This window comes from Notechis scutatus, chromosome 1 (assembly GCF_049901735.1).
Source record: "Notechis scutatus isolate UNSWTSFEM ecotype Mainland chromosome 1, rNotScu1.2, whole genome shotgun sequence".
NCBI lineage: Eukaryota > Metazoa > Chordata > Lepidosauria > Squamata > Elapidae > Notechis > Notechis scutatus.
The window spans coordinates 189,995,148-190,053,847 of record NC_142009.1 but is presented as its reverse complement, the minus strand read 5'-3'; the positions used below and the strand labels follow the sequence as shown (position 1 = coordinate 190,053,847).

The 58,700-nt window shown below is 39.7% G+C and overlaps 1 protein-coding gene across 2 annotated transcripts; it reads right to left on the bottom strand.

Moving 5' to 3' along the window:
* Nucleotides 1-1,429: 1,429 nt before the first annotated feature.
* Nucleotides 1,430-52,472, bottom strand: SLC25A12 (solute carrier family 25 member 12). 2 transcript variants are annotated; one of them, XM_026677713.2, is made up of 18 exons: nt 52,086-52,472; nt 49,544-49,597; nt 42,162-42,304; nt 39,256-39,371; nt 34,723-34,862; nt 34,215-34,361; nt 31,720-31,858; nt 29,658-29,751; nt 28,029-28,113; nt 23,102-23,186; nt 20,106-20,264; nt 18,689-18,741; nt 18,343-18,423; nt 11,046-11,186; nt 8,684-8,822; nt 7,090-7,248; nt 4,598-4,688; nt 1,430-2,043 (listed from the first exon to the last, which is right to left on the bottom strand). In XM_026677713.2, exons 1-18 carry the CDS (start codon nt 52,095-52,097, stop codon nt 1,854-1,856), a joined length of 2,028 nt encoding a protein of 675 aa, XP_026533498.1. In that variant the 5' UTR covers nt 52,098-52,472; the 3' UTR covers nt 1,430-1,853. The 2 variants fall into 2 exon arrangements, with proteins under 2 accessions (XP_026533498.1, XP_087805844.1); XM_087949718.1 differs by having other exon boundaries at nt 51,823-52,116.
* Nucleotides 52,473-58,700: the final 6,228 nt, after the last annotated feature.

Sequence of the window (58,700 nt, the reverse complement as noted above, 5' to 3'; positions counted from 1 at the left end):
CATGAAAAAGTGTGTCTCTTATGGATAATCTTACCCTCAAATTTTTTGTATGATTTAATTTCCACAATTGACTTATCAGCAATTAGTGCATTTTTCATGGTTTTTGGGTTAAACATTAGAGGATCTGCTCATCCACACTGGAGTATCTGCAAGTATATAAGAGATATATAGTATTTTAAAGGGAACAACCACAGGTACATACTCGCAGATAAGCCCATCTGCAGATAAGCCCAAACAAATTTTGGGGTGGATTTTGGCCCCTAAAAGTCTTGCCTTATCTGCCACTATATGCAGAAGGCTGAATATTTCAATCCTGTTTTCTCCCATCATGGTATCATGAGGCGCTCTGCAGCCATCAGTGTTATTTTAAAAAGAGTAGCCAATAGAGGAATAAAAAAGTTGCTTACTTCAGGGTAGGACCACAATATGGTCTTGTTCACCTGGAGCCTTTAAAAAGATCCTCATTCAGTAGATACAAAATATTGTCTATAACAGACGGATATTTTTAAAACAAGATTTTGTAAAAAGTCTTCCATTCGTATGGATTTCTTGGAATAGCGATAGATCCAGCTTCATTGCACGTATTAATAACCAGATTTTCCAGTCTTTGGGAAGGGTTTTTTTGTTTTTTTATGCAGGCTTTTTGCCCCCATTCCTCAATGAGGCTTCCCAAGTGTAACAATTCAGAAGTGATGGGAGGGAGTTGCCTTAACAGTTTTTGTAAGATCTAGACTTGAGGATAGTTGGTGGTGATTGGAAGTTTCCTTGGAGTGTCTATTAATTGGTTGCTCGGAATGGTGTTGCCTCTATTTTGATGGGTTTACCGCATCTGCCTGAGGTCTGGATCAGGCATCTGAGCAGTAGATTTTAACCAGCTCTATTGAATTGTCGATGGTTTATTACCTCAGTATTGATCTCCCAAATACAGAGAACCTGATTCTAAATAAGTCTTGCATTTTGTTATCTCGCACTTTTGTATTGTAATTTTTGAAAGCTGTATCTGCATACAGGAGCTTATGGGTGTACAGCAGAGTTCCTTTTGTAAAGAAGCCCCCAGTTAAGGAGGAAATAGTCACAAGGGTACATTGCCTGAAATTCGGTTGCCCTTGCATATTCCCATGGCTTCATCTTTAAGTACCTCTCCTTGCATTCACCTAATTACTGGCAAAACAATTAGACCCCATTTCCAGGTCTTAAAAACATGCTGCATTCCCCCCTCCCCCAATCTATAATGGGGAGATGAGAGAGATTACTAATTCTTCAGCTTTTTTGGGCTTTTTAAAAATTATACACATACTCCTAAAAACAACAACTAAACATCAGAGTATTAGATTATTATTGAGGAGCAACATTGCTAGGTTAATTTTACCTTCTTTAAAACTTAAGTCTCTTTAAGATTTGGTGTCAAAGAAAAGACCCTATAGGACCCTGGTTTTAAATACATTTTATTGTCACATGATTCTTAGTAAAACACTTTCAAAACAGTCTGTACATTTCAAACTATTTAGAACTGCAATATCTGTTTCTAGAAATGCAACTGCAATTTCAATGCCATAATGATGTCTCTGTACAAAGATGTACAATATGTACAGTAACATGGAGTGCAAGCTGTGCAAAGCCAAGCCCTGGGTACTAACTCAAGCCATCAAAAGAGGAGAAGCGATCAATGGCTTGATCGTAAAGCCCGAATCAATCTCCTGTGTGCGAACGACAATTGTATCTTTGTATAGAAAGAAGCCAGTGATTCAGTCTCCGTTCAGTAAAGCGTCCTACAGCTGGCTGGAGAGCCAAGGACTGTTCTCGGATCTGTCCTTTGCGGCCGCTTTTGCCTGCTGGAAAAGTCAGCTCAGGATTCAAGCTGCTGCTTTGGTTTTCACAGGAGTGGCACTCGCTGCTTGAAATTTTGGAAGAGAAAGCCCAAATTTGTTTTCAATTCCAGCAAAAGTAGCTGTGGCAAGCCGGTACCCACCAAGGTGATCAGGATTAACAGGAGGAAGGCCTGAGATTCGAGACTTGGGATGAGGTTCTGAGCCGGAGGGCTTGCTAGTAAGAGACAAGCAAACATTGGCCACATTGAGATGCTGTTAGCATAACTGTATTACAGCATGTTCTGTTTTAATCCTGGTTCACTGACTACAACAGGGGCTTGGCTCACAAATATATAACTAAAGAACTATGACTTACAGCACCAAAGCCAATAATTGGAATTCATTTTTTGTCACTGCTAAGTTTTATGCTTATGGCTTGTTCACAAAGTGTATATTTATCTGATCACATGCTTATCACCATCCTCTTACATAGCTACTATCGGGGCTTAGGTGTAAGTAAATCCAGGCCAGGTGATTCTTCCCTTAGGAAATTCATAACCATGCTAATCTATGTAAGATCAGGCCAAATGTTAAAAATACGTGTCCCTTCTTTCCAAGAAGCCCTGTTTTGAACAGATGGTTTACATTAAAGCTGCAGAGGCTGTCTGAAAGAATTTTGGCATACATAAATCTAGATTATAAAGCAAATACTTTGGTTTCTATCTAACGTATTTCTGATCACTATTTTCTGGGTTTAATCCTGTTTCTCCTTCATTCTGGCCTGTAGTTTTAGCTTGTCTCTCTGTGTGGATGTGTACATCCATGTACATGCCAACTAGGACTGTGCAGTGACTGCAGTGTTTGATTAATATCCAATTTGGTAATTGGGAAAAAAAAATCATCCACCCTGGGACACTTCCACGCAAGATGCTTTCATTTCTCCCAGATCAGTTCTACTCACTTGTTATCCCAGACAGTCATCTCTTCTAAACCAAGCCCAAACTGCCTGAAATTTGAAGAAGAGCTCTTTCTTGAGTGGGAGGAACCTTAACCCTCCTAACTTACAACACTTTAGTGCAGGAGTGTCAAACTCAATTTCATTGAGGGCTGCATGAGGGTTGTGTTTGACCTGGGGGGGGGAGCATGGCCAGCTCGATGTCATTCGTGTCGGAGGCATCTGTGGCAGCCAGAGCGCTCTGCCTGCAGAAACAGGCTCCCAAGCTCTGTTTTCAGCTACAATGGCCTGCAACCATCTGCCACCACAGGCCGGTCCTTCACTGTTTCCAGGGCAACCCAATGGGCCTGATCTAAGCACAGAACAGTTGTAAGCACCCCGCAGGCTGGATCTGGACCGTGGGCCTTGAGTTTGACATTTCTGCCTTAGTGGATCCCATAGGGAATGCTGATCTCCCTTTTAGTGACCCAGGCAAGACAGCAGGAATAAAATAAGCAAGCTCCAATCAATTTCATTTTCTTTTTTGCAAGGGAAAACCTGCATACCAAATATCAGGCTGCCTGAAATTTTTATTTTATGTCCTTTTTCCATGAAATAGGAATGCAAATATTTTTATTTTATGGAGTCCTTGGTGCTCTCTGAGCTTGGTTGTTTGCTTGCAGGTGTTTCATTACCCAATTGGGTAACATCATCAGTGCTAATCACAAACAACCAATAGGCAATTAGGCAACATCAGTGTGAGCAGGGGTGGGATTCTACAGGTTCGCACCTATTCACTAGAACTGGATGTTAACATTCTAAGCAGTTCTGAGAACTGCTTGTTAGAATAAATTACTGGCCTAATCCTGTAAGGAAGGCAGGAAGGAAATATTCTGATGTTGCTTACAGAAACTGCCTCTCCGTTAACCCTTATTACATTCCTGGCAGGGCTAGACTTCCTGTCTCAGGAACGTCTCTGGAGTTTTTTTGCTGGTACTTTGCTGGTACTTTGCTTGTGTGGAGTGACCATTCAAAGTTACAATGGCACTGAAAAAAGTGACCAATGACCATTTTTCACACTTACGACTGTTGCAGCATCCCCACAGTCATGAGAGGCCAGGCGAGGAGATGTGTGCCTCGATGTGAGTGATATTGAGTTGGCCACACCCAGCCAATAACATGACCATCAAGCCATGTCCACCCAGTCACATGACCAAGCCACGCCCACCACCTAAGCCACGCCCACAGAACTGGTTGTTAAAATTTTTGAATCTCACCCGAGTGCAAGTATGGGGTTTGCTCCCTGTTTATATACAGTAGTCTATCCTGCCCATTTTGGGGTGTTTAGTGTAAATAGCCTTAACCATGTGATGAGAAAGTACACGGGGTTGTAGTTACTCTGTTCTTCATTTATTACTCCACTATTTATCCATATTTGTAAAAATTCTACTTAACTTCCAATAGCACTATGACAATTATCTAATATGGGGATGGAAGTTCTTCAACTTTTTGTCATTTTATAGTTGTAGTTCATTCTGTGGCACTAAAGAACCAGACATTGAGGACAAAATTTGACTTGGAATTCTATCCAATCCAGTCCCGTTTGAACTAGCTGGTCTACCGTACCATGGCACCATTCTCATAAAAGTATTTTATGAAACTTTAATTGTATACTATTTGATACAGGCACTGCTTTCTCTGAATAGGAAAGCTCCTTGTGATACATATTGCTTTTACCTGATATTTTCTGTACTTATAAAAACAAAGACAATTTACTGAGCTACATCAGTAAAGAATTGTAACAGGCTGATGCATGTCAACATTCTTTAAAATTTTGAGGATCACTTATACTTACATGCCTCCAAAATCCACATAGAGCCAGCGCTGCAGAAGTTCGTAAGTCAGTAAAGTAACACCAAATTGGGGTGAGGATCTGAACACTCGGGCTGTTGAAAAAGAAGAGTTCAACGTAACACAGATATACTGAAAACATTATTCCCCTCTTTCATAACCACTGTTATGGAAAGCATAGAAAGAATAAGAAATAACAAGCAAAATAAGGATAACAGATGAGAGGAGCGGAAAGCTAAATTTAGTTTACATGACCGCCATTCACAAATACCACTCTATAATTTTCAGTACTTGAAACCACAGTTGCTTTCACCATGTCCATAAACCACTTCATGCACTGTTTTTTTTTTTTGTCCTTTACATTTTTACTTCTGTCCCAACTCTCTTTTTCTAAGAATTACAACTCCATCCAACTATGATTTCCCTCTTCTGAAGACATTCACTCTTCCTTCTCATATTTGCTTGACACTCAACTCTTGTTTATTTTCTCTATATAAGCAAGTCACCTCAACATACTTTTCTGTAAATTGGTCATTCACTTTTTTTACTTAATCCACATTCATCAAGCATTCATTTTACCACTTTTTGTTTTACCTATACCAACTGCACTCAATTTGCTTTACATTCTCCTATCTCTCTGATCCTCCCTTCTATGTAACAAAATGGGCAGGTGTTCATAAAAAAAACCCAATCATTTCACTTCTTGCAAAACACATTATTTGCAACAAACATCATACATTAGCCACTATTTTTATGTGCATCTCTACATCTTAAACATCCTCCATCCCATTTTTTTATGAAAAAAAATCTACAAAAATAAATTCTTCTACTTGCTCTAGTTCTTTTTTTGGGGGAGAGGGGTTGCCACTTATATATGTTTTGCATGTCAGAATTCCACCAATTTCTCTAATTAAATCATGATTCTCGAGCCAAACTTCAAAAAACTTCAAAGGATTCATTAGAGGAGACATACTGGCACTGCCCTGCATGAAGCCAATATGTAATTTACAGTCATCTGTGACCCTGTTTCCCCCCTCCCCCAGGGTGTCTCATAAACCAGATTCTCCAATTGAGCACATTCACGGGCTGGGTGTCATAATTCACGGTCTCCAATTAAATATATTCACGGGCAAAATCTCTGGTATTTTAGTTATAATCTTTTAAAGATAAGAGCTGGAATGTACTTTTGCTTCCCCCTCCTTTTTATGGCAACTACTAAAACATTGCAATTGTTCAGATCATTTCCCATGTCAAATACAACTACTTTGGTTTTTGATACATTAATTAATTAATTAATCCATATTCTGCCTTGCTTCTATCTCACATACACTGCAAATCATTTGGGTTCCCGGCCAACAACACAATATAACCGGTTACAAAAATACAAGCATATTCCTGTTCTGAACCTCCTGTGTCCCTGTAAACATTTGTCTATATTATAAACAAGCAATGGGGTATGACATATATTTGACTTACTTCTCTTCTATTAGAGTCAAGTTTCCATGGCCTACTGTTAAGGCCAGTAGAGTTGGGGTTGCCTGTATCTCCAGAGAGAGGCTAATACATTGGGCAGGCACTATTCTCAGGAACTACTCTTTTCCTATTTTATTCCTATAAAGCCCCAGAGGGAAGTGATCCATTGAAACAGAGCAAAAAGTCATCGATATGCTCACTCCTATCCTAGCCAAGGAAGTTACAGCATGGAAAGATTATATGATTTTGCAGCCCTGTGTTTGGATACATGTTTCTGTTTCAGGGTGGGTTTGTTATATTTGTTTTGTTTTTATTTATTATTATTGTGAGATGACTAGTATTGTCTTGTATAAGTTAACTGAACAATTATTTTTCTAAATAAATGAATAAAATGTTAATGATGCCCAATTTATGCATCTCTGCCCCAGGCAAATTAACTGATGCTATTCCAGTATCTGTTCCAGCATCTGGAGACTGCAGAGGTCAGGATGGAGGAGAAAGGTTTCAGCTTAACCTTTGTAATATGGAATTGCTATGGGTTTTAAGGCTTCCAAATCCTGTGAGGTTCCATTTTTATTTCTGATGGGGATCTCATTCTTGCAGACAAGGTTTCTATTTTTTATGGGTTTTAATCCTCTGCTGAGATAGGCAGATGTATTAAGTCCTTAATTAATATAACATCCAACTTTCTCTCTTAATAATAAAAACAGTAGTAATCAATCAGCTCGTATGCATATTTGCCAGCATTCAAACACAATTAAAGCTAAATCTTACCCCCAACCTGTTTATGGTGTTCTGTGAAAACTAGAATTTCTAATCTATCCTGTAAACCATCACCTTGTTGTCCTCATTCCCACCGATGAAGCTGTACATTCAATGTACTGACAGAAACATGAAGATGGATCTGAAGTTGCCAGAGGTGGAAACAGCTGCAAGGCTGGATCCCTCACTCTCACAATTTTAATACCATTCATTAATATGACCAAGTTCTCTACTGATCAAGATGTGAAATCCTTTTCTTGCCTGCAGCTCCCTTCCAAAAGGCAGAAGGTCCTTCTTCCCGAAGTATCTTCACAAAGCAATCAATAACTCCATTGTATGTTGTCTGACCAGCCCGAGCAGCCACTTGCAGTCTCGTCTTGATGACATCAGCAGGAGTCACCAAAGAAGCCGCAGGTACACCTTTGGGAGAAATGGACTTCAGCTGAGTCTAAGCACTACCAAAAGCAAGAAATAGTATGTAGAAATACCTCCAGGAGAAGTATTGAGTAGTTAGAACAGCTTCAGGTTTCATTCAGAGCTGTGACAAAGGAGGAGCTCCCCATAACTTTGAATAACACTGATAGGTTTTAAATAGCACTGTACAGGTAATCCTTGAGTTACAAGTTTACTTAGTGACCATTCAAACTTACAACGTCATTGAAAAACAGTGACATGACCATTTTTCACATTTACAACTGTGGCAGCATTCCCATGGTCATTTGATTTAGATGCTTGACAGCTGACTCATTCTTATGACGGTTGCAGTGTCCCAGAGTGATTGTGACCTTCTGACGAAGGAAAATCAATATGGAATCAACATTCACTTCACAAACATGTTACTAACTTAACAACTGCACTGATTCACTTAACAATTGTGCCCCCCCCCCCAAAAAAAAAGTAAAATGGGGCAAAACTCACTTAACAAATATTTCACTCTGCCACAGAAAATTTGGGCTCAATTGAGATCGTAAGTCGAGGACTAACTGTATTGGACAAGGAGGAGCCAAAAATGTTTGGGCCACATTTCTTCTGCCCTACCCCCCACTCTGAATATTTTTTCACTGCAAATCTAGCAACACAGTAGATTGCACGAATTCTAAAGAGCAATTCCTACAAGCAAATGTCAGTCCTTTACTTGCTCTCAATCAGTTTGAGTGCTGTATCCACACAGGCTTAGATAGGAGGAGGTTGCTAGGTAACCATATATGAAACTTAGGGGACCTCACATGATCAACAAGAACTGGCTTAATATATTGTTCCTAACCGAGTGGCAATGCGCCTAAATGAGAACCGCCAGTGGAATGGAGAGGAGAAACTTCAAATAGACAAATAACTGTCTTTTTTTTTTTCCACACCAGGAACAAGGACGAATTTGCTTTCTTCTTTTACAGAAATATTTTAAAAGTTTCTCCTTCCAACTAATACGAGTACAGCTTCCCAAAACTGAATTGAAAACTGCCTAAATTGGGGTTTTCACTTTGTATTACCCTGCCAAAATTAAGAATTGTATATCAAATGTAGGAAAAGGGCATAAATTATTCTTACTGCCTTCAAAAAGCGGTCACCCAAGCTGAGAGCTTTGAACAAGGGCAAGCCCCAGCCAACCCACCAACCCAATTTGACTACATGTTGCTGAGCTGCATTAAGCTGTTTATCCACATTATGCAAATGTAATTAGCCATCATCAAAATTGGGCTACCTCCCACCAAGGATAAAAGTGATCAAATTTGGATTAAGTTAAACACAATAGTATATTAGCTTCCTCTACGTGGTCTAATGAATATTAAATGTTGCCAAGAATTTTAATGTGGGGGGTGGGGGGTGGACTTATTTGCCAATTACTCAACAAAGTTACCTGCAATAGCACCAGCTGTAAGAAGATTAAGCCCTCCCACATGACCATTTTCATCTGCAAGCATCAGTTTACAATGAGCGTACACAGGAAAATAGATAGCAGAAAAGGGAATGTCTCGGAGAAAACAGGCCTTGGCTCCCTGTCACGTGGAAAAGAGAAACAAAGAATGAGTCAGTCACGCATATAGGAGGAATTCTTACCGCCTCTGATCACGAGGGGACAGGGCACGCATCTTCTATGTAGATGTAGGAAGTGCAATTCATTACAGTGCCTGGAATGCGTTGGACAAAATGCTTTTGTGATCTGGCAAACCAACTCGATGATCTGCAGTCCCGTGGAACTAAGAAAGGTCCAAACAACTAAGGTACAAAGATGGTACCAAAGAAAAGGCTTTGTGCTTAGATTGTGTTGAAACAACAAGGCAAGGAACAGGAATACTTCTCGGCTAAAAGAGCTTTTAAGGGTATTCTAAGATGGCAGATCTCTTCGGTCATTTGTTGGATGGAAATAGAACACGAGAGAAGAACAATTCCATTCTAAGACCAGAATGATTTTTTGGAGGACAATATGGGCCAGATGGAGGTTACACCTTTTGCCACATTCATTCATCCCAAACGTGGCCTCTGTTTGACACACGAACATTTGGGATGAAAACTCTGCTTCAGATCTTCCAATTACCTTCCCACCCATCCACCCCAAAAAATCCCATTCATGTACACTGATTCTGTATCATTCTTCTAATGCACTAGAGTCAAATCCAAAACTCAACTGATGGAGGAAGATCTGCAAAGCAGAACTATGGATGGCTTGGGCCAATACCCATTGGAATTTTTTTTTTTTAAATCTATGGCCATTTCTGTCCTTTTCAAAACCCATTATTTCAATTAAGAAAGGGCTAGGCTGAGGGGTCCTTGGTGCTCTCTGAGCTGGGTTGTTTTCGTGCAGACATTTCATTACCTAAATTGGGTAACATCATCAGGGTAGTGATGATATAGCCTAGTTTGGGCAATGAAATGTCTGCAAGAAAACAAGCTCAGAGAACACCAAGGACCCCCCCCATTTCCACCCTGAGCTACAAATATTCTCCTTTGTTGAAAAGGGTTGGCTGACAATCTGTGCAACCCTCCTTTCAGGTAATCTGCAAGTAAAACAGGGAATTGTTCACATGCTTTTCCTTTTTTTTAAGAAAAAAAGCAAACCGCAGTGAAATGTTGTTTGGAATTGCCCTTAAGAAAAAAAAAAATGCCTCTGCATGAATTTTAAGTTGAAAGGGAAGTGGCTGTGCAATATTCTTGGGCTGTTGTCACAAAGCCATGAACTATCGTGGGATTTTGTTTTATATCGAACCAACGAATTCTATTTTAGAAGAGCACCAAAGCTGCTACTATCCATTGAATTTACATATTAGCCCCTTGCCCTGGTGAAGGGTAAAGGAATACCTCTCCTAGTGTAAGAAAACAAATAGCTTTTGCTCCATTACCTCTTATTTACAAGGATGGAAATAAGCGGGCCTGCAGGGAAAGAATTTTGTCTAGCATCTTTCTAAAGAGCAGGGCATCTTGAGTCTGACTTTTTTTTAAAAAAAACAAAATTCATCCTAGACAAATCCCTCTACTTAACTCCTAAAAGATTTGAATCCTGCTAAATTCTACTCCCTCTTTCCTGTTGTCATATTAAGACAAAGAGAGTAGCATGCTGTGAATGCAACAATAGAGACAGCAGAGCTACAACAGAAATGTTCAAATAATTTGGGGCTGCACAACAAATATAAAAGAAAACCAAAAAGAGTCTTTTTCTTTCTTTCCTTCCTCCTTCCCCACCCAGAAATGGAAAACAGCAGAGCAGTGCCAATATCCAGCAGGTTGGCAGTATTTTGGGAGAAAGCTTTGGGAGAAAGTACATGTGAAATAAAGGAGAGGAGACTTTCCACACAAGTTTTGGCCACCAATATAGAGGTAGCCCTCAACTTACAATCACAATTGAGCCCAGAACTATGGTCATACAGCATTGTATGTATCATTAAGCGAACTGGCCATGTAATCCCAGTTCTCCTTGTTGTGGTTGTTATTTGGAGTATATGGTGCCTCAGGGGATAGGAGAGATCCTGGGTAGCTGAAGGAACAAGTTGTAAGTTGAAGACTCCCTGTACAGGTGGATTTGTTTTCTCCCATTTTTCCCAATGGACACCCCCCCCCCCGGCCAAATGCCAAAAGATAATATTTTCAAATGTGAAAAGATTCCCCTATAGCCCATCACATAGGAAGGTTTCCTTAGGATGGGGGAGTGGAATTGTTTGTTTCTTTCAACAGCCTCCCTGCCACATGATAAGAGAGTGAAGAAGCAAAACCAATAAAGGATGTACCTTATACAGTCCAAAAAGCCCCAAGTCCTTCAGAACGGTGAGGGCGCTAACTCTGGGTCCAGTGGTGATTTCTCCTGCTACCTGCAAGCGAATCTTGACAATCTCCAGTGGGTTCGTGAAGATGACTTGTGAACCTCCTGCCTGCAAAACCACGAGAAAGGCAGCTCAGATCAGCTTCTTCCCAAGGTCAGCTACTGGCCTGAGCTTTTAAATGCAACCGACTATGTCAAATACACCATCAGGAAGTGGCTAGGAATATCATGTACCTTCTTAACTTCAACGAGAGTCCATAATTCAGGATCACGGTAATTTTGCAGGACCAAAAGGAAAGAAAAAAATCCATCTACATCTCAGATACTCGTGTTTATTTTAAACAATTGGTTCCATTGCTTACAGTAGTATTTACATGATTTAGTTATTCCAAATGATTTATCCCAAACCAATAATGTAACAAATTTGACAAAACTACAAAAGCTAAATTGATCTCTGCATTATAAATTAAATCAACAGTAACTAAAACAGTATGAATTGCATTAGTATGACTGGGGTTCTTTCAATCTGTAACAGTATTTCTCCATCTTGACAATTTTAAGACGTTTGAGCTTTAGCTCCTAAAATTCTCCAGCCAGCATGGTAAAGAATACTGAAGAAAAGCCCAAGGCAGGGAATAAGCAGCCAGGTATCGGCTGGATTACAGGCTTAATAAGGGTAGCAAGCCAAACCCAGGGCCACTGTAGAGCCTCATGCTGGCTCTACATGCAGCAGACCACGTTCAGTCCCTGGAGTGAGGAATAAGGGAAATATTACATGTGTAGCTTACCAGCTATTCCAGTGAGGAGTTTGCTAAATAACGCTACCTTCTCTTTTAATACTGGGAAACAAAGATGCAGAAGCAGTCAAAACCAGTTTTGAGCAAGCATATAACCGCTAAGTGAGATTTTGATATTCCAGTATTCCACCTCTGTGCTAAAACCACTCACCACAAGGAAGACTAGAAATAGCACTTAGACCAGAGGTTTCAAACTTGTGGCTGGCGGGCCAGATGTGTGACGTGCGGGCCCTGCCCCCACCCAGTTTAGTGAAGGGGAAAAATGGTCCCGATACATCACGTGATGCTGCTGTTACGACGCGAGTTTGACTTCCCTGACTTAGACTTATATCACTTCATAGTGTTTTACAGCCCTCTCTAAACAGTTTACAGTGTCAGTGTATTGCCCCCAACAATCTGGGTTCTGATTTTACCGACCTCGGAAGAATGGAAGGCTGAGTCAACCTTGAGCCAGTCAAGATCGAACTTCCTGGCTTTGGGCAGAGTTAGTTTGCAATAGCAATAGCATTTACCCTTATATACCACTTCACAGTGCTTTTCCAGCCCTCTCTAAGAGATTTACAGTGTCAGCCTATTGCCCCCAACAATCTGGGTCCTCATTTTACCGATCTCGGAAGGATGGAAGGCTGAGTCAACCTTGAGCAAATCAGAATCGAACCCCTAGAGTGAGCAGTGAGTTAGCCCTGCTGTATTGCATTCTAACCATTGTACCACCATTGCAGAATAGTCCAATGTCAACTTCCTTGTCCTTCCAATGTCCTGCTGGAGCTGGGCACAAAAACCATCTTCAAGACATACCAAATTTCTTGATACAGTGCTTCAAAATATTATATGGTTTTATTTATTTGTTATTTAAGACCCATCCATCTCCCTCACAGACATCATCCAAGGTTACACGAGTGGACTTCCTTTTCCAAAACTGCAGTGGAGGCTTCCTCAGGGCATGGAAAAAGGTGTCACAGCAGGCTTCCCTGAAAAACTGATCTACCAGCATTGCCTGTTCTGTAGGTGCGCAGAAACCCCTAGATAGGAAACCAGGACATGTAGTTGTCGTGACAGGTAGAAGATGGTAAAAGAGTAGCTTGACTTTTTTCCCCCAGTATCTAACCAATCCGCTTGATAGTTAATAACGAGCCGAATCAAGATGACATTTTGTTATTTTAAATAAGTGGCATGGCTCTTAGGCTTGCCTGTGAAGCTTTTTACCATTTTCCCTGAAAATTCACTGTTTAATAGTGAATAATGGGTGCATCTCCATCACCACATCTGTTACAATAAAAAACAGAAATGTCTGTATATGTGGGGAGGAGGGGTAGATACAGACAGAAACAAACACACTTTAACAATTTTTCTAGTCTGGACATGACACAAATTTAACAGCTGTCAAGGTTTTTTTTTTTTTTTAATATTTCATTAGTAGAGCAGAAGCATTATCCCTCACAAGATGTTGCTGCATGAGCTATTCCCTCCTAAGTTGTGCATTTTAACCCAAGACGTCCACGAAGCTGCATTTCAAATTTCACAGGAAGATTTAATGTGACAGTTTTGCTCCAGAAGCATAGAAACAGACCGGGATGGGGTATGTTTAGGCTCTCTCTTTGATAAGATTCAAAATGGAACAGATTATGGGACCTTCCCACCTACTTTAATAAAACCCTTTGTTATTTTCTTAAATGTATTCATCTGCTTAAAATGTGTGGTGCCCTAGTTGGCCACAATTAGTTAGCATTTTTTTCCTGATTGAAAACAGTTCTCAACTTCATTACACTGAGGGTTGTTTGAGAGGCAAAAAAAATATGGCACTTTTGTAGAAATAGGATCTGATTAATATAGATCTTTCACTGATCAGACAGAAATTACTGTAATTCTTAACCTATGTTATTGCCATTCTTTTATTTCTACGTATATTTTTATACACACACACATATATTACCGGTACATTAACAAATTTTAACAATGATCTGCTGTTTTTAAAACAAGATGCTTAGTTATATAAAATTAATAAGCTGAAAATTCTTACCTAACAAATACAGCCTTATTCAATTCTGTGAGGCATATAAATTCCTACCTATTCACTTTGTGTTTTGTTATTTTTGCCTCTTTCCTGTTTTTTAAATGTATTTTTTCCTCCCTAAAAATATTCCATAATTTTTCTTTCCTCCCCATGTGCCTGGTCCAGCAGGAATAAGAGCTGGCCTGTATAAACAGACCGTCATCCATTTAAACTGTTGCTAGTCTATATTATTCACCCTATGGGCAGTGGAATAATGTGCCATATTGGTCTCAGCATGATAAGACATGGCTCCTGCCAATGCTTGAATTAAAAACTGCCTAGGAAGTCTATAGGCCCTACTTGAGGTCTGTAATAGAAAGCAAGTATGAAGTAAAAAACTCTAGAAATAAACCACCCCTTTCAAATGGGACATTCTCCGTCATACGCCTGGCCTCACTACTTTCACATGAAACACAACTCCTAAACTTGACAGAAAACTCTTAAGGCTGCACATGACAGACTCAATTCTGAATGGAGGTTATTCATACCACTCGGGCATAGGAACAATCTGGCCTTCTTTAGTTAACCTCTATGTCGTGAAAAATAAAGTCTCCACGAGGAACAAAGAACTGGAGCTGACGGCAAAGGTTAGGAGAGGAGATGCCGCCCCACATCCACCATGGACACTTCTCCACATGCCAGAGGCTGAAGGAAACGCACCAGTGACCCTGCAACAGAAGACCTCTTGCCCTTTCCAATTCCACCCCCGAGGCACCAGCCACAAGAGACAGGAGGGTGGATAGTGGGGGGCCTGTTCCCAGCCACTCCGCTGCTGCTGCTGCTGCTGCTGCTGTTCAGCCCAAACCAGCCAGGCTATTTTCCCTGCACAGGAAGGAACCCCTTAATGGAGACTTCCTTCAAAGGCTTCTAGGTGCTCGCCGTCTCTCCCCCAGCAAAGCCAAGGCTTTTATATACACTGTCTCCTCCAAGCCCTTAAGTCCCTCTCTCTTTTTTAGACACCCTGCCTGCCTGCCTATCTATTTATCCATCCATCCATCCAGGGGTGGGATTCAAAAAAATTTACTACCGGTTCTGTGGGCGTGGTGTGGCCTGGTGTGATGGGCGTGGCTTGGTGGGTGTGGCAGCAGAAGGATACTGTAAAATCATTCCACTCCTGGGGGAAGGTTACTGCAAAATTCCAATCCCATTGCCTCCCCACCCCACTAACCTGTTTTCCAGCTCCGTTCTCCTGTGCAGGGCAACAAAAGAAGACCCAGCTGATCAGCTGGGACTTGGGAGGCAGAGAATAGATAGGGGTGGGGCCAGTCAGTGATAGTATTTGCCGGTTCTCCAAACTACTCAAAATTTCTGCTACTGGTTCTCCAGAACTGGTCAGAACTGGCTGAATACCGTCTGTCTGTCTGTCTGTCTGTCTGTCTGTCTGTCTGTCTGTCTGTCTGTCTGTCTGTCTGTATATCAAAAAAGTGACAAGGAAACATTTCAGGGCAGAGTCAGGTTGTCTGGAATAAGCAGTCTTTGAAGCTCCTTGTCTGCATCTCTTGTGAGGGTTTCCGAAATTCAAAAGTCAGTCATTTTTTTATGTTTAAAAAAAATCTTCCCTTGCCTGCCCCTTCACCCATTGAGCTAAACCAAATTTTTTTTAAAAAAAACCCACATTATATTTTAGCTTGAGTGAACCCATTGAATATAACCTTATATATTTATTTAAGCTGTTTTCTTTTTAGTGGCAATCATCCCATGAGCTGCTATTATATAGTAATTAATGCTTGTTATGAATAAGTATGTAAACGGCATACTGCACATAGTTACATGTAAACACAGGTATATATCTTTGCAGAGGTCAGCATTTTTAAAATATAAAGTAGGACCCCCTGCCCAACTTTACTTGTCTATTACCAGCTATGTCCTATTGTTTCTCTTATTCTTTTATTTTTCTTATATGTACCCATTTCATGTATTCACAACTATGTACACATTTATACTTATTATCTTGTAAACAATTGGCAAATCAAATAAATAAATAAATAAAATAAATAAAAATAAAATAAATAAGTATGCCCCACACATCTACAAACACACACACACACACACACACACACACCATCTGTATGTCTGTGTCTATCTATCTACCTATCATCTATCTTTCTATCATTGTCTGTCTGTCTGTCTGTCTGTCTGTCTGTCTGTCTGTCTGTCTGTCTGTCTATCTATCTATCTATCTATCTAAACTTTCTGACTTCTCACTTCTGCTATCTGAGTGCCAGGATAAAACATTGAACTGGTAACCAGGGGAACTGTTATTTCATGTTTGCTATCCAGGATGCCATAATCAGATAAAAGTAATTTGAAGCTCATCCTATCTGCTAAAGGGAGAGAGAACTAAGAAACATCTGAAAACTTTTTTTTTTGCTGGATTTACAACGCATTCCCAGGTTTGCAAATTATGGCCCCGGGAGAAGGAATGGAGAGCATGCTTAATGCAAGTGTGAAGCATATTGTGGTACAAAATGATATTAAGTTAGGAGCCTTGATTATCAGACTTCATTACAAAAAATGAAATTGCTAGCATTTGTGACTGAACACAAGTCACAGCAGGGGGGGAAATATCCTAATGAATGCATACCTGAAAACATCTTTAAGCTGGTTGTTTAATATGAACCCATTCTAATTTAAATGTGCATATATTTCCATAAAAATTACACCGCTTTTAACTGTGCAGATTTCTTCACACAACCTCAGCAGACCTTTTCTTCCCCCATTACCCTCAGCAATGCACCCAGTTGTTAGAGCAGAATTACAAAGGGGAAAGGGTTAGCAGATGTGCTGAGTTTGGAAATACTTTTATCTGCAGCATGGAAGGGATTCTTCCAGTGTATATGATAGAGACATTCAATGGGCCTTCCAGAACAGATGAGATTCTCTCCTAGTAATGAATGACCACATGCTTGTTCCCTTTCCCCAAATTTAGATTCACAAGTGGACAATTAAAAGACTGAAGTATCAACAGAACTGCCACTCATAATCAGGAAAAACAAAAAGCAATGTTACTTCAAGGCTGCCTCCTTGAATTTGCAGCTGGCAAAGGTCAACAGCTTTCTCATCCAAAATTTAGATAACAAGCCAAAGAACTATAAATCCATCCTGCTCAAATGGAAGTTAATATATAAGTGGCTATATGAGACCCTCAGTGAGTTACTATCCATCTCTAAGATGCTTGGAAGGGGCAACACATCCATGTCACCAATTCTTTCTCTCATTCTGGTTGATCAAAATTTACTTTCCAGGTTTTTAAAGATACAGAGGTTGTACTTGGCAATCATAGAGGATAGCGTCCTATCAAATATTTAAAATAACAAGCAAAGGCTGGGCACTTTTGCAATGTACATTTGAAGAAATAAATGCCAGATAAAGTTCACAGCTGATTATTAAAATGTTCTCCAACCTGCTGGGAAAATACGGTCCCACTAGAAAACTACAGCTAAATAATAAAAATCACAACAAACTGAAATACTTGCGCCTCCCACAGATTTCAGTAGGACTGATTTAAGTATGTATGTTTAAAAGTCTTTCCCATCAGACTTAGAAAATCGTTCCCCGATAGTTGTTTGCGGATGTTCCTCAAGAGCTTCTGTCAGGGAAAGCAGGGCTAAAAAAAGTTAAAAGGCTAAAACTTTAGCTTGTGGCATTAAAAAATTGTGAAAAGACAGATATTTTCATTCCCTATCGTTAGGGTTAGTTTCACAAGACAGGTGCCATAGCAAAGAAGGTCCACCATCTGGGACCCACCAAAGCTAGGTCCCTGGCAGATGGTATCTGCAGCATGCTCCTCTCTTCTGGATCTCATGGGCTGGGATGATATAGATGAGAGAGGGGGTCCCTCAGATGACACAGTTCTGTCCATGAAGGACTTTAAAAGTTAAAATCAGCACCTTGAATTGGACCTAGAAGCAAACTCGCAACCCATGAGGCTTGTAGGACACAGGTATGATATGTACTATTATACTATATATATAATATGTACTATCCTAGGAGCACACATAACTGCCCACCCTGCTGCGTTCTTGTACTAGTTAAAAGCTTCTGAATACTCTCCAAGGGCAGCCCTATGTAGAGTGCACTACAATATTACTCTACAATAGAAAGCATTTTCGGATTCCCTGCAGGCACTGGTTAGTCAGACTTAACCACCTTGTGAAAACAAGTAGTATTTATTATAGCCCATGCATGATGGCTGAAGCAGTATCAACTCTGTAGCGTAAAAATGGTCCATGAACTGCCAGAATCTATCCTATTTAAGCATCATTGTAGCACCAATAGGAAATGCTGAATGAAACATTTTCACCTTGAAATTCAAGCAGTTCTTCCCATGACTTGGTTAATAACTGTATTAAGCTGTCACTGTAATACAAACAGAGAGCAGAGAGCAGACTCCGTTCTACAATGTTAGTACTTACACAGCCTCCTGCGAGGATCTCTGCAAACAGTGGGATGGAACCATCTCTCTGAGTGAATTTATCTCTGACAAAGTCATTGACCTAATTAAAAAAAAAACCATACATTTTATACTATTATACCGCTTCCCATAGTTTTCACTTACAATTTAATACATTAAGAAGACCTGAAAATCAAAAGCAATTCCTTTCAAAGATAGATTACAATGTTTGGGAAATATGTGCATGTGTATTGCAGAGGTTTAAGCCCAAATGAATTACACTTCTGAATAAATGCGTATATTATGTACCGTAAATCTTTCTAAAAGAAAAAGGGGAAAGGAATTTAGTTGATCTTTAATAGACTTACTGTAAGCTTTATGGCTTTTTCTGGAGCAACACCAATGAGCTGTGGAAGTAACCCTGTATAAATAAAAAAGATTTATCACAATTATTATACCTAGACATACATAGATAGCACAAACATTTGGTTGTTCAGTACTAATCCATTCACACAAAGAACTTCCATGGACAATCATCTTCACAAATATGTTGACATAACTTTTTTTAAAAGAAAAATTCTCGCTGTGCTACATCTGGGAAGTCTGTTGTTTGTAGGCGGGCAGTTTGGTGATGTATTTTCACGAGCATCCATTCCTGATGAAATCAACTGTACGTCCTTCTCCCAGGATTTCCAAACTCTTCTTACAATAGGTTCTCAGCATACATTACAATCCTCTTTTCAACACAAAAAGACTCCTTGCTAATTTGATCAATTGGCAATCAATCTTTTGGAGACTTCATTCATTCTCGTCAAATTATGACTTTTTGAAACTCAGAAATAAGACAGGAATCCTATTGAGCCTGAAGATGCTTGAATGAACACAACCAAAGAAAGTCCTTTTCATGTTACTGAGTCATCAGGTAACAATAGTGGGGGCTTGAATCCCCCGGGAACCAGAAGCCGTTATACAATCCCTGAACAATGAGGGATGGAGGGGGAATTGGGAAAGCTCCAAACCAGCAGAGATCTGCTCACGTCAAGTTATTTTGTCCAATTTGGGACAATTCCTTCTTTCTACTGCAATATTCCCCAGCCTCTTCTACAGGGGTGGGATTCAATCGGTGTTACTACCGGTTCGGTAATTACGTTTTGCCTGTTAGGTTTTGGAGGCTCTGCATGTTTGCTACAGTATCTTTTCAGACCAATACAATGTGTGAAAAGGTATAAGGTTTTCATGAGTTCCTGTCATCCTTTGAGAGGGCATCTGATGAAGTGAGCTGTAGATCCAACCAAAACATTGCCTGTTAATAAAATGTGCTAGTCTAAAAAGATAGGACTGGATTCCATTCGATTTTTTGGCTACCACAGACTAACATTCTACAATGTGCACTTTATAAAAAGGGAACGATTTACAAATAGAGGACACCAGCCCCCCCCCACCCCAAAAGGTATGTTGCTTATGCTCTCCCCACTTACAAATCAGTTTCTACAGTTGTTTGGTGATGAGGATGTATCCTAATGCCACAGCAGCTCAGTGTTTTGCAATCTTTGCAAAAGGGACAATCCCATTAAAGTAGGCGGCATGTACTGCCCCATTCCAACTATAGGTTCATCTTCTGACTTCAGAACAAGAACCAATATCTAGACACTGAGCTACCTCCCAGTCTTATGGGAGCTCCCTTCATTTCAGAAGACTCCTGAATTTAGAGCGCACAAGATGAGGGCCAGAATGCCCTTCAAATCCCCTGCGGGCAAATTTGAAACACACCCGTTGCCTCCTTACCTCTATAAAGGCCAAAAAATCCCTCATAGCGCAAAACCTTCTTAAAACAATCAAAACTGCTTTTGTACATCAGCTCTCCCACCACGGAGCCAGTGGAGCGCTGGTTCTGCATGCGAGTCTTTACCAAGTCAATAGGATATACTGCAGTAGCTCCCACAGCTGAGAAGAAGGACCAAAAAGAAGAACATCAACTTGATAGTCTGATTTCTCATTGTGCACACCCACAAAAATAGGTTCTAGCTGATATTCATCTACAACCTTAAGTGACTGTAATTATGTCAGCCTTTCTCCAACACCCCAGACAAGTCTGGAGAGCATCAAGTTATGGGTGTTCTTGTGAACCAAGAAGAAAACCCAAAGGGTGGGTGGGAAGCAGGGAATGTATAGGAGGAATAGCTGTTTCTGAAATCTGCTTCTGAACTATAATCCTAAACAGTTTAGATTCAGGGTAAATATTCACATTTTCTATTTCATGTTGCTGCTGAGATCTGGCATTAAAATGAGGTTCAGGTGCCATATCTCAGACCAAATTAAACTTCTGGCATGTTCCTTAAACCTGTGGCATGGCCGAGAAAAGAACCTGCTTCTATCTTCTAATTTTGTATGGAGACATTTCTATTCTGGAGAAAAATTCTCAGGTCAGATGGAAGCCATTTGATATTAATATTATATGGATCCCTCTTTTCTTCTTTTTATTTCTATTTCTCCCCTTAGCTTTTTTAAAATCACTGTAATGCATATATTCATTTATTATGCTACCCTTAATGTGCTTGGGTTGTTTGCTCTTACTAACACATATATAAAAGGAAACAGAGGGAGGGAAGAGCAGATGGAAACTCTGGCTTTTCTTCCTGAAGAAGGACAAGTATTTGACCACATTTTTCATTTTCTAACACATTAGAGATCCAATTTGGCCTAGTGGTTAAGACATCAGTCTAGAAACCAGTAGACTGAGTTCTACTCCCGCCCTAAGCTCAAAGCCAACTGGGTGACCTTGGGCCAGTCACTGTCTCTCAATGAAGCAGTGGCAAAACACTTCTGAAGAAAAAACTTGCCAAGAAAACTGCAAGGACTTGTCCAGGCATTTCTGAGAACTGAAGTGAAGGAAAAGTTTAAGAGGTGGTTGTTTTGTACTTTTTGAACAAATATCCCAAATCTGGAACGTCTTGTCACTGGAGGGGAGATCCACAATCACCCTTTTGGCCTTCAAGAGAGGCATTAAAAGCTGACTTCCAAGTTGGCTTGGGACCCCACTGGGGATGGTTTTTGCTGGAGGAGATTGATGAGTGATAGATAAAAGCCCTTGCCTGTATTTTTCATGTTTTTGGTCTTTAGGCTTCATTTAATTATTGTTAATTTTAACGCTTTTATATTTATGATTTTTATGGCTCTGTAAGTCACTCAAAATTGCTTCAGATAGTGAGGTGGGTGGCATATAACTTGAATTAAACAAACAAACAAATCACTCTTTTTGAAGATTTGGGGCCACCACGTGTGGCTTTTGTACTTATAATGGGGATTGAAATGTTCCCAGGATATTGTCAGGCTTCTACATCTCTTAGCTGTGTCAATTTACTTCCTCTGCAGCATTAAATCTGGAGGAGCCACCAGGTTAATTAATTAGTTCTTAAATTATTTTTCAAATTAAGTGACCATTTCTCCCCACCCCTTTTGCTATAACAACAAACACAGCAAGGCAGCAATCATATAGAAAGTTTGTTTGTTTGTTTGTTTGTTAAATTAGTTTGCCGCCTATCTCTCTACAAGGCAACTCTGGGTGGCTTATATATAAAAGTGATAAAAGCATAAAAATCAGTATTTTTAATAACAATAAAAATGAAAAGATGGGGAGGGAAGGGAAAGGATGCGCAGGGCAGGAGGTGGGATCTTCTTCTGTCTTCCAATTGTTTGAAAGATTAACTGAAATCTCCAATTATTCATCCTATGTTTTAAAAAACTACAGAACAAAACTCTGAAGGGTGACAGACGGTGCTTTGTGTACGTGGGTGTATTTTACAGTGTCCTTTTGGGAAACAAGCTAATAACTAATGGTAACTATCACAAATAGTTATTTATAATAAGAGATTAAATGTCATGCTTTCCCTTTTGAAAATTGAATAGCAGTTCTACCACAATTTAATCCAAAAATGACTCTGAAACTGCATCTGAGAAGATTCCTTACATCACGGGTGTCAAACTCATGTCACGTTATTGTCACATGACGTATCATAACCTTTCCCCCCTTCGCTAAACCAGGGGTGGGGGTGTCCAGCGAGTGACACATCTGGGCCATGGGCTGCAAGTTTCACACTCCTGGCCTTACATCATTCTGCAAGTTTGGCTTCAAAAACAGTTAGGAGACTGATCTAAAAAACCACAGTCTTCATATTTAAAAAAAGAAAAAGAAAACAAAAGAAAGAACAATTCAGACTTCTCTTTAGAGCCATAGTGGCGTAGTGGCTGGAATGCAGTATTGCAGGCAAACTCTACATTCCACATCCTAAAGTTCAACTCTGACCGGCTCAAGGTTGACTCAGCTTTCCATCTTTCTGAGGTCAGTAAAATAAGGATGCAGATTATTGGGGGCAATATGCTGTCTCTATAAACCATTTAGAGAGGGCTGTAAAGCACTGTGAAGCAGTATTTAAGTCTAAGGGCTATTGCAATGAATAGCTTTACCAAGCTGAGCCTCGGTGGTGCAGTGTTTAGGCTACTTCTGCTGTCGGCTGCCTGCAATTTGGCAGTTCAAATCCCACCGGGCTCAAGGTTGACTCAGCTTTCCATCCTTCCGAGGTGGGTAAAATGAGGAGCCACCCAAAATTGTTGGGGGCAATATGCTGACTCTGTAAATCACTTAGAGAGAGCTGTAAAACACTATGAAGTGGTATATGTCTAAGTACTATTGCTATTGCTATCTCAGCAGATGTACAACTACACTAGCCAGATAATATTACAACAGTCCTGTCTTGAAACATTCACAGTCACATGTTACTTACCTCCAGCAACTGAGCCCAAAGAGAACCTGTAAGCAGACTCAGCTATCTGAAGCCAGATAGGCCTGCCCCTATCACCATAGGATTGCTGTGTGAAAAGAATGGGACAGAAACAGAGCAAAGAAAGGAGAAGTGGGGGAAAGAAAAAGGCATAGTTAAATAAAAGTCATATATGAAATTGGTCAAAAACTAATTAAGGTCTAAAAGCAGTTGTGTCCTGAGTGATGGTAAAAAAAAAAAATCAAATCCACTGAAATAATTGCCTTTCTTTCAAGATACAGCATTGAATCACAGCTTTCATGGCAAAATTATTATCTTTCAGAGACATAATCCTGATTGGGAATAAGAAACAGGCACATAGTTAACATACTGGAGCTTGCTCTAAAATTTGCTCTACTCAGCTGCTGTTTTGTAAAAGAAAAATGAAATACATGCTATAGACAATATTCTGATCAAACTGAAATCGAATTTGCTCCAAAAGAAGGCCCTTTTAAATGTAGGCTCTGATGAAAACAACAAATAAAGATCCTCCCAAACATGTTTTTTCCCTCTTCCTGTGATAATCTTAGTCATCTGTTTTGTGGGGAAAAAAGTGTCAACAGTTTAATAGTTGACAACAGGTTGTTGTTATTCTTACCTTGCCGTATAAACGAGGAATGTGTGGTTCTGGATACCTCACATCCTTTTACATTCAAGCTGAGCTAAACTCTTGGCATTCCAAAGAAAATAATTCACGTGATACTATCAGTAGCAAAGTTTTCATCCCAAGACCTCTACATGCTACCATACTTGTTTAAAATTCCTACATCCAGCTGCCACTCCATTGAACAGATCCACAAGGAAGGTAGCATCGTTTGCCTCACTGGAGGGGCCACTCTTTCATGCGGGAAGACTCTAATCAATCATCCCGATTCAAAGCCAATGTTATGCCTGTTAGGAACAGCGTATACTTATGCCAATATGCCAGAAAAGAAGTACTGTAATCTATACGCTACTTAAGTTACAATTAACATATGAAGATCAGTGAGAAATGAAGAATCAACATAAAGGAGTGGGTTAAGAGGCTAGACTTGGGAGCGGTGAGATCCAAGTTCAAATCCATCCTCCGTCATGGAAACTTCCTGGTTTAAAGGTCTAAAGTCGCCCTTCTTTAGCCCAATCACTCTCAGTTAGTGGTTCTGGAAATGAAATTAAGGAGGGCCATCATGTAAGCAGCATTTCTCAACCTTGGTATCTTTAAGATAGGTGGATTTCATGCTGGCTGGGGAATTCTGAGTTGTAGACCACCTATTTTAAAGTCACCAAGTTTCCAAGCACTGGTTTGGAGAATAAGGCAGGATAGAAATACAATAACAGAGAACCAAAAAAAAAAAAAATGCCATACTCTTCCATGTATGTTTTCCTACCAAAACCATGGCTCATTTCAATAGCTCTTTGGGCCTGTTCAAAACAAATCCAAAGTATTTAGAATTAGTGGCTGGAAACCAACCAACTTTACAACAGTAGAAAGGAAGAAGAAATCCTAAATGTGATTATTTTTTTCCTGATTTCCCCTCATCCTTGTTCTCAGTGCAGCCTCTATTCCTAAGGCTACTACTCAGGCAATAAAAAAGTTATAACAATGCAGATACTCTTTTTTCTTCTGATGGAAATATAACTTACAACCTATTTATGAAAATGCTTACTATATCCCATGGATTGCCTACATTCAGATAGAAGATGCAAATCAGTAAAATTCATGCTATGGCTTTCAGAGCATGAATATTTATAAACAGAAAATGACTGTCACAGGCATCTCTCCACAAAGCTCCCGCACATGGATATTAAGCAGCAAAATAAAGGCATTTTTCCAGTAACTAGTGTGCAACTAGTGTGGTAGAAAGGCCAGCTCCTATTCTTGTTTTGCATGTAAAATAGGCAGAAAGGTTGCATGTAAAATAGGTTAATAAAAAAAGGAGATAGGCAAGTTCGGGCTGCATCCTGCTCCCCATTTCTTTCACCAAAAGCTACTCCACAGAGTGCACTTAGAACAGAGGTCCCTCACCAGGCCTGTTCCCCCTTGCATTGCAGCTTGGGCCTATCCAAGTAGTAGTCAGCAGTGCTATGACACTGACATAAAGCCTGCACAAGGGTCTTTCCTGAAAAGGCAGAACACAGCAGAATTGAGAGATCCTTGGTGCTCTCTGAGCATTTTTTGTCTTCTTGCAGACATTTCATTACCCAACTAGGTAACATCATCAGTGCTAATCACAAACCACCTCAGAGAGCACCAAGGGCCCTCCACATTTCAACCCACAGCTACAAATAATCTTCTTTATTGGTACAGCAGAAATATGTTAGGGCTCATTCAATCACAACTTGAGACTGCAGTTTCTAGCAAGTTACCCTAACCATAGGCCACAATGGAAAACTCTGAAAAACGTCTCTGCTGCCTACTGAAATTCAGTCATGATTAGACTTGTGGACTCTGCCTCCATTTAGGTTAGCATGACTATAAATTCCCTGTCCATCATTTGCTTTTAGGTGACTGTGTTGTTCAAATCCTATGCAACTCCTTCCAGCAGGAACAAGCGAAGAAGAATATCTAACTTTCCTTATCTGGTGTTTTTTTTTCAGCTGGAAGATATTTAAGACCATGTAACAACCAGCTGTCTCTCAGAGGAGAAGACCATAAAATAAGGACAGTACTTAGCTAAGCTATGAACCGAAGCCATGTTGTTGAGAGGTAGGTCACTCCACAAAGCAGAACTAAATGACAAAATAATTCCCTCTTCACTAAATGTTTGGTCCAAACTCAGCATTTGTATCGAACAACTTCTATAAAAATCAATGAAACCGGGTCATTTATTTGTCTCGTTTCTTGTGTTCCCAAATGTGTTAATTTTGCATAAATGGCAAAAGACTGCATTTTACCTACTCATTCACTGGAAGCATTAATTGTAAGTTCTACTTTCTCGCATTAGGTATTCTTCCTGCAGACAACATAGATGATGTTAGTCCTTTCCTGACTCACAAATCTATCTACTGGCTGCTTCCAGAGTGACCTGTTAATGGGGAAAGCACATGGTTCAACATAACAATTTCACAAGCTTTCCAGACATATTGCCTGCCTTTAGATATCAACCCATTCCCTCAATGTCCTTTGTGGCTTAGTAGAGATAATTTGTTTAGGCAGAAAGACCCAGAGCAGAAGAACAAACCTCAAAAAGTATAGATATTCAATGCTAGTGTAAAACTGGATGGGTGGAGATGAGGGGAAAGCTTAAATGTGATCATATTGATCAGCTGCCCCACATGTTTTCACTCCTCTAAATGCCTCAGTTGTGAATAGGATTTACAATGATATATGCACCTTTCTACAACACTGAGATTTTCAGCGCTTTGAAATGTTACAAATTTGCTTTGAAACTAGTTTTTCATCTCCCTGTTTATCTTTTCATCTTTCATATTTAAAACAAAAAAATATTTTCCTGATATTACAAATATGAACCTATCTACTAATAAAAACTGCTTCTTAGCAATATACTTTTACATTGTGATGATATGGAGGAAAAGTAATGTGGCAATGGTCTCTTAAAACAATGACCTTATGCAGGTTTAAAGGTTTTAGTGGAAATTGCACATTATTTCATTATCAGGAATCAATGACATGTATCGTTTTTATAGGAGGAATTGGCGAGCTAGATTTACAAATTTCCTCTAATATTGTTTTTAAAAGCACCCGTGTGAGTACTCGGAAATGAGTGTGCAACTTCACAACATGCACTATGCTTAGAGAAATTAAAAGAGGTGAATAAGACAAACATAATCAAAATTAATCCCAGTCCAATCTGTCCATTAGTAACATTTACATTAAATCATCCCGAGTCAGAGGCAAGCAATCCTGAATCTTTTACTGAATTCAGTAAAATAATACAGACAACCCAATTTATTTTTATATAGTTTTTCATCTCAAAAGGACAAGCAGAACATAGAACATACATTTCTATTTCTATTCATTTTAATGCAACCAATTTAAGCTGTGTTTTCCCACAATCAAAGTTTAAATAATAAATGTGCAGCATTGCTATGGCAACAAGTTTTTTTTAAAAAACACTAGCAAGCAACTAAGTAAAATTCAGAAAGACAGTGTAGCTAAATTGTCCTGGTCAATCTCCATGATAATTAGTTTAACAAATCTTTCATATGTTGATTGTTAAAGTATAATAACTGAGTGGCATTATTGGCCAACAACAGAAATATACTGAAATATTAGAGGCAAGTTAATTTTGAAAATGAGTTTTAAGACAAATAGATAATGCAGTCATTTGCAAACAGAGAAACTGGCATAACACAGACTCATAAAAATAATTCCATGAGCCTATGTTTTCTTCCAGAACAAATCACACTCTGGCAGGTTGATTATATGCTGTGAGCGCTGAGATTTATTCCTTTTAAATGATCATCTGAGAGGTATTTCTGTTATTAGGAATTATTGGTTTTAAGAAATATCAAAACACAAGCTTTTGCATGCACAATTGTCAGAGGTCAAGCAGAAACACAACTGCTCATTTTTATGATAAGGAGCAACTTCCTTGAAAATTTGGGTTGGGGGCCTAGAGGCATTCCCATCATCAAAGAGTTGTCTACATCCCTCTGTAGGCAGCTACCACAACTCCAAGTTCTATTAAAACTGGTAGAATCGCCATTTACCACTTCAGCCAACCCCTTTTTTATTATTATCATTTGGAGCACGATGAGAAGCATTTTAGTCATACAGGAGAGATGTTTTTTTGGGGGAAAAACAGTGGCATTTTTTCAACAAAGGTCAATAAAAATGTCACGTAAATCTTTAAATGGGAAGGTATTTAACTTAATCTCAGGAGTTTTAACTTCCAACCAGTTACTGGAATTTATACGGTAGGCTTAGCCTTTCCCTGAAAGCACCTACCTGTCTCTGCAGTTCCGCCACGTTGTAAGGCAGGGCTCCTTCAGCCAAGGGAGCAATTCTTTCAATATCTGTCAGTGTCAAGCGTCTACATACAAGTGCATGGAAAAGAGATCACTGTTAAAGAGAATTGTAAATAAAATCTACAATATATTCTTTCCAGCACCCAGAAAAGCATTACTTCAATGATATATAAGAGTTTTCCTCCTAGTCTAGGGGTGTCAAACTGGATTTCTTCGAGGGGCCGGATCAGCATTTTACTTTCTCTCCGTGGGCTGGCCGGGGTGGAGGGACGGGCACCTCCTGCAGCACCCTGCTGGCCCCGTGCCCTGTTTTGGCTGCCAGAGGCACCACGGGCCAGTCCTTTGCTATTTCTAGGCTGGCCCTGTGGGCCAGATTTAAGTGCCCTGCGGGCCAGATCCAGCCTGTGGGCCTTGACTTTGATACCCCTGTCTTAGTCTATCTGTCTTTCTTGTAATGTATGGAGAGCCTCTTATATGGCAGCAATATTAAGATATGCATTCATTGACTGTCATTTATAACTAAAAAAAACTATAATTCCAGTCAGACTGAAGCTGTCTCTCAGTAACCAATCTGCCATGGCTATATACCAAAACATGGAAGCCTATGTTGAAGTATCCCTTACTTGTTGAAAGGTATAAATATTATGTATTATACTTGGGGTGCCTGCTCTCAGACATGCCCAGAGAAACCCTCAAAATCTCTCAAAACTCTGCAACCTCCCACAAAATCTTACAAGATGATGCAAAATCCAGTTCCTATTAAGGGTAATATCACAGAATTGTGATATTAGACGATGTCGATTATGCCAAAAAGCTATCTCTCAACCAGATCCCTATATTTCTTCCATAATTCCCAACAGGTAAGGTCTTTGGACAATTGTGTAGCTTAAACCATCTACAGCTGGGGTGTCAAACTCAAGGCCTGGGGACCAGATCTGGCCTATGGGGTGCTCAGATCTGGCCCGTGAGGCTGCCCTGGAAACTGCGTAGGACCGGCCCACGGTGCATCTGCCAGCAAAAACAGAGCTTGCGTGGCCCTCCTGAGCTCTGTTTTCGCTGGCAGAGGGTTGCAGGAGGCTGTTGCAGCCAAAAACGGAGCTCAGGAGCCCATTTTCACTGACAGAGTGCTCAGGCTGCCACAAGCATCCCACAAGTGATGTTGAGCTGGCTACACCAGCCCCCCGAGGTCAAACGCAACCTTGATGTGTCCCTCAATGAAATTGAGTTTGACACTCCTGATCTACAGTAAAGGGTATAAAGTTAGGGAAAAGTGCAATGGAGAATATGTGGGATATCAAATCTCTAATTAATATTAGACAATCAAACAGCTAGTTTACAAAGGAAACAAATTTGCTAGCAAAAAAGAATTTGGAGTATAGTAAGGTTGCAATCTTTCATGCATGTATGGTAATATAAAATGAATCGGAATACAGACTGAATATCCGTGTTGCTTCCCTTTAACAAGAGGGGAAGGAAGTAGAAACCTAGATATGTTCTGTGTATTCTTGTTCTCTTGCCAAATTACATGTACTCTGGCTAACGTCTTCTCAACATTTCAACATTCTGCACCACCATTCTATTTTCTTTTTTTTAAAAAGGTCAAGATTACCCAGTAGCATTATACAAGTCAGACAGCTGGTAGAGAATATCAATTTCCAAAGGTGTAACTTGTCCAAATTTGATGGCAGACTGAGAGAATTCCTCTGTTTTTCAGATATTTTCAAAAAGAGAGAGAAAGAACCAATTATTCATAATTCATTGTTTTGAATGCACAATCTGGCCTTTATCACTTAGAAATTCTTGGAATTGTCCTTCAAACACATCTAGAGGCTACCAGATTGGGAAAGCTTGATTTCTACCATTTGACATATAAATTTATACATCAAAATACAAAATTCACAAAATGAATCAACCAAATAAGCATTGAATCTTTTAAAAAAAGGGCAGCCTTGAAACTCTGAATAGAACTGACTCTATGGTTTACATAACGTAATCTCCTTTAAGTATATGTCTATGGAGATTCTCAGTCATCCAGGTCATGACTGTCCCAAAGGTGCTTTTTCAAGAAGCAACTGGACTTTCTGGTTTTTCTCTGAAGACTTTTCGCTTCTCGTCCAAGAAGCTTCTTCAGATCTGAAAAAATGTCTTGAATGAAGTGAAATGTCTTCAAAGAAAAACAAGGAAGTCCAGTTGCCTCTTGAAAAAGCATGTTTGGGCCTTTCAGGTATAGTAAGTGCCATGTGGCAAAAGTAGAAAGCACAAGTTTAAATATAAGTCTCACAGAATATCTGACACAATCAGATCCTTTAGGTTTCACATCTCTTCATTCTAAAACTGCAAAAGCAGAACTTTCTATCTAGCAGTATGACCAGTATTATTCAATATTTGGCTTTGTTTGATTCATATAAAAGTCAAATGAGATTGTCCTTCAAGGGAGGACGATCTCCTTTGACAAAGGAAGGAAACTTCTCAAATGCCAAAATTTGTAGCAGCCAGACATTACCCTACAAAAAGAAAATTTTCAAAGGAGTCCAAGATTTGTCCAACAATATTATGACATCGCTTGAAGGGATATAGTCATTTTCAGCCTGGTATTTGGTAGTCTTGCAAAAGCAAAGCAAAACAAAAATAAAAAAAATAGACTGTTCTGAAGCTTCTAAGGATACTTTGTAGGTGCAAAAGCAGGGTTGAAGGGGCCATCAACTGTGCATATATTGCTCTTGGTTTTTATAAGACCCAAGTCATTTTTTAATAAAAAATCACAATACAAATAATGGGGAGAATGCAGAGGTCTGTCTTTTGGTTTCTCTCAGGATGACTCTGAAGTGTGTTGTACTAAGTAAATTTACAGGGCAGGGGGCACAATGCTCATCCTCAATAAGGTCACAGGAATTATCTGGTTCTTGCAAGACAAATCCCAATTGCCCTTCTTGCAGAGGATTCATGTTTTATAGACAATTTTATGTGATTGATTGATATAATCGCCCATCTCACACACATGATTCTAAGAGGCCTACAGTAAAATAGACAAAATACATAATATTAAACAAAAACACATAGCAATCAGGCACTATCTCAACATCTATCAACACAGTGAAGAGATGGGCTCTGTCAACACACCCAAGCCCCCAAGCTCAGGCACAAAACTATGTTTTTAAGGCCAGCATGGATGGGGCCAATCTAATCTCATATGATGTTGCAAAGGGCAGGCAATTACATAATATGATTTGGGTTCAGTTAAGCTAACTGAGGCCCAAAAGATCTGTATCATCTCTCAAACTTATATGCAATCCCAAAATGTTTCCTAAAGTCCCAGCCAATTTAAAATATTCAGAGATGGAGCTTTATTATGCCAGACCCGTTAATTGTTTGGGGTACAGCTCCCAAATCAAGTGCGGTCCCTGTACAACCCTGAATTGGCTCTTTGACATCTCAGACAGGGGTTTTTCTCCATTAACATAAACTTAATTATCTTACTCTCATTGCCATCTTTCTCCAAATAAAAGGAGCCAAATATGTTGAGAATGCACACTCCAATAAAACTCTACAGGTGACTTACAGGTTGGGTGGGGGGGACCATTTACTGGGGTCTGGATAGGATGCTCTAACTTTGTTTCCTAGATAGCATTAAGCATCAGTAATCTAAAAAATAATGGGATTGACTCCTTTACCTTTTGTAACTTCTACATCTTTTCTAGTGCCTGCTAGGAGACTGTATATCTTTCGAACAAGTTCCATGTTGTTCAGCAGAGCATTAAAAGCATTGAAATAGGAAAAGCTGACTTGATGTGAGACGGATCCACCTGCAGCCTTGGAGAAAGAAAAACACAGTAAAGTCACAAAGAGAAAATAGTTATGGTCCATTTAGGATTTCTCCCTGCATTTCAATTCCCAAATAAGCAGGGAATGAGAAGATTGGAAATACTGCGACAGAAGCAAAATTCATTTGGTAATAGATTTACTATCAGACCTAGAAAGTACTAAAATATACAAGGAGTTCCAGTTAAATGATTTGTTGCCACTGAAAAATGGGGAAATGAAAGCCCTCACCCCCAAGTTTTTGGATAATTAAAAATTGGAATAGGTATCAGAGGGTGCAGAATACATCTGCATATTATTATGCTCCAAGAATGGATTACATATGCAGAACAGTGAGGAGAAAGTTCTTTAGTCCTTAACTATAGGAGAAGGGCAGGCAGAACTGGAGGGTGGAGTTAAACCCATCATCAGTTTAGAATCCTTGCATTGCTACAAGAGATCGAAGTCCAGACTTTAGTGCTAACTTTTAGCTGACCAGATTCTTATGTACAAGCGTGAGCAATAAATCTTTCTGAGCTACAACTCAACCTACGGCTCCAATCCTTAGAGCCTGACACTAACATTTAGATCAGTTAGGAAAATCTATGGAACTTCTATATTCCCAGAATAGTCCAGCACCCATCCATTCCACCCAATCAGCTTGGTAAATGGAAGTGGATCTTCAAAAAATATCTAGAAAGTCACTGAACTTCTTCTCCAGTTTAAATGTGCTTGTTTTCAACTCAATGGTCTGACAGTAACTAGTGACATTTTAACATAACAGTTATCATAACAGCCATACAAATATATGTTAAGAAATATGAAGAGGAGGATTTGGACTCATGATTGATCCCAAGTCCGAAAAAGTTTAAATGAAACAATTTTAGCAGTGAAATTATATACAAGCTTTCAAGTTTCAAGGTGAGGGGAGTGTATTAACACTTCAAAAACAACAGAAGGCTCCAAAATGTTAGCTTTATTTTAATGGTACAAAATTCTAATTGAAAAACCTGGTTCTCCCTCCACCAAATAGTATTACCATTCTCCTATTTTCTAGTTCTGCAAATATGTACCGTATTTGCCGGGCGTATAAGACGACTGGGCGTATAAGACGAGCCCCCAACATTTCCACTCAAAATATAGTTTTTGTTATATACTCGCCGTATAAGACGACCCCCACTTGGAGGCATGCTTTTCAAGGCAAAAAGTCATCTCATACGCCGGCAAATACGGTAAGTTGTAACACTTGGGGTATTCTGGATATAATTCTTGATTGACACCCCAACCCCTTTCCCCAAACTTACAAAGCCACCAAAATGCTTTAGAGAGGCAGCTTCGCCTTTCTCAGGCTGGCACTCAATTCCTCTCCCTTTCTTTGTGACAGCCCGTGTGCGTGCCATCGGGACTCCAAGGGTGGGGGATGGACAGCTGCCAACTCTCTCTCTCTCTCTGTGTGTGTGTGTGTGTGTGTGTGTGTGTGGTGTGGAGGGTAATTCCGGCTATCTCTGGCCTCCGCTCGGTTTTAAAGTCGCTTGGCCGGTTCCCAAGTCGCAGCGCGCGCTGGCCGGGAGACGCGGCGCCGTGTGGAAGCTCGGTGCAGGGAGGCAGATCTTTTCTCTTAAGCGGGGAGGGGAGGAGGGGACAAGAGGAGGGACGGGACGGGACAGGGGGCGGGAGGAGGGCGCCGCCTTCTTCCACCGCCCACCGGACCCTTTTCTTCCCAAGGGGACCCTGGAAAGCAGCTCGGGAGCCGGGTGGCCCTGCCCAGCGGGGTCCCATCAGGAACTTCCTGAGGACACCCCCGCCCCCAAGCACAGCCCTCCCGGTCTTTCAAAGAGGGAGGGAAGCGGGAGGAGCAAATTGCCGCCCCCGCCCCGCTGCCCAGAAGGAGGGGTGCCACAGTCCACCCCCACCACCTTCTGCCCCCCACCCTGGGCCATTACGCGCCTCGGGGCTGGCTGGGCGAAGCGGCCCGCCAGAGACCCTCCGGCTCCACCCCCACCCCACCTCCAGATTGGCCTCCGTGCGCCCCGAGCCGGGCGGAGGGTGGGTGGGTGGGTGGGAGGAGGAGGAAGAGAGACTCCGCTGGGCTTGAAGGGGCTTCGCAGCTGCGGAGCTCCGCCCCGTCGCTCTTGCACCGAGTGACAATGGATTTACCGGCGATAAGACGCACCCCCACTTGGAGGCATGTTTTTAGGGCAAAAAGTCGCCTTATACGCCGGCAACACGGTATCAGTGTTGTTTTGATGGCCTCATTAAAACAGTCCTAGTAAGGCTAAAACAATGTTGCATCAGTGACAGATTCTTTTTTATTTCCAAAGACAAATATTACAATCTGAGCAACAGATTGCCATTGCCAGTTACTTACTGAGACTAGGTTTTCTTCCACAAAAGGAGTAAGCATGTGTGGACGGATAGTAACCATGATATCGCTGAAATCGAGGCCGGTGATCAAGCCAGATTTGTTTTTGTCTTTCAGCGCAAATGCTTGTCTTGCGTGTTCTGACTGCAGCTCCTGAAATCATCATACAAGGGACAATGTTTGGTAAAATTTATTCTGAAAACCTATGAGAATAATGCATAGAATCCTCACTGATTCCGTCTTTTCTCTGGTAGCTGCATCCTTGCATTCTTCAAAAAAAACAACCAAACAAACACTAAAACTAACAGAAGAAAGCTACACTTATGGAATTCATTATGTGTTGTCATGTTGTAAGGATAGCAAGATTATTAACAACCATCTTTCTATTTGCCTTAAAATGTAAAATACTGAAAACTGAAATACCCAAGTAATTTATTATTATTTTGTAAACATGATCTTGTGCTCAACAAACATACTTTATGTTACAGAGAAAAATAAATAAAAAGTAACTGACCTGCAAAAACTGAGTGAATTCTGAGTATGTCAGATGTTTCTTTCGATTATGTCCAAAGTGCAATCGAATGAATTCACAATCCCAGTTAAAAGGGATGTGATGATGAATAATGGTCTGTCCAAAAATTTCTTTTACATTTTCTTTAAAAAGAAGAAAAATGTTAGAAAATAAAATGTCAGCCCTGATTTACTTTCTTTTAACAGATAATGAAATCACTTTTCAAGGGCTGTTCAGTGGTTGTTGTTTTTTTAATATATATAGGTTAGAAAGCTATTTATTTTTGCAGCACAAAAACAAACTTTATATAGATTATTTCGAAATTCCACTTCTATGTTTATATTATGCAGATCCGTGAGAACCATGATTTTTCCTTGTTCAACTTTAATTAAGGAATAATTTATTTTGTTCATTAGAAATACTGGTGCTTTGCATGCTGATATAAAATCAGTGTTGTGTTTCTTGATTCTCCAACGTGTCAAATTAAGACCTTATTGAAAAGCAATGAACACCCATATTTCTGTATACCACAATATTTTCCAGTCTATGCGTGCTGTGATTGAGAGCTGATTTTCATATTCACACTTGTGCAAATGCCACTATTATGTGTACGTATAAGAAATGTAAGGCAAATTGTGTCATTAACAGCATGAAAAATACATTAACTGTTTCAGATGATTACTGTTTCAGATAAAAAATTGATTGTGACAGAATGTTATATAAAGAATCAAGCTATAGTAATATTTAAAGTATCCCGTTATTGGGCTTATTTTGGCTTGAACAGTGAGATGGGTGGAACATAAATTTAATAAATAAATATTTGCTAAATAACATGAATTTTCAGCCCTGAAAGTATGTTGGGATCTCACTTTTCAGATGAAATCTTCATTATATCTGATCCAAGATATTTTCTCAAAGTTGCCCATCAAAGCATCTTGCTGGGCATGGATTTGGGACTAGGGAGATTTGCCTCTATAAATAAAAGGAGAATAGCCTACATACAGTTGTTTTGTGTTGAAAAAGGATGTATAGGAGCTAGAAACTATTTTATTTCTGATATACTTCCATACTAATCTTACATTAAGCTTCCATTAATGTCATAATTAATGAGCTTCATAGTATCACTTAATGTTTCATAAATTAAGATTCTTCATGAAAAGGACTAACACTAAAACTACACAAGTGAAAGTGCAGAAACCTCAACTTGGTCTTGTAAACATTACACTTTTAAGGGTTTTTCTCCCTCTTTCAAAACATTAAACCCAGGAGCCCTCCAACAAATCTGGAGTCATTGTATACACTGACCTTCATAAAACCTTACAGGTCTTCTGATAAATAACTGTTCAAAGGATTAATCTGCAAGTTGATTCATTCTCTGAATAACCTGCCCAAACCAACTCATGAGCACAAACATCTGAAATTCATGCTTAAAGTCACAGCTATCTATTTCTGCTCCCAACAGAATTGTGTTCAAAATGGTCACAATAATCACAGAATCATTAAAACAGGATCAGAATGGAAATCATGGTGAAAATGTTGAGAACTATTGAAGCCCCTTTACTGAATATACTTCACCACACCCTATTGATAGATGATAGCAATGGCAATAGCTCTTAGACTTATATACTGCTTTATAGTGCTTTACAGCCTTCTCTAAGCGGTTTACAGAGTAAGCCTGTTGCCCCCAACAATTTTGGATCCTCATTTTACCCACCTCAGAAGGATGGAAGGCTGAGTCAACCTTGAGCGTGGTGAGATTTGAACTGCCAAATTGCAGTCAGTCAGCAGTAGTCTGCAGTACTGCACTCTAACCACTGCACTACCATGATGCTGTGTGCAATTGCTTTGTTTTATTCAATTTGAAAAATATACTGTATCAAAATAAAATAAACAGTATAAACATAACTATATGCTCAGATTAAGCCTAATATGTGTTAGCAGGATACAGCCATGCCTTTTTCTGGCAAATATACATAAGTTGTTCACTTGCCCAGGAATAAAAAGGCTGCATAGTGGCTCACCCAATTATAAAACAAAAAAAGTTGGGGAGAAGCAGGGAACCTGGAGTGCACCGCAAGAGATTTCCACAGGTATATTGAACACTATACTGACAAACAACTTCTATTTTTTTTAGCTAGCTGGGAGATACTTCTTGTTCTTTGCAATTTTATGTCCATCTAATTGGGCAATTTCCTCAGAACTTTTTCTTAATACGTTATAAGGTATAACTGAAATTATAATTTCATGTTATCCTGTGATACTCTACATTTCCAAACAGTACATTGGGGCTTCACTCAACTTGTATTTCCTTCAGTGAGAAAAAGAAAAGAAAAAAAATGGAATGTAAGATGTACTACAGCTATAATCCTGTCTCAAGAAAGAAATGAGCTGAATGAGAAGAAACCTGCCATTGTTTTTACAGGCCACCTCATGAATTGGCAAACAAATAGGAAGGAAATATCTTGAATTCTTCATCAGCCTGGTCAGATTATTTTTAATCCACAAACCACGCTTACTTGATTGAAGCAGCCGATTCCCAAATATTATATACATTCAAAACTAAAGCTTCTGAAGGCCTACTTGGAAAAGAAACACATACTTCTGCATATACTCAACAACGATCCTGCCACTTGTCTTCAAACAATAAAGGTAGGAATTATATATAATATAGAAGTACCCCTGAATACTTTCCCAGCAAATTATCTCCAGCAAAGTTGCTTTTTCATCCTGGCAGCCACAAATAATACTGCAACATTCTGAATGGCATTTGCTTCATTATTCCAACGTTTTACAGCATGGACAATGCTTTCAAATCAAAATGAATCAGCTTTGAAGTCAACTCAAACTACACTGTTTTCTGCAAAGTTACCAGTAGTAAAGAGTAGTAAAAATGCAATAGAAATTTAAGGGATGCCTGGTATTTTTTTAGTAGTTTCTAATATTTAATGAACCAAATGGCACCTCTCTTATTCTCTTTTAATGTCAGGCTTCTCTATTTTACATAAATTTTCATTCCTAGAAAAGAAAAGAATTATTTTACTATGATAATTCCAAAGCTACTATATAGTATTCCTGTGTCTTACATCAGAGTTTCTCAATGTTGGCAACTTGAAGGTGTATGGACGTCAATTTCCAAGCTGGTTGAGGAATTCTCTTAATTAAAGTCTACGCAACTTAAAGTTGACAATGTTGAGAAACATTTTCTTAGTTGTACCGCCCAGACATGTAACCTCATCGCCTTCTATTGTGGTGAGACAACAATCCTGTTATTCTAGGAACTGTACTTTTAACCTTTTTAAAAGTTTGATACGGCTTGTTTTGTTGTGACAAAGCAACTAATTAGTGTGTGGAACTCTTCAGTAAGGGAAATCTGAAACTCGTGCAAACAGCAACAATTTCAGGAAAAATCAGTAGAAAGCATATCAAATACATTGTTAAACTATTTTTTTTTATTTGGCATACTTAATTAGGAAAGCAAGCATGTGCACAAATCAATCTACTTAGTACTAGCATGTGAACACAATTTTTGTTCTATATGCATAGGGACTTAGTTTGATCTCTACAACATAATTAAGTTGCATTGTATGCAAAAAGAACTGGAAAGGGAGACACACATGTAGACCTCCCATTCCTGGTGATTCCCAGCTGTGTTATGCCAATTGGACAGGGTAAATGGGACTGGTTCTTTTTACACACATGTAAAATATTCAGAGAGGACTATTAATACAGAAAATAAGTGACTTACATCCTCAAGCATAAAGTGTGGTACCTTTAACAGAAAACATTGGATAATGCCATTAATTTAATTACATTATAGGCCTATCAAAGCCATTAACATTCAATGTTTACAATCATAAATTACTAGCTAGGAACAAAGCCATCTGAAGGCTGATTTTGGTATTAATGAATGCATAAGAGAACAAGTATAAAATGCAAACAATACAGAAACAAGGCAGGAAACTCCATACTAGCAAAATATCCAGAAGGAAACTTGACATGCTAACTTTCAAAGTTTTGAAAAAGCAGGCCACTCTTGTTTCTTGCCTTGTTTTTAAGCATGTTCTTTCCTTTCTTCCAATTTAAAGCAGCAAAAAAACACATTCTTCTTTCCTTACACATAGACCCATCAGTACATGTCATGAAAATGGAATGCTGAGGAATATATTTCTGGGACATTTACAAAGCAGGGGCAGTAAATAACATTTCACATGAAACAGCTGATGTTTGGGCAAAAAATGAGTTGATAATGAGGCTTTCAAATTTTATTCTGGAAACTCAGGGAAAACTAATTACTTGAATCTAAATTGGCCCAAAGACAAGCATTGCACCAGTTATTTTAGGAATGTTCATGCACTGCAGTTAGATAATTATGTTGTGTGGTTTTAGAAAGACTTATTACATAGGTCCAGTATTCAAATCTACAAAGAAATATGCAGTATGTCCTGGAATGTTTATTGTGAGATTTCTGCAATAAAAACTTAAAATATTCCCCTTTACCATGGCATAAATAATATATAGCCCAAGATAAGCTCTTACCAAAGGTCACTTCGCCATTGCCACTCTTGTCAAACAACTGGAAAGCAACAATGAACATTGCATCTGGTGTGCATAAAACTGACTCAAATGCCAAGAACTCTTGGAAGGAAATCAACCTGTGAATCAAAAATCACAAAATTTTAGAGCGGAAGGAGGTGCAAAGATTGGGTAGAAAATATTTCAAGAGGTTCAGTTATGAAACAATCAAGATGATGGGCAAAATGCAGCAAATCCTAGGAAATTCAAACTCTAAGCAACTAATCAAGAATGGGACAATTTGCCACAGCCAACTCATTGCAGCCAAGTCGGCACAACCAGCTCACCATGGCCAACTCTCTACAGGACAACCTGCCACAGCCAACTTGCTGTGGGACAACTTGCTGCGGGATAATTTAATAATTCTATTTAATTAAAGTAAATGAAAAATATATTAATTTTTGCCCTTCACAATTCATTCTGTCCCTCCTTTTGCATCTTTTCTTTAGTGATTCTATTCCTGGTATGCTTTTTAAGGTTCTCTTCCTGGTATGCTTTTTAAACGGGACAAGGCAAATTCCTCTTTGGCTTTGATCTTTCTTCCATCAGCTTCTATCAGATAAGGAACACATCCCAACCTGGACAAAGGCTAGAAAATCATTTTTAAAAATGACTACTTACTGAAAAACATAGAGGCTAGATACAAATTAGCATCCTTTTAAAATTTATGCTATGGATTGATCTGAGCTGGGGTTATTTGGATTTTTAGTCCTCCAGTATTTTATTCTGAATTTTGTGTTTGTCTGGATGCATATTTGTCCTGGAAATTTAGATATTAAGGCCTCCAGGATTCAGTGCACTTTCCCTTTTCTTTTCTTCAATTGCCTTCAGTTCTGAATTAGCTCCTTAATCTTAATCTACATAATAAACAACACACATCTTTCTATTGAACTCAACAGTTTCATTTCCTTACAAATTCACCTATCACACATCTCAGCCACTCCACTTGCTACATAAAACAAAAAATAGGAAGGAGGACACCAAAGTAAAGGTGTTCAGAAAACTTTACTAGCCTATAGAAGGCAGGGTTCTCCTTTAAGTTTGCAATACAGCCAGAGACAAATTGAATTAAAAAAAGTGAAAAAAGAACAGAAGTTCCCAACCTGGATTCCTAGAGACAAGCCAAAGTCTCAGATACAGCCTTCAGGGACTTCCAAAAGTTGTCCCCAAAATGTAATATTCATGTGACAGGAGAAAAATGAATAAATGCATAATTGTTCATATTCAATTTAAATCAGATCATATCAAGCTTAGTTTTTGTTCTTTTGCCAATGACTATTTTGAGGGGTGTAGCTTCCAATATGCTAATAAAAGATGAAATACAACTTCCAGGCTCTCGAAAATTCACCTCTCTTTTACAGCAACATTTACAGCCGCAGTGAGGAGATCTAATTTGAGATCTAAGAGGAAAAGCCAGCATGTTCTTTTATTGCAATGATATAAGGCATGATTTCTGGCATGGTTAGAAATTAATTTAACACATCTACTTGGCAACTTATAGCTACTTATGTTTAATGAATAACACAATAAAAGATAGAATAATTTAGAATAGAGCAAAGGTCATATCTGCCCACCAAATAAACCTAAGGAATTTAAGAGGCTTTTAATTTTTTTAAAAAATATGAAATTTAGATATTTATTCTGCCAGCCGCCCACAAAAAGGGCTATATTTAATTTTGTAAGTAACCTTTAATTGCCTCTCTATCACAGTCCTCCAATGGCATTAGTGGCCTTTGCACCCCACTGTGTTTAATTCCTGAATATTGTCCAGAAACATCTGCCCTTCTCGAAAATAAAATTGGAGATCCAAAGAAAGCAAAATGAGAAAAGGACACCTGCTGAGCGGCTCTAAAACTGCATAGGTTAAAAGGTTACATCTGAAGAAAATGGATAATCTGTAAATTAGTTTCCATAAGCAATTTAAAAAATAAAAATATTGTTGGCAAGAAAACACTTAAAAGAAGCACTAACTCTGATTCGGCAAATAGTTTTCTTTGCCATGTATAACAACATTTGTGATTCAGATTCCAGAAGCTTAGCTTGTCAAATTATCCTATCTTTTAAATGCCCAGAAATGTTATGGTATCACTAAAATATGCAAGGTTTTGGTAATCTCACTCGGAAGCTTGCAAAAGAATACCAAAATCCAATAAGATGTTTTAAAATTTTGGTACTCTTACAGTTTATCAAGATTTGGGCATTTTTTTAAATAGAATAATTTAAATTAATTTTAATTTAACTGGAGAGGAGACTTAGGGGCACTGTTTAAGGATAATATATTGTCCGAACACCTGCTGAGACTGTGCAGTTGATTCCTACCTTAGAGACTACTATATCACACTGTTATTTAGTCTATTTTTTTCCTATATTCACATGTCGGCTCACAGAAGCAACAAACACAGTATGGTTTCTCACTTATCAAAGAAGTAATCCAAAGATGCTACCTGTATACATAATTTAGACCACAGATAGCATCTAATGGCTTAATCTTCGATTTTTAAATTATCCATTTGTTAGATTGATACCTGGCTTTTCAAGCAGCGTGCATACACCTCTCTTCTCCCATATTTTCCCCCAACAGTTCTGTAAGGCAGGCTAACATCAAGTCACTGAGGGAACCAGACAAGTCAAAAGGTTGGACACGCCTAGTCTATAGCCTGAGTCTTTCCAGTCCCAGTTCAACCCCTTAACCATTATAGCTGAAGAGACTGTTTTGAAAACTAAATAATAGTTTCTTAAGCCGACAGAAACTGCTGTAACATAAAATTAAAAAGAAAGCGATAACCTTCACATGGCTCTCACTTTTGGATTGCAATCTAAAATGACATCACTCCCTATCAAAGGTTACAATTAAGTGGTAGATTGCTCACCCATCTTTTGTCTGATCTGCTACTCCTGCCAATAAATCCACCGTTTTAGGATTATAATGAGGTTCAGTATACAGTCCCAAGTATCGCCGCACAAAATCTTCAGGTGTCATGTAACGTTCTCCACTTTGTTCAACAGTGGCATACTAAAGACAAAATCAAATAGAATTATTGTATATCTTGTCAGCATCTGCAATAGGATAGGATAGGATTAGGATTAGGATTAGAATTAGGATAGGATAGTATAGGATAGGACCTTGGAGGTCTTCTAGTTCAAGCCCTTCTCAGGCAGGAAACCCTATATACCATTTCAGACAAATGGTTATCCAATCTCTTCTTAAAAGTTTCCAGTATTGGAGAGTTCACAATTTCTGAAGGCAAGTTGTTCCGCTGATTAATTCTGTCAGGAAATTTCTTCTTAGTTCTAGGCTGCTTCTATCCTTGATTAGTTTCCATCCATTGCTTCTTGTCTTGCCTTCAGGTGTTTTGGAGAATAGGTGGACCCCCTCTTCTTTGTGGCAAGCCCCTTAAATATTGGAACATTGCTATCATGTCTCCCCAAGTCCTTCTTTTCATTAATTAGACATATCCAATTCCAGCAACTGTTATTTATATGTTTTAGCCTCAAGTCCCCTAATCATCTTAGTTGCAAATAGAATTGTTAATATCATAGGGTTGTCATTAAGGTTATGCAAACTGCTTTAACTTCTCTCTCTCTTTTTAAAATTATTAGATAAAAATCAGTGGTAAGCAAGCTTTCCCTTTTCTTCTCTAGGAGAGGAAGTAATAGAAGAGATGTCTAGAGTACTGCAGGAGGATGATAAAAATTAAATCTGAATAAATCAAAGATTACAAATTCCAGTTGGGTTAAAATACAGTAAAAGTCATAAAAAAAAAAAGAAAAATAAAGCAAATCTATACAATTTATCAGCCTGAAGTCAGGGGTGGGATTCAAATTTTTAACAACTGGTTCTGTGGGCGTGGCTTAGGTGGTGGACATGGCTTGGTGGTCATGTTATTGGCTGGGTGTGGCCAACTCAATATCACTCACATCGAGGCACGCATCTCCTCCCCTGGCCTCTCATGACTGTGGGGATGCTGCAACAGTCGTAAGTGTGAAAAATGGTCATAAGTCACTTTTTTCAGTGCCATTGTAACTTTGAATGGTCACTCCACACAAGCAAAGTACCAGCAAAGGAGGGGAAAAAACTCCAGAGAAGTTCCAGAGACAGGAAGTCTAGTCCTGCCAAGAATGTAATAAGGGTTAAAGGAGAGGCAGTTTCTGTAAGCAACACCAGAATGTTTCCTTCCTGCCTTCCTTACAGGATTAGGCCAGTAATTTCTTCTAACAACCGGTTCTCTGAACTGCTTAAAATGTTAACCACCTGTTCTAGAGAACAGGTGCAAACTGGTAGAATCCCATCCCTGCCTGAAGTGCAATATTATAAACTGTTTTGCATTAAAGGCACAGAATTAAGACTGAAGTGGCCTATAGAAAATGGACCAGATACCTTAAGAATGAAAAAAATACTTCAGTTTCAGGGCCAAAGAAGTTTCGACTAAAAACACTTATTGGCTTCCACACAACATCAAATTCTTTTCTATCAAGTTCTTGGTTGCATGGAATAGAATGTACGTATACACAAATGTTGCCCTCTTTCAGATATTGTTGCTATATGTGGATATCAGAAAGAAACTGACATCATCTAAATAATGTTGGCAGGAAGTGGAATTTACCATATCTGTTGGCCTGAACAGAAACCAAACCAAATGTTCACATTTTCTTAAGCAAGTCTCTAAAAGTTGAAATAATCATTCCTCATCAAACTGAAGACTCCTGGCTAGAAAATGCAAATCTTGAAGTGCCTAGACAAACTAACATAACTAAGGATATTTTATGTTCTGAAAAAAAATATCCATATAAACAACATGTCAAGTAATCCAAACTATACAGAGTAAGTCACATAAACCAAGAAAGTAAACCAAGTAATTTTTTACACTGTTTATTCTGCCGCTGAGGCCCAAATCCAAAGCATTTGGATTAAATATAGTCTACTACAAATCACAAAAGCTGTGGATTGCTAACGGGACAGTTTGAAAAGTTGTATGTTATATTCAAAAACATACATATTCATATACCACTGCCATACCAACTGTACTAAAATCCTGCAGATCTGCCTGCAATCCACAGATGTCACACAGAGATGCCTGTTCTGTTTTACAGGATGTTAACATTTGGAAACTCTCCAGGAAAAACATGTCTTTATTGGAGATGCACAGATATAGATCTGATTGTAATAGGCCAGACCAGAGAGATTTCTTTATTTTTTTATCCAGGAGTCAGAGAAAGGTAATATAGCTGTGTGACAGGTCTATCAAAGCAGACAAGCACTTTCATTTTGTCCACTTCAAGCCTCCCTAACTGTTTCATTTTCTTTTTTAGATGAATCTCTCTCCCTTTCTAAGCAAGCAAAGTATATAGAAAAGCCCTCTAAACTCGCATTTCTTCTCAAAAGCATTTAAGGAAGCAAATCTGTGTGAAATACAGTACAGAGAATCTTTGACTCCCAGTTGAGCCCAAAATTTATGTTGCCGAGTGAGAAATTAAGTTTTGCCCCATTTTACAACTTTTCTGGCCATATTTGTTAACTGAATCACTGCAGCTGTTAAATTAGTAACACGGTTGTTAAATGAACCTGGCTTCCCCGTTAACTTTGCTTCTCAGAAGGTTGCAAAAGGTGTTTACAGGACCCCTGGACACTGCAACCATCATAAATGTGAGTCAGTTGTCAAGCATCTTAATATAAATCACGTGACCATGGTGATGCTGCAATGGTCGTAAGTGTGAAAAATGGTCATAAGTCACTTTTTTTCAGTGCTGTTGTAACTTCGGTCACTAAATGAACTGTTGTAAGTTGAGGACTACCTGCGTAATGTTTGCTCATGTTCCTATGGATATTCCCCCCCACTTCACCTGCAGACATAAACTCTGCTTATTTTCATTCCACATTTAAAGAAGTTCAACATGCACCTTATATATTAGGAAACAAACTGACAGGAGAACTTCTTTTTCAATTGATGACAATATTTTTTCTATTGGGAGTGTATAATAGGGGGGGAGGAATCTGAAGCTAGAAGTAAGTGTGATTAAATCTCTAACAAACTTTTCTTTCCCATTCAAATAGGAGGGTTTTAAAGAAGAGACAAATAATCCCTTACCAGACATTCAAAGCAAAATCTTAAAGAGAATTTTGGAAATCATGACAAGGCCCAAATGAAAATAAGCTCAAGGATGCATGCCAGAGACTTAATGTTCACACTCCAGTTGAAAAGCTCTGTGTGTTTCCGTATTCCATCCAAATAATATCTTTGTTCACTTTCCACGGTTTTTAAATATTGTACTTGAAAGACAGGATGTTCAACTTAATAAACAATAATGAATCAGTCATATTTGAAATGCACAGTTGATTTGCCACCATAACCTAGGTAAAGCAAGGAATAACAAGGGCTCTTTAGCCACCTTGAATGAATGTTGGATTTAGAAGTATTCAGAAAAAATAGGAAAAAAGTACAGTGGCCTTCTGAAACAGATTCCCTTGCACATATGCCTGGCTGCAACACTTACCACCCCAATCATGCCAATGGGAGTTATCATCTGACATAACTGGTAGGCACTTGGGAGAAAGCTGATGTATAGTGATATGGTAAGTCCAGAACTTTTTCTGAACCAATAACCCACAAATTCACTGGAAAATTACACAGAACTCTATGTGAAAACTAACTACTGAGCTCTCGCCTGACTCGACTAACACTCATGAATGAAGTCGAATATACATGTCCCAGGATAATGTTGCAGGATCTAACCTGGGTCAGTCACTGGAACCAGAGGTTTTGTCTTCTGAGCTTTTGGACTCCTGCTGGAGCGGGCTCCAGCACGAGTCCAAAAGCTCAGCAGACAAAACCTCTGGTTCCGGTGGCTGACCCAGATTACATCCTGACTAACACTCACCAGAATTTCCAGCCCGCAGTCCCAATACATTTGTTTTTTTGCATTTAACCTTATGGTTAAAGTGGTGGTTTAATTTATACTGCCACTCAACTCACAACATGACTCTGGACAGCTTACAATTATATACAAGCTGGAAAGAAAAGAAAGATGGATCTGTGCATCTTCTGCTTGCTATGCTCTTCCAGCAAGAGTCCAAGAAGAGACCTCAATTGCGTATCATTCTAAGGACGGGATGTCAAACCCGTGGGCTGGATGCGTCACATGCTGGCCCCACCCCTACCCAGTTTAGGAAAGGGAGAAAAAGTCCCGATACATCACGTGACGCCGCCGTGATGACGTGAGTTTGACATCCCCGTTCTAAGGGAATGCAAGCCTTTCTACTCTAAAAGGGAAACCCCCCAAAACTAAAGGACCTCACAACTCACAACCACTCCCATCCGGACCAGAAATTACAGCATTACTTGCTTGGCTTATGGCGGAGATGAACAGCTGGTATCATCAGCGTTTGGATGATACTTGAATCTATAACTGTAATAGGTTATGCTACACAAGACTACTGGATGCAGCAACAGTAGAAAAATAGCTACATTTTGCCACTCTTATTGCTCCGATGTAATTTTGAGAAATAATTTTACCCTCACTCAGTCAGATTTACTCTGCAGCACTCCAGATATGTCTTCTATTACTTCATTGCCTAGATATCTCAGAAAACCAAGGAAGCTCTCCAGAAGTTTTGTACGGAAAGACTCCACACAGGTCCAATCCAAGGCCATGATTACCACCTCATTCCTTGGAGCAATCAGGACCTCAGTTGAACTGTGTATCATAGCCTTAGGACAGGGGTGGGCAAACTATGGCCCGCGGGCCACATCCAGCCCGTTGGTCTTTTTAATACGGCCCGCCACTGGAAAAAAAAATTCCCCTCTGAAAAAAAAATCGGGGCCAGCCAAAAGAGACCCCGCGCCGCACGCCAAAAAATCGAGCTGGTGCGGTTCTTTACTTGGGCAGCCAGACGCCCGCAGCAGCACCCACAGCAGCAACAGGCAGTTCCGCCCGGGCTCCGCTCAGGTGTCTGGCTGGGGCTGTCAAGAGTTGCTACCGCCGGTGCAGCTCTGTGTGGCTCCAGTCCCGCGTTGCCTTGGGAAGGGAAAGGCAAAACCAGGAGCCGCTGAGCCTGAGCCTCCGGTGCCACTGCTCCCGTTGCAAAGCGCCGCCGCAGCTCTTCCTTTTTGCCTTTCCCTTCCCGAGGCAACGCGGGACTGGAGCTGCGCAGAGCTGCGCCGGCGGTAGCAACTCCTGATTCAGGGGGCCTCCGAGGGGAGGGGAAGGAGGAGAAGAAGGGGGATGAGATTCCCAAAAAAATGACCCGGCCCGTCTGTCACATTTTAAAAGTCAATGAGGCCCCCGAGCCAAAAAGTTTGCCCACCCCTGCCTTAGGAATAGCCCCAAGTTCCCTCTGAAACCCAGTAAGGTTCATCAAGCCATGGGCTGCATCATTCAAACAGGCCCTTCCTCAATGTGATGAAGGGTGGCTGTAGAAAATTCCTGGCTTAACAGAGCCATCTTGTTGCTCATTGAAGCCTGCATATTAATTATAAAAGGGACAGACAATGCCATTCAAAATGGGGGTTGGGGAAATCCACAGTTTTATGATAGAATACACAGGTAATTACAATTACAATTCATTTAACAAAGAATTCAATATTCAGTGTTTGGATTCTCATCTTTTTCCACACACACTAAGATCATATTTATTAATGTGCACATTTACTTACTAAATGGATGCATTTTATTTTATTCGTGTTTTTACTGGGTACTGCAAAGAGTGACTGTAAAGAATTGAATGGCCCTATATAATTAATAACATACATATATATATATATACAGGCTGTTTCATTTTGAAAGACTACAGCTTGCAAAATATCACACAATATGGTTAAGGTTAATAAAGAACAAGAACGCAAGTTAGTTAATGTACTACCTACAGTAAAGGTAGGGTATCTGAGTTCTTCCTTTCCCTGCTTTCTGGAAGTCCCCAAAATGGCCCCATGCAAATTTGTGGCAGTTCATAAAAATAATGCCTAAAATAAGTATGTGAAACAGAAGTGCTTAATGCACATGTTTTGGTTAAAACTTCCAGAATGAAAATTTCTGCCCTGAATTCAGAGGAGCCACTAGTAAAAAAAAAAAAATTGACCTATGGAATGAAGATAGCATTGTTGAATTAGACCAAAGGTTTATCGAGGTTAGTGTCCTATTTCGCAGACGCCAACCAGATAGGATCAGCTCTAGAGTTAACCATATTACAGTATTGATAAAGCCCGGAAGCTGAAGTTATTTATTAGAAGCTCCATTGAAGTACCAATAAATCACTAATCTAGTTTTTTCTCTTGACATGCTATAGCTCTAGAGGCTGTCCCATATTGTAAGGAACTCTCACTTTCCATTGCTTCATAGCTGCTTTTCTCATCATTTATTCTCCATATTTTTACATAGTGAAATATAATGGCCTTGAAAATAACTAAAAGTTGGTTTCACACTGTTTTTGAAGCACTGGAATATGAAAACACTGGTAGTGCTGAAGCACTCAGAGAACAAGAACATGTAAATTGAAACAAAACAGAATAGCACTGAAAAAAGATTATCTACAAATATCCCAGAAAAGGGCTACATTCCAGAAAAGGATACAGGTAAACATGTGGACTTTGAAAACAGTGAAAAAGGTAAATGGGGACATGTTGAATTTGGTTAGATTCAAAAGACAAGAAAGAAAAGTAATAGAAATGGATTTGAATTCTACAGATAAAATATGAATGCAAGACAAGATGAGTCAAATATAAAAGGAAACACTGTGCTAACATGTAATGTAATATTTTTCTCATGTTAATTCTGTGGTGCTCCCCATCTGACTTAGTAAAAACCTAGACCCTGTATTTACTTTACCACTGCATATCATAGTTAGAGAGGAGACATATGTCTGCAGTCCCATAATGCTCTAGAAACAACCCTCTTGATCATTTTGTCTCAGTCCTGTCTAGACAGGAAAGGCAGACAAATATTCTTGTTGGATGCTCCCAAAAGAAGTTAATCCCAATGGTGCCTAATTGATACTGCCAGTATCAAATTGAGCAGAATACCTCATTAAAGATCTTTCTGCATTATCCTTTGTAGAAATAAATTCACTAATTTTTTGGCATGAGACCAGAAAATAGCACACAACAAAAGCTAAAAATATAGAAGCCTGCATACATCAAACATTCTCTGCATCTAATAAAACAGGTTATACTCTACGAAACATTATAAAATATTTAATGACAGTCTCTGTCATTTCTGTTATCCAGAGCTATCACAGCTCTCTCAGAAAAATATTACTCACCTGCAAAAATATGTTACGCAGTTCATTTGGATCTGCTCTTTTGGTTGTCTGAACCTATAAAAAACAATATTGGGAAAAAAATTAATAGTTCACTGGTAACGTTATTCAACAACCAAAGAGGAAACACTCTCACTGTACTCTTTGATAAAGGTAGCCTCCCTTATCTAAATGATAAGATGTTTACAATATTTACATACAGGTTTTTTTTTAACTTAAAGTGAATGAGGTGCTCATGCAAGCATCAAACTCAGGAGGAATTGCCAAGCAAAGAACAGATTGAGAAACAAAGAAAAGTAACAGAATTAACAGGATGCTTCTTGACGGCCTTCTTGATGCTATCAGTCAAACCACATTGCATTCCTATTCCATCTTTCCCTCTAGAATTGACTTTTGTGGAAAAAATAAAAATAAAACAGAAATGTGAAAAACCAAGAAAATTTTGACAGCAACATCTGGCCTGCAATAAAAAATTCTATGAACAAAGTAAGATTGGGATATGATAAAGTCTCACATGAAATTATCAAAATGTTCTAAACAGAAGGCAGCTTTGTTCTCAGGCAAACTCAAACATGATCTTGTAGGTGCCAGAAAGTACAAGCAGGCTTCCTCAAATAAATTAATCTCATTCCTGTTCCAAGAAGTATGATCATATATATAACTTCTGCAATACAGCATGTGTGAGGGAATCCTATTTATGCATATGGATATTTTTTCTAGATGTACTTCAACTGAATAACCTAAAAATCTATAAAATGACCTTATACAATGTTTTGCATTGGCCACCTACAAACTTTGAGGAGAAGATGACATCAAAATATCCACGTTTATTATATATTAGTGACCATTTCAATCCTACTCTTTTTTTCAGAATCCCCTTTCTGTTCAGAATCACTCACATGTCACTACTTTACATTACTCTTTACCAAGTGGGTATCTTCCAAGATATGTTGAAGCACAGGTCCCAGAATTCCCATCTACATTGGCAAAGAATGATCTAGACATCCCTCCAAAAACCTAGCAAACTAGTATGTAAATAAAATAGCCTCTGTGGTGCAGTAGTTAGAGTGCAGTACTGCAAGCTACCTCTGCAGCCAGCTGCCTACAACTTGGCAGTTCAAATCCCACCAGGCTCAAGGTGGACTCAGCCTTCCATCCCTCCGAGGTGGGTAAAATGAGGACCCAAATTGTTGGGGGCAATAGGCTGACTCTGCAAGCTGCTTAGAGAGGGCTGTAAAGTACTATAAAGCGGTATATAAGCTTGAGTGCTATTGCTATGTATGTAGACTGTGGAAATCATATTTGTTTCCCTTAGAGACTATCTAAACCTAAATTGCTTAATGAGCACAAAGCTTTACTTTTATAGATCAAAGACCGCATCGCCGCATTAAATATAACTGTCAACTTTTTCCCAAATAATCCACACCTCAACATTCCAGTGGTCATTAAATCGGATTAGAACACTGCTCCACCATGCTCACAAATCTGAGGCTGTGAAGAATGTGCTGTGTGCAAGGAGAACCTGGATTCAAACCCAGGTGTATCCAGAGGCAGCTTTTAAAGACTCTTCCCTGAATCTGCTAAGAATCCCTTCCAGTTTGGATGACAGGACACTGAGCTAGATGAACCACAACTCTTTAAGGCATGAGTCTCCAACTTTGGCAACTTTAAGCCTGGCGGACTTCAATTCCCAGAATTCCCCAGCCAAATGGTTAGGGAATTCTGGGAGTTGAAGTCCACCCGGCTTAAAGTTGCCAAGGCTAGAGACCCCTGCTTTAAGGCCATGTCAACTATGAAAACCCCCAAAGGCAAAACTCTTCTCAGAGGTTTTCCGGGGAATCCAGCAGGAGAGGCAGGGCGAAGACATTCCACCTTCCCTGGTGCATGTTTCAGATGGATTGGATGTTCATCATTACACTAACCCTTGCCAGTAAGTAATCAGGAATAGCAGCACGTCCAGTATATTCATAGTTACTCAAGCCAGGCTGCAAGAACGTGTAGTTGAGATACATTTGGCCGCAGGGAAACCAGGGTTGAAGAGAAAGCAAACCCAAGTCATCTGGAGTTTATACTTATCCAACATGCCCTCCACCAGACCTCTACGATAACCTTCCCCAACTTGGGACTCTCTCCACATATATGCCAGATTTCCAACTCCCAGCCTCTGGAACGGATCCTACTCTGACCAAAATTCCCAGAAGACACCGGTTGAGAAAGGCTGTTGCATATAAGCTGCCCCTTCCCTTGGCTCCACCGGCAGGACCATCGTTCAAGAGGCCCACCTCGTCCTTCTGTAGGGTCATGTTTTTAAAATGTCCGGTTTTCGATAGAATCCGCCGCCGTCCCTCTAACTAAAACTATTCCCGTTCCCGCCGTGAGGGGCCCAGGAACCGGGGGATGGGGTGTCGAAGCTATACTCGGGCCTGTCCCCCTCCCCGAAAGGCGCGGGTTGGCCCTGAACAACCTTGCCCGTCGGCTGAAAGAAAGCCGCTCGCGCCAGCCGGCTCCTTAAGCAACAAGCAGAGAGAAGGAGAAGGGGAGTCACCTTGACCGCCATGCTGCGCTCGGGAAAGCGGATGGAGGAGGTGGAGGAGGAGGAGGAGGAGCCTCTCGACGGCGCTGTCAAGCAGCGGGGCGCGCCGTCGCCGCCCGCCTACTCCAGCCGACCCTCTGCGAAGGCGGCGCCTCCGCTAAGCTCCGCTAAGCTTGTCCCGGGGTGACCCCAGCCGCGTTGTAACAAGCCGGCCCTGACTGTGGCCGGGCGGGGAGCGAAAAGCCAACGTCCCTTGCGCTACGTTTGCTCCGCTTTTGCTCCAAAACCCGAGGCCTGTCGGCGTTAGCAGGTCAGTCGGTCTCCCGAGTACCACCTGGGCGCCGAGAGGGCGTTGTCACGCCAGTTGCATCTGGAATGCCATGGGAATGCCGAGCCCTCGTGACCAGCGAAGGCGGACCCAGGATGGTTGAGGGGGGCAACAGGCTGACTCTGTAAACCGCTTAGAGAGCACTGTGAAGCGGTATATAAGTCTTATTGCTATTCTGCTTCCCCCGGACTTTATTGCCGATAGGGGAGGGGGGAAAAACAGCTTCGTTTTATGTAATGTGGTTTTCATCAAAAAAGATGTGCTGGTAAAAACCGCATGATCTTGTGTGGATTAATGCAGTTGTGCCAGGGTTATCAACTGGATCTTAAGTTAATAATGCTCACTGCAGAAAGAGTCTACAAAAATTATTTCCACATTTAGAATAGAATAGAATAGAATAGAATAGAATAGAATAGAATAGAATAGAATAGAATAGAATAGAATTCTTTATTGGCCAAGTGTGATTGGACACACAAGGAATTTGTCTTTGGTGCATATGCTCTCAGTGTACATAAGAAAAAATAAAATGCATTCATCAAGAATCATAAGATACAACACTTAGTGATAGTCATAGGTTACTAATAAGCAATCAAATCATACTAGGAAACAATATAAATTGTAAAGATACAAGCAACATGGTTATAGTCATAAGTGGGAAGAGATAGGTTAATAGGAAGAATGAGAAGAATAATAGTAATACAGTCTTACTAAGTAGTTTGACTGTTGTGGGAATTAGTTGTTTAGCAGAGTGATGGCATTCGGGGGGAAAAACTGTCCTTGTGTCTAGTTGTTCTGGTGGGCAGTGCCCTATAGCGTTATTTTGAGGGTAGAAGTTGAAACAACTTATGTCCAGGATGTGAGGGGTCTGTAGATATTTTCACAGCCCTCTTTTTGACTCTTTTTGACTCGTGCTGTATACAGGTCCTCAATGGAAGGCAGGTTGGTAGCAGCTTTGTTTAAACTGGTACTCAAGTTTTAAAAAGTCATGTTCAAGGGCAGCACTACTACATTCAGAAGATTAAAGGTCACTTCAGTTCAGAAAAGCTAAAGTGCGGTGGTCCTGCTCCATGAAATCAAAATTTGCCTCTCTTGAAAAATAATACAGTTCTACCAAACAATCATGAAAAGCGATAGCAGCAGCGAATGTGTCAGTTTTTATTTTTAATATGGTAAATATTAAATATAACTTGCGTAAAAAAAATATTCTAAGAGAAAAAAAATGAAGAAACACTGATCTAAGGTATCAATCCTTGGGCTTATCCCCTACCTGGAATCCAGCAAACCTTTGCAGAGGCTTAGATAGTTCTGGAATCTGGACTAATAGAGACCAGTAATTAAAATATCTCAATTCCATTGTTCAGTTGCTTGGGAAGGATTCAAACTCACAAGCCAAGACTTTTGCGTCATAGATGCTTTTCCCACCTGCATTTAACTATGGTACAAATACCTTTATTCTCTCATGTCACAATGATGGATGGATGGATGGATGGATGGATGTATTTATGGATGGATGTATATGTTTCTTTATAAAATTTATTAACCACCCATCTTACCTCAGGGAAACTCTGGGCAGCTTACATTCAGAAAGACTATACAAAGATAAAAACACAAATAAAATACTACACACAGCCAAATACAGCAATTGAAAGATGGGGATGCTCCCCTATTGTAGTCTGAAGTTAACTGGCAGAGCCAGGTCTTCATTTCATCATCAACTTGTGGAATAGAATAACAGAGTTGAAAAGGACCTTGGAGGTCATCTAGTCCAACCCACTGCTCGAGCAGGAGAGTCTATTCCAAATATTAGCCTCTATCTAGGATTGAAGAACTCACAGCTTCCTGATTGTGAGGCAAGAACTCCACCTCTAGGCCACTGCTTCAGATCCTCAATGACATAAAGTATAAGACATAATGTATAAGACAGTCTTAAGCGGTCCTTAGTTGTGATTTCCCCTTAGACTAGCACTAATCAGTACCAGTTTTGGAAAGTATCATCAACTCTGACACATTTTACCATTCATGCTGTCAGTAAGCCAGTCACATGACCCATAAGGCACAAGATCCATCAATATGGAGATTCTCAGTCATCCAGGTCATGGTTGTCCCAAAAGTGCTTTTTCAAGAGACAACTGGACTTTCTTTGAAGATGTTTCACTTCTCATCCAAGAAGCTTCTTCAGCTCTTGACTGGATCACAGCTCTTGATGCAGACTGAATTCTTCAGTCAGCGCAGAAGACGCTTCTTGGATGAGTCCAGTTGCCTCTTGAAAGTCCAGTTGCCTCTTGAAAAAAAGCACCTTTAGGACACAAGGTCCATCGGTGTCTGTTGTTAGCTACCTTAGGCTGATGTAGCATGCCTCTTCCCTTTTCATCCCCAGGTGCTTTCTTCCAACGCTGTTCCATTTTTCTCCTCCTGATGCAAAGAACTGCAGAGGAGCTAAAGTTTTGAATGAGCCATGCTCTCTTGGAAACTTGTGGCAATGGTTTTATGAAAGCCTCAACTTCTGCAAACATGCTGAGCAGCTTTTTTTGGTGGGCTTGCTCATACACACGTTTATAAAAAAAAAAAAATCTCTTTAGAAAGCCAGCATTCTGGTGAATCTGCTGGTTAGTTCAGTTGACCTGCTGACGAGAAAACGGCACTTTCATGCTGTTGAAAAGGTGGGAATTAGAACCTAGCCAGGCTGCTTTCTCCTGCTTTACAATCCAAGGCTTCTCACCAAGTTCTGCAAAGCCTCTGAGGAGCTGTTCAGTTGGCTTGTTGGAGTTCTCGTACATTAAAAGTAAAATTTGATAGTCATTACCAAAATAAGAAAAAGACAGCAGCAGCGACTCTTACCCGAAGAAGAATGACTTCCAGCCCCTTTGCGTGGAACAAGTGGGAGAAAGAAGCACAAGAAACTTGAATGTTGATTGTCACACGGTGACACCGTGTTTTTTTTTTCAATCATTTTATAGCTTTCTTAGATTTGCTACATTGAATCTATCTGATCTTTATGTCCTGGGAAATATATTGTTACAATTTTCAGTTCAGCCAATTACAGTAATCCAGCAACCTTTTTACGCTCTCTTCACAAGGTGCAAACTTAGCTTTGAGTTTTCTTGACCCAGACTATAGCAACTGACTCTTTTGTCATGCCATTGACTGCTTTAGCACTGAACCCAAATTGTTGTCCCAAATGACCACAGGGTGCAAGTAAGGAACCAAACAGCACACCAAATAGGACAGATTCAGCAATTATCAGGTTCTGCACAACTTCCTGTAACTATGTTGCTTGGATCCTGGAATTTCTTGCCAGATATAACTTATGATGCTCCAAGGGCCCTTATTACTCTACAACAGGGCTGTCAAACTCGTGTCCCCTGGGCCGGATGCGTCATGTGCTGGCCACGCCCACACCCAGTTTAGCAAAGGGGAAAAAGTCGTGGTACGTCACATGATGCTGGCATGATGAACCGAGTTTGACACCCCTGCTCTATGAGATACATTCCTGACAATATCAGTTTTCTGAATTTTATTACTAACATTGGTGCTGTCTTTGTAAACTTCAATGCCTTAATTTAACTCAATTTTACAGAAAGTCTCAATTTTATATAAAATTTTTAGTACCTCTAGTTACAAATGCCCAGGCTTCTAAAATAACATAAGTCTATCAAGTGCTTGTATCTCTTTCGTTATTGAAGCTCATTAATTCTGCTAGATCATTGGAGGGTAAGTAGGTGTTCTGACCCAGCTCCCCAAACACGACAAACCCTCTGACGTGAACTCAAAAGATTCCTTTATTAGGGATGCCGGCAGCCCAGGCAAAAAGTTTCTCTAGCAGGCTAACAAGTCCATCCGTCCGGAAGATGAATAATTGTCTGCTACACCTATTCATCTCCACCCCCTGCCTTTTATCCCCAGAGCCAGGGTGAGGCCTCGCTAGCAGTGGTGGCTCTTCCTTCACCTGGATCGGCTCACGGCTCTCTACTGCTCTCCTTGTCTCTGCCTTCTGCGCAGCCGAGCGTCAGGCACTGGACCCAGATGTTCCTCTTCTTCTTTATCAGCCACCTCCAGACCTGGGGCTGTTGACTCTCCACCTGAGGGCTGACGGACGGCCCAGGCTCCACCTCTGTCTCTCTCTCTGCCAGCTCCATTTTCTCTTCCCCCTTGGAGCTCCCAGGTTGCCCTGATGCTGACCCTGACTCTCATGCCTCCTCCTCCTCCTCCTCCTCTGATTCGGCTGCTGGAGGGGCTGGCGGCCAACAGGCCACAACAGTAGGTGATGAATGGGAAGTTTTGAACTGTACAAAAATAAGATCAACCATAGTTTGCTGCTTTCAGATCTTCAATTGCTAAGGAGTGGAGATTTTTACAATTTTAAAATAACTTTACATAATTTTAGATAAATACATCTTTTCAATCAACAGTGTTACATGGAGAAAACAAGAAAAGTTGAACCAAGAAATCAGTAATTTGAGAATATTATCTAGCGTATTTGAAAGCAAGATTTGATATGTTACCAAATCAAATTCTATAAGGCAGATTGAGAACTATTCCATATATTTAAAAAATTTACCCATGAAGCAGGAACAATTAAAAATGATATCCATGTGCTTTTGTATCATAATTTGTATAGAGATAGTTTTAAGTACTGTGCACCTGTTCAGTTGGCCATTGTTCATACTTATTCTGTTCTTTCATATTTCATCAGATAAAAATGAATGAATTAATTAATCACTACATGATGAAAGTTTGTGTTATAGTCCATAATGTCAGAGAGAACAATGGCTAAAGGTGTTATAGTGCACATTAGTAGATTATATGTTAATTTTTAAAGTAAGAGTTTATTAATTAGTAGACAAGAGTTGTTTTTAGTTTATTAAAAAGCTAGATGGCTAGCTTTTGACTGTAATAATAATTGATTTGAATATCCATGGGTACAACAGGAATTATTTTCAGAACTTAATAGGCAGAATAATGGTGCCGATGAGACAATCAGCTCTGGTGCTGCAGTGGTTAGAATGCAGAATTGCAGACAAACTCTGCCCACATCCTGGAGTTCAATACTGATAGGGTTCAAGATTAACTTAAACTTCCATCCTTCTGAAGTTGGTAAAATGAGGACCCAGATTGTTGAGGGCAATATGCTGACATTGTAAACCACCCAGAGAGTGCTGTAAAGCACTATGGGGTTGTATATAAATCTAAGTGTTATTGCTATTGCTATATAGCCCTGTTTGGAATGAAAATTCAAAGGATTGAGGGATGAAATTATTTTCTGGAGAAGAACTACAGATCCTTGCTTCAATCCTTAAATTTTTAACAGGGATCTGAGAGACAAAAAATCCTGCCTTGAAGTCTGGAGAAATTCTGACAATTAGCATCCAATCTTTTCTAACCTCTGGCACTTAATCTACTCCTACTCTATAAGCAGTTTTCTTTAATAGCCATCAAATTTATTTATTTTTATTTATTTATTTATTTTGTCTTGTCAAGCAATTATAAGATAACAGGTATAAGTATAAACATAGTTATGAATGCATGAAATGGATACATATAAGAAAAAAATCAATAGGACAGGGACAGTAGGCACGTTGGTGCGCTTATGCACACCCCCTACAGACCTCTTAGGAAAGGGGTGAGGTCAATAGTAGACAGTCTAAGGTTAAAGTTTTTGGGGTTAGGGGAAGAAACCACAGAGTCAGGTAGAGTATTCCAGACATTGACCACTCTGTTGCTGAAGTCATATTTCCTGCAATCAAGTTTGGTGCGATTAACCTTGAGTTTGTATCTATTGTTTGCTCTTGTGTTGTTATGGTTGAAGCTGAAAAATTCATTGACAAGTAGGGCATTGCAATGTATGATTTTATATACTATACTTTGATCCGACCAAAGGCAGCGTAGTTCTAGGTTGTCTAGGTCTAAAATTTCAAGTCTGGTGGCATAAGGTATTCTGCAATGAGTAGAGAAGTGGAGAACTCTTGTGAAATATTTCTGGACTTTCTCAATTGTATTAATATCAGATACATAATGCGGGTTCCAGACTGATGAGCTGTATTCAAGTATTGGTCTAGCAAATGTTTTGTATGCTCTAGTTAGTAGTGTGATATTACCGGAGAAAAAGCTATGCAGGATTAGGTTAACAACTCTTAATGCCTTTTTGGCTATGTAGTTACAGTGGGCTCTAGCACTTAGATCATTAGAGATGAGTATTCCAAGGTCCTTGACAGAGCTTGGATCATCAACAAGGTCTTGACTATTCAGCCTGTATTTTATTTTCTGTTTTTTTTTTTTTTTTTTGCTAATATGTAAGACAA

Coding starts and splice junctions, on each gene's coding strand:
- SLC25A12 (XM_087949718.1), bottom strand. CDS start 51,843: ATGACCCTACAGAAGGACGAG. Junction 42,305..49,543: donor TGCGTAACATATTTTTGCAG/GTGAGTAATATT, acceptor TTTTGTCTTTAG/TATGCCACTGTTGAACAAAG. Junction 28,114..29,657: donor GACTTGTATAATGCTACTGG/GTAATCTTGACC, acceptor ACTTGTATGTAG/ACGCTTGACACTGACAGATA.